At 39.1% G+C, this 56,213-nt stretch overlaps 1 protein-coding gene across 1 annotated transcript; it reads left to right on the plus strand.

Annotated features, from left to right (window-relative positions):
• Positions 1–519: 519 nt before the first annotated feature.
• On the plus strand, positions 520–55,725 carry LRRC72 (leucine rich repeat containing 72). The gene is made up of 9 exons (XM_003252597.2): positions 520–737; positions 6,051–6,124; positions 11,124–11,193; positions 30,914–30,995; positions 32,436–32,546; positions 40,185–40,274; positions 41,262–41,414; positions 54,256–54,283; positions 55,482–55,725. The coding sequence occupies exons 1-9, from the start codon at positions 648–650 to the stop codon at positions 55,645–55,647; spliced, it is 864 nt and encodes a 287-aa protein (XP_003252645.1). The 5' UTR covers positions 520–647; the 3' UTR covers positions 55,648–55,725.
• The last annotated feature ends 488 nt before the right edge of the window (positions 55,726–56,213 follow it).

A 56,213-nucleotide genomic window follows, 5' to 3' on the forward strand; every position in this document is an offset into this window, starting at 1 on the left:
CTGCTTCAGCCTCCCAAAACACTGGGATTACAGGCGTGAGCCACCACACCCGACCTCAAAATAAATATCTTAATGCAATATTTAAAAAAATGTATGCAAATAACACGCATAATGAACAAAATGTCAAACTTTTAAATAAAGACACTATCAGTAGTACTGGCTTTTTTCCTCTTGCGTCAAGATCCACAGTAACTCTGCAGGGCACCTCTTCACCCCCACCCCATACATGAGGCCAGTGGTCCACACACACGTCTAATTTCCAGAAACCTAAATTTCCTGATATTCAAATCTCGAGTCAAAGTGATGATTACTGGGTGACTGCCCTTCAGGCGCTCTGACCTCCTCCTGGTCCCAGACATAGCTGACCCCCGCTCTCCGGTATCCACCGGACGCATCACCATGAGCAGGGGTAACACGCGTGTGTCCGAGGCACAAGCGTGGGTGTTGCAGGGCCACACGCGCAAACGTCACAGAAGTCAGCGTTTGGCTTCAAATATTTCCCAGTGTGGACTGGCTTTTAGTCAACGGGAATGCGGTAACTGTTGGTAACAGAACAACGAGCTGCGCGCCAAGCCAACTCTCTCTTCGGTGCCACCGGCGGGCGAGGCCGGATTAATCACCGCTGCTTCGGCCGCCCGTTTGTCCTGATGTCCTGGGACCCGAACCCTGTGCCCCATGCCTTGCGATGCTGGGGCCTACGGAGGGCGTCCGAAACTGCCTTACAGAGCAGCCGCCGGGTAAGCGGCACCTGCCTTCCCAGCCATCAGCCCCTTTGGCCCCCTGCCCCAGGGCCCCACCTCCTGCCTGAGGACTCCAGGCAGGTACTGAATTTGGAGGGGAATTTTAGCAGCCTGAAGATGGAGATAGATCAGATTTCAAATTAATTGGTTAACATAAAAGGAGAACAAAGAGTCCAGCACAAAATTGGGATGTGAACAGCGATGAGCGGTGGCGAACCTCCCTCAGCATCTCTGCCTGGGCTAGAGGTCCTAATCTCCTGGGTGGGGTTTGAGGACTTCCCAATCCACACTAATAGACTTACACTGACCTTTTACCACTCAGCATCTGCTGCGTATATAATTATAGTGGTTTGTAGATTAAGTGAAACGGAGATTAAGTAAATTTTGCAGTCTTGATTCTCCAACAGGGGTGTGTGTGTGTGTGGGTGTGGGTGTGTATCCCTAATATATTGTTCCCAGCAAGTGCAAATCAACACCTTGAAGAGAAAACGTTATTTGATGAGCCCTAGCCCTACAAGCAGAGTCGAGAGCAGTTAAGATAATGATTAAAAGAATATTTGGATATTTGGGTGGGGAAAAAAAATCTCAGAATTGTGCCAGGTAAGACCTAGCAAGGCTTTTTGGAGTTCTCTGACTCATCTGCAAAGACGGGGGGCTGCTGTGATTAAGCGAGGCTGAGAGTTCTGTAATGAATTGAAAGCTCTTCACACTAAGTCCTAACTTGTGCCTGCGTGTTGCATGGAGGTATAAGAATTTATCATCAGAGAGGACGTTTTCTTCTATAGGTTTTAATACTGACCTTATTCTTCTAGGATTTAATAATCCTACCATTTTCAAACATTTTTTTCCCTTTGATTCTAGATCCTCAGGCATCGGGTGGTGGAAGAAGCAGCTGCTGTTCTCCCCATGCTAGAACTGTTCACATCCCAATTTTGTGATGGGCTGTTTTTATTTTCCTTTTAGGCTAACCAACTGATTTGAAATCTGACTTTTCACCCTCTTCAAGCTACTGAAATTCAGGCCTCTAAATTCAGTAACTTTTCTGAGTGACATCCTCCACCAGCCAAAACAATGCTGTAGATTGAAATTTTACCTTCTTCAAATGCTCCTCTGCCTCCTGCTGTCCTTTTGTTCCTCTGCCTCACTTGACAACCATCCTCCTCTGTCTCCTTTCCAATGTTTCCCTCTCCCTTCTCTCCATGTAGACACTTCATCGTGATCTTCCTTGGATCCCACTCTCCCCTGGTTAACGGACTTATCAGATCTGCACAGCTGCCCTGATGAGCTCTCTGATGAGTTCCACATTTACCCTTGCAGCTTTCTGGTTGGGCGCCTTGACCAGTATGTTCCACCAGGGCCTCAATTTCAGCATTTCTCAGCTGCATCTGTCTTCCCTCCCGTCACCTTTCTCATCAAGTCATCACATCATCATCATCATCACCTGTGACTTCCCTCGTGCTAATTCTCTGCCTCCATTTACTTGCCAGTTCCCATTCATTCTCCCTAAACACGCCCCATGTCATATCTGTTCACTGCTCACTCACACCTGCCCCCACCCTGGGGCAGGCTCATTAGCTAGCGGACTTTGTTTCCCAGAGGCAGCCTTGCTTCCAGTCTGCAGTTCTCACTGCACCCCAGGCCCCCATACACATCACTGCTCTAGTCATCTTCCTGAAGCCTAGCTTTGTCACATGTTTTTTCTAGTTCAAAAATCCAGTAACATCTTCCTATTGCCCCGGAAGTGAGCACAATGCTGAATCACCCAGTAGTTCTGTGCTTTCAGGGTGCCAACAAAGCAAGGGCACTAACAGAGAAGGAGGAAAAATGTTTGTGAAATAATTTGATATTGGATATTGTGTAAAAGCATTGATATTGTTATCCTGGGAAAAATCAGAACTAATTAGACTTTCATACATGAATTTTACCACACAGTTACTTAGAATATATATTTCATATATATACATATACATGTGTTTATATATCATATAAAATTAAATGATGTTAAGTTCTTGAGTTCTCAAGGCCTGAAGAAGTTTTCTCCGGGCACTGATTAAGTACACACTTCTGAGTCTAAATTTCAAAGTTGGCATAAATAATATGACCCCAACCCACCTTTCTTAATTTATTTCTCACAATTGCCTTCCACGTGACTTTTACTTCAGCCAAAGGCTGTACAGCCCCACATACCTTATACATTCTTCTGCTGCTTCTGTTTTGTGCACTTACTCATTTCTACCGTGCTTCACTGTATTGTGCTTTGCAGATACTGTTTTTTGGGTCTTTTGTAATGTTACTATCGTAATTGCTTAAGGGACCACGAACTGTGCCCCTATAAGACGGCAAACTTAATTGAATTCCTTTAGATGAGGGCATATGGTACTAGTGAAGCTGTATGTTAACTGGGAACTGGAATTGTTCCACCATGGATTCACTGAAATGTGAATTGGCACATTTTCATGTTTCTGGGCATTTTGATATTAATATTTTGTACAAGATTCATGCAAAACTATTGATTGGAAAGAAACATGCTATGATAAAAACTTGTGTAAATAAATACTTATGATAGTGATTTACATATTATAGTGATACATTCAATTTCCCTTTCACCTCATATTTTTTGAAATTTGATTTAAATTTTAAAATATTCATTCTATGGCTACAATTTTCAAAATATGCATTACTTTCTGATTATCAAATTAATATCTGCTTATTGTAAAATACTAAAACATCACTAAAAATATATATTGCCTAGAAAGTGAAAGTCCCTCATGATCTCAAGTGTTGACTTTTGCTAGTAATTCGAAGTGTGTGCATTTTGTATTCATATAAATATGACTTTTAACAGAAATATTGTTACACTTACTGCCAATTACTTTTTATTTATAAATATATTTTAGATATCTTTAGATGTCTAGATATCTGTCTGTATTGTTAGAGTTCTCTGGAGAAACAAAACAATAGGATATATAGCGATATATAGAAAGAGACTATTATTATGAGGAATTGGCTCACTTGATTATGGAGGCTGAGAAGTCCCACAATCTGCTGTCTGCAATCTGGAGCCCAGAAGAGAGCCAGTAATTTAGTTTAGTCCAAGCCCAGAGACCTGAGAACTAGGAATGCTGATGTCTGAAGGCAGAAGATGGATGTCCTAACTCCAGAAGAAAGCATGAATTCACATTCCTCTGTTTTTCTGTTCTATTGGGGCCCTCAGTGGATTGGATAATATCCACACCTGTTGGCGAGGGTGATCTTGTTTACTCAGTCCACTAATAGTAATGCTAATCTCTTCCAAAAACATCCTCAGAAACACACCCATAAATAATGTTTTACCAGTTATCTGGGCATCCCCTAGTCCAGTCAAATTTATATATAAAATTAATCATCAGACCACCTGTCTATATTTTGAAACTACTTCACAGTATTCCATTGTGATGTCACATGTCAATTTAACCTGCATTCCAATTAATGGGGACTATTTCACAACCACAGAAAATGTATGCTGAAATAAGCAGTGAAAATCACATTTGTCTGGGTATATGCATGCACCTGTATGTTTCCGAGTCCTAGAGGTAGAATGGCTGGATCAATTTAAAAGCACATTTATAATTTTAATAGAAGGCTGCCAAGTTTTAATTCTTCTTTGGCTGGGCTATAACCACCCCAAACACTATGCAAAGATGTGACTGACTGTACGTAGTAGAGGCTGATAGTTGACATCTTTAAGTTAAAATACCCAGATGAGGGCCGGGCTCGGTGGCTCACGCCTGTAATCCTAGCACTTTGGGAGGCCGGGGCAGGCAGATTGCCTGAACTCAGGAGTTCGAGACCAGCCTGGCCAACATGGTGAAACCCCATCTCTACAAAAAATTAGCCGGGCGTGGCAGCATGCACCTGTAGTCCCAGCTACTTGGGAGGCTGAGGCAGGAGAATTGCTTGAACCTGGGAGGCAGAGGTTGCGGTGAGCCGAAATCACGCCACTGCACTCCAGCCTGGGCAGCAAAGCAAGACTCTCTCAAAAAACAAAACAAAACAAAACAAAAACCCAGATGAGAATGTCTAAGCCTGATCCAATGAGTTTTTCCAAGCCCAGGTTCGACTTGTGTAACTGGATAACAAAGCACCCTGATGGCAATGCCTAAACCTGAGCCTATGAATGCTCCAAGCCCCTAGATTCAGCTTGCTTAACAAGGCGTCAAGGGAAGTTTGGGACTATACATTTGCAGCTGCTCTCCATCACTAGGATACCTATCTTCCTCATTTCTTTAAATATGTTCATTGCACTAAATATAACTCCTGTTAAAGTCCTCTACCAAATAGAAAAACCACTGTCAAAATTTCATATATCACCCAGAAAGATTTATAAGTCATTATAACCTCACCATTCATAACAAATCCCAGCTAAAATTCGGTGATTGTTTTGACTCTGATAATTACAATGTTTGTCAGATTCCAGGATTGCAATGATCATACTTTTCACTTTTGTCATGTCTTGTTAGCTCTACTTTTTCATGGCAAATTACAGACAGACTTTACTTTTTTCATATTATTTTAGGTTATGTGGCCTATTAACGTTATTTTATAATTTAGCAAAGGACTTCAAGAAAAAAAAGTAAAGCATTTAAATAGCTGTTGCTAAAGTTTTATTTTTAAAACAGAGCTATGGGTATAAAAGTTGCTTCTCCACCAAAAATTCTCACAGCATGTGTATGTTAGCAACTTGTGAAAAACGAAGTCACTGTTGCTTGCCAAGCAAGGGAAAATGTATTTATTCATTTGTTCAGAGAAAAATGACATGTATTCATTCATTTCACATTTTTTGAGAACTTACTGGGTGCCAAGCATAATGTGATAGGCACAAAAAAGAATGTCCTATAATAACATACATTTTATCCTACTGTCTCCACCTCCAACCCTGATACTGGGCGAATTCTCTATAGGAAACCTATCAAATACTAATTCTTCATGTTCAAAGAAACATTTAAGAATAGTTCTTTAAAGACCAAATTACCTTGCCTCATAGAGAATAAAAAAACTTGCTTTTGGTGTATAGGTACACATACGTAATTTTTTCTCTCCGATTAAAAATTATTTAAACATCTGTGCCCAGGATTAAGGATAATGAAATTCAACCACAAAAATGAGTAAATAATATATAATTGTGGTGTTGGAATTTATCAGTTTAGAATGGTTACCTCCATATTCACCTTTCTTTTGATCTTCATGTAGACATTATTGTTATTGACTGCAAATGCCTCAGCATTTTTGTTCATTGGAATGTAATTTGACAGATTAATTATATGTTATCAGGCAGTTGAAGATCAGCTAAAGATATGTGGCCACAAGAGGGATGCTGATGTTTTTGAGCTGTTCCTTTCTAAAAAGTAAGTGTACTTAACATAAAAAATGAAAGAGTATCATGTTATCATGATCATGTTAAAATGCTTCATAGATTCAAATGTTATTTTCCATTTTTCCCCCCGAGGACTGGGTAGGACTCCGATTATTTTACCACTTCCTGGAATCCACAGTTTTCTATTGGAGAGACAAGATACTGAAATTGATTTAAAAAAAAAATTATGGAGACAGGCTGTTTGAATCCCAGCTCTGTCTCTTCCAGCTGGGTGATCTTGGGTATGTCATATAACCTCCCTATTAGGATTGTCAGATTTAACAAATAAATATATAGGACATCCAGTTGAATTTGAATTTCATAGAAACAATGAATATAATTTTAGTTAGTATAAGTATGTCCCATACAGTAGCTGGAAAATTCATTGTTTCCCTGAAATTCAAATGTAGCCCGATATCCCATATTTTATCTGGCAACGCTATTCCCTGGGCATAATTATACTACCTCATTCTCAGGGTTGTTGTGAAGCTTAGGTGAGTTAGTAAAAGTTAGTCAAAGTTACTGGTACACAGCAAGCACTCAATGAGCATTAGTATGGTTAATATTATTACTATTATTAGGAATCATTATACCACATACTATGATAATGACCTCCATTATACTACAACCTCTACCAATCCCCATACCAATTTTACTGGTAAGTAGAAAAATCCCTCTCTTATATCAGCAGACCACTCTGATTCCACTCAAACTCCCCAAGGTGGCAGACAACAAATTGGGTTTTTCTATAGAGTAGAATGAGATAGAACCCAGGTATGAGAGGAAGAGGGAGTTATAAATAAGATTAGACTCTGATACCACAGTTCTCACTGGCCAGTAAGTGACACTGAAGTTTGCATTTTAAGCACAATGACCCTATTCCTACATTTTGTCCCCCTTACTTTGTGCTTTTTAATTCCTCTGAATTCTGTGTATTATTTTTAAATAGGTTTGACATATTTTTGCTCATATGTAATCTTTGGAACTCAGCTTCTTGTAAAGAAAATGCCTTAGTTTATCAACAAATTTAATCACTTTTATTTCTAGTGATTTGGGGAAATCCTTTATTTTAAATATATTTATTTTATTATAAATAAATATTTATGTTCATCAGTACAGAGAAAAGTGTTTACCTTTGTAATGGCTCTGAATCTCTTGGTAGTAAAGGAATAAATTGATGACTAGTTTGAAATGTTTAAAAACATATTTTTTAGTATGGAACAGGTATGGTAGAGCATTCTGACACACTTAACATCATGCTTTGGGCCTCTCGATAGGTCAGTTAGTTTTAAAATAACAATAAATATTTCATGTGGTCAAAAGATTGCATCTTTCATGATTTTGAAAATTGTGTACTATTGATCACTACAGTAAGTAGACAATAAGAGTAGCTTTAAAATACTAGAAATTTGAGACATTCATCACCTGACAGTAGGTAATTAATCGACTCCTTGTGAGAAGGATAACACCTTTTACATTTTAAGGACACTAAGTTACCATTTCATTCAGCTGTGGACAAAAACTATTTCCCAGTCCAGATGCCAATACACTGGTATACTGAGTTATTTACCAAGTTTCTGTTGACTCTGGGAAATGGAAAGCATCTTATTGATGTGTTCTTGAGTGATCATGGAGAACGTACATTGTAACAAGATGTTGACAATTATTGTCAGCATGAGTCATAGCCATCATTAGTAGAATTACCTCTCATTATCCTTTGACTGGCCTCACCTTATAATGTAACAGCCCATTATTGATTTAGGACAGGTTTATGTGCAGAATAAACCCTTCTGACATGAAAGACTTAAAGTACCCTTGAAAAGTGAATTTATGTGATATTAGATGTGGGCTCGTAAAATTTTTTTTAATTAAATTTTAAAAAAGAAAAATGAAAAAGGAATGTATTACATTACCTAATCAATGAAAATTCAACATTGATATTACTGCTACAAAAAAATTAGTGACAGTAACTTGACACAGTTAATACTTTAAAGTTTTAGTGTATTAAAACAACTTTCGCGCCACTGCACTCCAGCCTGGGCGACAGAGCGAGACTCAGTCTCAAAAAATAAAATAAAATAAAATAACTTTTATGGGAAATCCTCTGAGTGGGGCATGAGATACTCTGATGTAGCCATGTAATGATTTCTTTATTATTTATCATAGGAACAGATGAAGTTAACATACTCTCACTATCACCCCATGCAATAGTTAGGGTGCCCCAAGGCCCAGCTACTCTTTCCCTGAAATAAGCTACATATCTACAGTGAGAGAGGAGAATGTATTATTATTTGTGGAAATTTCCTAACTAAAAGTTGCTTTGAGGCCAGACACAGTGGCTTATGCCTGTAATCCCAACACTTTGAGAGGCTGAGACAGGTGGATCACCTGAGCCCAGGAGTTTGAGACCAGCCTGGGTAACATGTGAAACCCTGTCTCTACAAAAAATTAGCTAGCTGTGGTTGCATGCCCCTGTGGCCCCAGCTACTCAGGAGGCTGAGGTGGGAGGATCACATGAACCTAGGAGGTGGAGGTTGCAGTGAGCTGAGATGGAGCCACTGTACTCCAGCCTGGTCAACAGAGCCAAACCCTTTCTAAAAAAGAAAAAAAAAGAAAGCTGTTTTGGAAGAGTCTGAAATACTTTGTTGTGCCAGGAAGTGCTCAAAAATTAATGGTACATATCAAAGAGACACACGATTCTGCTTGAAATGTCTTTTGTAAGGGAGAATTTGATAATTGTTTTAAGTGATAAAGGATTAAGTAAAAAAACTCTTGAAAATTCAGGGAAGATGGGGAGGAGAATGAATGAGATAGAAGAGGAGGGAACAGATGTTCATTACAGAAGAATAGCAGCTAATAAATGTTAAAAGAATAAGAACATTAGGAAAATCATTTTATAATCCCAAATCTATTGGCTCAGGTAAGGATCATCAATTGAAGCTAAACCTATTGAGTAAAGAGTTGTCAGGGAGCAAGATATACACATGATCTCAGATATTCGCCTCGTCTATGACTTTCCAATTATAAAATTTGTACTTTTACAGTGGCAAGAACTGGCAGATACCCTCTTAACCAAATGACTGAATTTAGCTTCATCAAGAGTGGGGCAGACTGACATCATTTGGATCCTTATGTGATTCAGTAATTACCAGCCATGTAATTGAGAAGTAGACATGATCTTCCTTGCATTTGATCATTAGGAAACAATCCAAAAAATCAATAATGTGAGACATTCTACCAGACAATTATCCTGGACTTTCCTGGAGTTTTGCTCTTATCACCCAGGCTGGAGTGCCCACGGCACGATCTCGGCTCACTGCAACCTCTGTCTCCTGGGTTCAAGTGATTCTCCTGCCTCAGTCTCCCAAGTAGCTGGGATTACAGGCATGTGCCACCACACCCAGCTAATTTTTGTATTTTTAGTAGAGACGGGGTTTCACCATGTTGGCCAGGCTGGTCTCAAACGCCTGACCTTAGGTGATCCATCCACCTCAGCCTCCCAAAGTGCTGGGATTACAGGCATGAGCCACCACGCCCAGCCTGAAAAAACTAATGGTAAGGGAGAAAAAGGAAAGAAGATGATTACCTTTAAAAAGACTCAAAGGTTATACCACCCCAAAATGCAATGCATGAATGTTAATGGGATACGGGATTTAAACAAACCAAAAAAAATGTAGGAACAACAGGGAAAAATTTGAACATGAATGCCATATTAGATTACATTACTGAATTCAATTTCATCTTCTTAGGTGTGAGGATGGTATCGTGGTTGCGCAGGACAATGCCCTGATATAGGAGATACACATGCTGAACTCCTTAAGCTGAGACACCCGCAATAAGCCTGCAACTTTATTTTCAAATGATTTACCGAGAAAATATCAACCAATAAATATATAAATTAGATAGATAGTATGTGCATGTGACAATATGTTCAAAATTACGATGGTTATACAAGTGGTCATTGTGCTATTCCTTCTTTTCTCAGGTTTGACATTTTTCAATATAAAAGTTGGCAAAAAAAGGTTTATTTTGTTTAGAAATGTTTGCATGCTTTCAAAAAATGTATGTTTTTATAAAAATTAGAAAAATATTAGTCCTTCAGCATCCCAAGGTTTAAAATAATTGTGATAAAATTTTACCATAAAAGAATTAATATCTGTAATAATAATAAATATTGATATTTTTATGCTTTGAAAAGTACCTGGCACACAATATGTGATCTATAAGCATTTGATAAATAAATAGATATGTACACGTATACATACTTGGGTTCCACAATTTCTGCCCTGAGAAATAAGAGATCCAACTACTCCAGGCCACATCAATCAAATGACCAACTATCCTCACACAGGGCCCTCTCCCAAACCCACATCTGCCCCTTTGATGAGTGAGCTGCCTTAGCAACAAGAACCAAGACCACTTGGATAGATGGAATCTCACACAGTTCAAGAGAAGTGGGTAATATTTTAATCCTGTAATTAATAAATAAAGGGAGAATAAAGCACTTCACACAGTGTCTGTCTCTTGGTGTCCTGCAATTTCCATCTGAGTCCAGTCTGGCCAAATACTTCAAGGTTATTGCCCCACATTAATAACCCCACAGACAATATTGAAGCAGGACCCAGCTACGTTTCCCACATTTACTTGAAAGTCCAGTATCAGCTTCACTTTTTTCCTTTGTCCTCTCCCCAGTAAAACTTGTTTTGAATTAAGGTTCCAATAAATTCAGCCATAATGAGGTGTAAATTTTTGCTAATGTGATAAAGTGCTCCCTTTCAAGTATTAGCTTTAACTAGCTGACAAAATCTTAATCCAAGTGAATGAAGTTATAATGATGGAATTTCTGAAATAAGCAGGTGAGTGTGCCAATAATTTTGAAAGGACAAAAAGAGGCCTTTCTAGTTACTACAAAGCCATGCTAACTACATGCCCAGACTTACCTATATGTGAACTAATTGTTGCTAATGTTCACATTTTTTTTTTCTTTCCAGGGAACTGACAGAGGTCATTGATCTTTCCAGGTTTAAAAAATTAAAATACTTATGGCTTCATCATAACAAGGTAGTGTTGTATTTTATCTTTCAATTACTAAAATTAAACTACTATCTTAATTTTATATTCCTAATAGAGCTAATCTTTAAAAGTATTAAAATTTTTCTTAAAATTTAAATTCAGCTAAGAAACCAATATAAAACATATATATCTGGTACATATATATATATATATTTGGTATACATACACATATATACACACGAGATACATTGAATAAGGGCAATCTGTGAGGTGCTATCAAATTGCAGTTTTACTTTTGTCTCCCATGTCCTATCAAAGCCACTTAGTGGAAGCTACTCCTACTTAGACTCCTGAAAGAAAACCTGGGCAGCCCCATAACCTTTTTCATCTCTCTTAGGTAATACAAAATCTTACAGCCCATTGAGTCATAGTCATAGTCCCAGTTCATAAATGAGAATATAATAGTCAACTGTCAATCTTCAATCACAAATGGGATATGCCCCCATCTATATCCAGCTATGGCTGACTGCAGATGGCCACCTGCCTTCTTTATTAACTAGAAAGCCATGGTTGGCTGTTTTCCTTCCTTCTTATCTCCATTTCAGCCTTCTCCAGGTTTGGTATGGAATGGGGTGGCGTAGTGGTAGAAAAAAGGCAAGGGAGAAGCAAAGTTCTTTGCCTTGTACACTGTAGTACTAACAGATGTTCAAAGTTGATCCTTCCCTTTATGGCTTATTCAGAAGTTCCTCTGCTAGGCCTCTCCAACACTGAATCCTCTTCACTGGCCACTCCTGGCTCACCTCACCTTTATCCCAGGGTTATTTACAACTGAGGGTCTTTTGGCCTTGGCAAATCACCCTCATGTGCAGAATCCCTTATACAGTGCCCCAGGTCAATATACCTAGTCCTCGGACTCACATATCTTTGTCCTGCAATCAGAGGCCAAGAGGGTTGGTACCTCCCAGTTGCTACCAGATATGGTTTGGCTCTGTGTCTCCACCCAAATCTCATCTCGAATTGTAATCTCCACATGTTGAAGGAGGGACATGATGGGAGGTGATTGGATCATGGGGATGGTTCCCTCCATGCTGTTCTCATGATAGTGAGTGAGATATCTCACAATGTTCTGAGATATCTCACAATGTTCTGAGATATCTCATATGTTCTCACAATATCTGATGGTTATTAAAGTCGCACTTCCTCCATTGCTCCCTTTCTTACCTGCCACCATGTAAGATGTGCCTTGCTTCCCCTTCACCTTCTGTCATGATTGTTAAGTTTCCTGAGGCCTCCCCAGCCACGTGGAATGGTGAGTCAATTAAACCTGTCTTCTTTATAAATTTCCCAGTCTCGGATAGTTCTTTATAGCAGTGTGAAAATGGATGAATACAGAGAATTGGCACTGGAAGAGTGGGGTACTGCTATAAAGATAACCTGAATATGTGGAAGTAACTTTGGAACTGAGTAACAGGCAGAGGTTGGTAGAACAGTTTGGAGGGCTCAGAAGAAGATAGGAAGACATAGGAAAGTTTGGAACTTCCTAGAGACTTGTTGAATGGTTTTGACCACAATACTGACAGTGATATGGACAATGAGGTCCAGGCTGAGGTGATCTCAGATGGAGATGAGGAACTTATAGGAAACTGGCGTAAAGGTCACTCATACTATGCTTTAGCAAAGAGACTGGTGGCATTGTGCCCCTGCCCTAGAGACCTGTGGAACTTTGAACTTGAGAAAATTATTTAGGGTATCTGGCGGAAGACATTTCTAGCAGCGAAGTGTTCAAGACATAACCTGGCTGATTCTGAAAGCATTCAGTCATATGCATTCACAAAGAGATTATCTGAAACTGAAACTTTTATTTAAAAGGGAAGCAGAACATAAAGCTTAGAAAATTTGCAGCCTGACCATTAGGTAAAAAAGAAAAACTCATTTTCTGGGGAGAAATTCAACCCAGGCGCAGAAATTTGTGTAAGTAAGGAGGAGCCAAATGTTAATAGCCAAGACAATGGGGAAAATGTCTCTGGGGCATGTAAGAGATCTTCAGGGCATCAAAGGCCCAGGGCCCTGCTGCTCTGTGCAGCCTCAGGGCTTGATGCCCTGCTTCCCAGCCACTCCAGCTCCAGCTGCTAAAAGGGGCCAAGGTACAGATTGAGCTGTTGCTTCAGAGGGTGCAAGCCTCAAGCCTTGGCAGCTTCCACACGGTGTTGGGCCTGCAGGTGCACAGAAGACAAGAGTTGAGCTTTGGAAACCTCCACTTAGATTTCAGAGGATATATGGAAATGCCTGAATGTCTACGCAGAAGTCTGCTGCAGGGGTGGAGCCCTTATGGAGAACCTCCACTAGGGCAATGCAGAGGGGAAATGTGAGGTTGGAGCCCCCACACAGAGTCCCCACTGGGGCACTGCCTAGTGGAGTTGTGAGAAGAGGGCCATCATCCTCCAGACCCCAGAATGGTAGCTTCACCGACAGCTTGCACCATGTGCCTGGAAAAGCCACAGGCACTCAATGCCAGCTCATGAAAGCATCTGTGGGGGTTGTACCCTGAAAAACCACAGGGGCAGAGCTGCCCAAGGCCATAGGAGCCCACCCTTTGCATCAGCATGCCTTGGATATGAGACATGGAGTCAAAAGAGATATTGGAGTTTTAAGATTTAATGACTGACATCCCCGCCTGGTTTCAGAATTGCATGAGGCCTGTGACCCTTTGTTTTAGCCAACTTCTCTCATTTGGAATGAGAACATTTACCCAATGCCTGTACATTGTATCTTGGAAATAACTAAATTGCTCTTCATTTTACACATTCATAGGTGGAAGGGACTAGCCTTGTCTCAAGTGAGACTTTGGACTTGGACTTTTGGGTTAATGCTGGAATGAGTTAAGACTTTGGGGAACTGTTGGGAAGGCATGACTATGTTTTGAAATGTGAGAAAGACATGAGATTTGGGAGGGGACAGAGGCAAAATGATATGGTTTGGCTCTGTGTCTCCACCTGAGTCTCATCTCAAATTGTAATCCCCACGTGTCAGGGGAGGGATCGGGTGGGAGGTGATTGGATCATGGGGACAGTTTCCCTCATGCTCTTCTCATGATAGTGAATGAGTTGTCATGACATCTGATGGTTTTAAAAGTGGCACTTCCTCTTTCATGCTCTTTCTTGCCTGCCACCATGTAAGAGGTGCCTTGCTTCCCCTTCGCCTTACACCATGACTGTAAGTTTCCTGAGGCCTTCCCAGCCATGTAGAACTGTGAGTCAATTAAACCTCTTTTCTTTATAAATGACCCAGTCTTGGGTAGTTCTTTATAGCAGTGTGAAAATGGACTAATACACTATCCAAGCTGATTTAACTTCCTCAGGAGGTGTCAGGCACCAGGCCACCATGCCCCCAAATGAGGGAACATGTCTCAAGATCACCAAGTGTGGCTGTTGAAGTTTCTCTTAAAGGCTAGGGTTAAGGAGGCAGTGTTCTCCTACTCCTCCCTCATAGTGAGGGCCTGAGTGTTGGACTCAAAGCTTCTTCCAAGCAAAAGAGCAAGACTGAACTAAAATTCAAACCCAGACAATCATTACAGTAAGTTAGTGACTAGGTTGTTTGCAACTTTCAAAAATTCATCTTCTGACAGCTTGTATTTGTTCATTATACAGTATATTGATAACCCAATCTTAGCATTTTGAATATAGACTTTCAGACACTAGCTGACAAAAGAAATAATTTGAGTTTTCAGTAGTCATCTGCCTGTCAAGTAGTAAGTCCAGATCTCAGCACTGAATCTGTAAACAGCCATGTTTATAACAATATTTCAATAGTTTATTTCATTCTTAGTCTTTTTAAACACCAAGTGGAAAATGGAAAATGAAAGTGCTTTGATATTAACTATAAGCATAAATCTCATAAGCTTGAAATAATTTCTAGGAGAACAAACACAAATACCTTCAAGGCCCAGGCAGCTAACAGCTGGAATGGAAAGTGCACACGCCACTTTAGGGCATACAAATTCAAAATGCTTTTAAAAAAAACATACTGCTGGCCGGGCGCGGTGGCTCATGCCTGTAATCCTAGCACTTTGGGAGGCCGAGGCGTGTGGATCACAAGGTCAGGAGTTCAAGACCAGCCTGGCCAACATGGTGAAACCCCGTCTCTACTAAAAATACAAAAATTAGCTGGGCGTGGTGGCGGGCGCCTGTAATCCCAGCTACTCGCGAGGCTGAGGAAGAAAATTGCTTGAACTCAGGAGGCGGAGGTTGCAGTGAGCTGAGATTGTGCCACTGCATTCCAGCCTGGGTGACAGAGTGAGACTCCATCTCAAACACACACACACACACACACACACACACAAACACACACACACTGCCAAAACTTGTCCTCGGTCACATTGTGCGACTTCTGTTAGAAAAAGATGAAAATCATCAGGCATGGCAAAAGTGACTAATCTTTGTGTTTAGTGTGTGTTCCTGTGGTGTTCAGTGGTGTCCAGTTTGGAGGGAAAGAACATGTACAAATGTCTAGAAGGGAGAGGTATAATCAGGGATTTTATAATTTTTTTGGAATATTTCTGGGAATGGATATCATCTGACTTCCAACTACTCATTGAATATGCACAAAACGGACTTGCAGATGCATCTGCGCTTAGAAAGGGATTGTATGCACCATCAACTGTTTTACTTTCTTTTGTTTTTGAAGGGGTGGGGCAGGAAAGGAATACAACAAAAGGCTGAATTTTTTTCTCGTGCTTGATTATTTATATGCAACAAACTATATTACTTCTGTGAACCCCAAATATCTGAGACAGGTCTCAATCAATTTAGAAAGTTTATTTTGCCAAGGTTAAGGACACGTGCCTGTGACAAAGCTTCAGGAGGTCCTGACAACATGGGCCCAAGGTGGTCCAGGCACAGCTTGGTTTTATGCATTTTAGGGACAGGAGACTTCAATCAATTTTCCACCTGTGACCTGAAGGAGGCTTCCAGATTATGGGTAGATAAAAGACAAATGGCTGCATTCTTGAGTTCCTGATAAGCCTTTCCAAAGGAAGCAATCAGATATGCATCTATCTCAGTGAGCAGAGGAAGGACTTTGAGTTCTGTGTGTCCTTTGTCCCCAAAGAATTTCCTTGTGGACAAATTGTGAGAGAGGTGTGTAGCTTTTTTATCTTAGTAGCTATCTTTTTTAGGAATAGAATGGGAGGGAGGTTTGTCCTAAGTAGTTCCTAGTTTGATTTTTCCCTTTGGCTTAGTGCTGTTGGGATCCTGAGATTTATTTTCCTCTCACATTTCTAAAATCACTATCACTTAGTTTGTTCTTTATGGAAGAGACTGGTTTAGTCCATGTAGTACTGAAAGGATTTCATACCCAAAACAGCTTCTGAGTGGTCATGGGATAAGTAAATAAGCTAATGTGAGTTTTCTTATTGATCAGTAATTGACTGGGTGCTAAGCTGCCTAAGTATTCATACTCCATCAAAAATTAAAGTCTTATTCAGATCCCAAACTCTAACAGGCATATTAACTATTATAATATTTCATCAAAGTTCATATATAAAATTTTGAGTTTTCTTTAAAATCTAGATTATACTAGATTGACCACTAAAAGGAAACTATGCCACTGTAGAAATGATATAGAGATTTGTGAAAAACATTAACCCTGAGATATGAATAGATTTAGAGTTATAACACATTGTTAAGAATGATCTGAATTCCTGACCAGCATTATTCTTACATTAGTGAATATTTTAGCTACCCTCTATTTAGGAATAAATAAGGCAAAAGGAGTAAAATAAAGGGAATGTATTTTTTTATTCACTTATTCAATCCACAATATTTATTGAAGTTTATGAGGTCATTATTTGTTGTCCATTCGTGTCTATTCTTTCCTTCTTCCTGTCCAACAGAATTTGGGTTTGAGTTTTGGTACACACTCCTCCTCCATTCTACTCAATAGGTGGCCCCACTTAGGTCCATGTGTGGATCCTGAACTGTCTAAGCCAACCAGAATAATCCCACTCTTCTGGCAAGTGATCAGTCAATGAACAGGCATCTAACCCTGGCAAGTGATTAGTCAATGAACAGGCATCTAACCCAACTGTAATAGAGACATAAGGGCACATTTGCTGGGAGGTTCCTGGGAGAGGCTCTCTTATTCTTAAAAGGGAGTACTAGAAGAGTACTTTTGCTTCTGGATGTTTTCTTACCTGGATGTGAAGGCAGTAACTAACTATCCTATGAACTTGATGAAGCCAACACTTAGAGAAAGGCAGCACCCAGAGATTCACGGGGACGCCAAGACTAAGGCTATCACAACTTCTGCACTTAGTGATATGAGAGACAATTAATGATATTTCTTTATTTGCCAGTTTCAGTTGGGCTTAAAAGTTACTTGGAGCCAAAAGCATCCTATTTGGATATAGCTTATTCTGTACTTGCATTAGGCTGCTACAGAATACAACAATAAATGTGATTACCCCTGCCCTAGTGATAAAATTAGGAAGGGTAAAGGGAGTGGCTCTGCTCCTAGCAAGTACATTGTATTTGATAGCTGCCTGGAATGAGACAGCACAGCTGTCTTTGAAGGCAATGAATGTAATTTGGTAAATTTGAAGCCTAGTATGCTGGAAGTGTGCATATTTCTTCAAATCATTATCTAATGGGTGATAAAACTTGAGCTTCTGGTCCAAACGTGAACTAGCTGATGAAAAAGCACAAGTTTATTTCTAAGGACCTCCAACGTCCTAACTTTCCTAGGTTTGCTTTGGCAACTCTAGTTCTTTCATTATGCTCTGTGAGGGCTTGTTTAGCTTCATATTGCATAGATATTCATTAGTGCTGCGTCTCCTCCTTTTTGAGATCATGTTTTCCTAACATCCGCTGACATAATTAGTGGGAAGCAGCTGCTCTTCGGTCTAAAGTCTCCCTTCCTCGTTTCATCCTCTAACAAGTCTGACCCAGAGAATTTCAGGTCCATGAATTCATTCTTTCCAGCCTTTCATGAAAGGTTGAGTTAGGCTCAGATAAGTTACCTAAGTGACCTATATTTTACACAACAATTTATATGGCACATACATATAATCTCCTTCTGTCTTTGCTCATTACTTCAAAAATTTTCTTTTATGGATGTCCAATAATGACTATGCATTCATAATATTGGTGCCACAATGTTAATATCCTTCTATTTCTGGAATTATGACAGTAGCTTGGTATATTACATTTTGTCTCAGATGAAGAACCTGTCTAATGCCTCACCAAGCAAGTATTCAAAATGGAATCTGGGTTTCTGCTGTGCAGCAAAAACCAATGGTTAATAAATTTTATAAATTCAGTTTACATAAAAGGACGCTTCTGGCGAAGTCATTGTTTATAAACATCATTATCTAAAGAATAATTGAGATATTTATAATAACATCACTCATACTAACTGACTAGAGAATGGTCAGATTTGGAATAAATGCTTTAACATTAGGACAAATAGCTAATGCATGCAGGACTTAAAACCTAGATGACGGGTTGATAGGTGCAGCAAACCACCATGGCACATGTATACCTACGTAACAAACCTGCATGTTCTGCACATGTATCCCAGAACTTAAGGTAAAATAAAATAAAAATAAAGAGTAAATGTTTTAAGAAATGTCTTAGGCTCAATCTTCGATACTGTTGTGATTTCCTAGCTCCTAGACATGCAGCGCATAGTGAGAATTCAGCAAATAGCACAAATTTATGTATTTTAGGAAGGAATATTGGTTTACAAAATTAGCAAATCATACTTTGGAAATTGAAACAATTATTTTTAATGTGCTGTTGCAAATACTTGATAAAGAATTCTTTGAATGGCTGTGCTTTTTCAGGTAGCTTTACAACGTGCTTTGTATCATGGAATTTCTGTTGGCCTCTTTAATCAGATATATTTCTATATTAAGTTTGGGTATATGTATTTGTTTATTCATTTATACATATAATACCTTGTTCCAAAAAACTATTTAGAGCAGTACAAATTCCACTGTAGGATGTAAGAGCTATTAAAAAAACAAATGAATTAGCATACATTCCATATATTTTGGGCTCTTACGTGTTTCTGTTACCTTAGGGCAACATTAATTATATCCTTTTTGTCAACTTTGTTGAAAAAATTATATTTTGCTCCATATTTTAAAACTTCTTTAAAAAGCAAATCAATATAAATAACCTAAATAACACTTCACTGCATGGTTGTGAAATTTGAAGACATGTACAATACATATCTAGTTATGGTTTTTAATGATTTAACCAAAAAATATAACCTATTTGTGGAAAGAGCAGGTACACATATTTTAGTATGTTGGAAAAGAGAGGGAAAAACATGAGAATGAAAGTCTGGATTGGTTAAAAATAGTTACTTCTGAATATTTTTAAGGTATGGACTGTGTAAGTACTGTAAACATTTTAAACTAAGATAGAAATGAATGCATTGTTTTAATTTATTGGATAAGAACACCATAAAAATAAACTTAGAAATTCTAAAAGTATATTGAAATGTTTCTTTTTTTACTCCTATATAATTTAGGGCATATTATTAAAATGCTTCCCAACTAATGTTTCATGTTCTATGTAAATTTAGTAAATATTGAGATTTCAGTACTAAACATACAATAACATACCGTTTTAATTAACACATAAGTACAGAATTTTTCAGAATTTCATCATGTTGTTTAATCACTGGTCTATGTATGGGACTTTGCTCCTACAGTTTCTCAACTTTGCTACTATTGCGTTTTTACCTGGATAATTCTTGGTGGTGGAGTCTGTCCTGTGCATTTTAGGATGCTCAGCAGCATCCTTGGCCTCTACCCATTAATGCCAGGAGATGCCCCCCAGGAGTGGCAAACAAAAATATTTCCAGATATTATCAAATGCTCCCTGGGGGGCAAAATTCCCCCCACCTCCACTGAGAATCATTCAATACAGCAGACAGAGTGATCTGTGGAAACCTAAGTGAAAACATGTCACTCCTCTGCTCAAAACCTCTGGTGGTTTTCTGCTACATTCAGCCAAGTTCTTACAGTAACCAACAAGGTCCTATACACATTGGGCCTGTGGTTCTCTGTCTGACCTTATACCTGCCATCTCTCCCTTGCTCATTCTGGTTTAGCCACCCCATGCACTATACTGTCTCTGGACCTGTGCACTGGCTTGTCCCCAGTGCTGTTCCTACAAATATTGCAGTGGCCCTCTCCCTCCCTGTGATCAACAGTCTGTTCAAACATTGCATCCTCCACAAGGCCTACTCTGTTCAACCCCACTAAAATGTAACAATACCTCACTCTATCACTTCCAATTGATGGTGGTGCATCTGGAGCAGCTGCTGCCATTACACCAGCTGCAGCAGGGAGGTGTGGACAGTGACAGCAGGAGCAGCTGTGGGAGCAGCAGTGGTGGCAGTGGGACCCCTGTGCCCCACATCCCCAAGGCAGCCAATTGCACCACCTCCACCCTCGCACAGCCATGCAGGACCTGCTCCCAGGCCCAGAGCCTCCACTGTGGCCTTCACCTCACTCCTTGCCATGTCTTGGGAACCTGTGATTACCCAGCTGAAGACACAGCCAGGAAAACCTGGAGGGGAGGTGGAAAGGCCCTGGAGCCCACCCCGGGAGATCCCACCAGAGCCCACCATCCTGGGAGCTGCTGCAATGGGGCCAGGCCGAGTCACCCGCTGGTGGAGGAGCAGTGTGGTTGGGAATGGAGTGGGGGGCAGAGAGGGGTCCCAAGGCAGAGCTGGGACTGGGGTGGTGCCATGCTCCATGGAGATGGCGAGAGCTCCCCAGGCACAACTACAGCTGCCCAAGCCATGGCTGCAACCTGGGCACCCCTGTGCTCTTGGGAGCTGGGAGCAGGCAGGAGCCCCATCCTCCCAGGCACAGCTGCAGCTGCCCAAACTGCCACTGTGGACCCAGGCATCTCCCTGCACTCTCGGGGACCCAGGAAGGCCCCTCTTACGCCTGCAGGCCCAGAAGTGCCTCCTCCTGCTGTCTGGCTTCTCCCTGCTGTCAGCACCCGCTCCGATAACAGAGCAAAGTTGAGCCCAAGCCTGGGTGCTGTCACAACCTGGCTGGGGGTACATACACTCGAGGCAATGCTGGTACACCAGTCCCCTGCCACCTTGGCCCCCTCCAGACTTTGGGCACCAACAAGCATGGGAGAGAGGCTAAATGGGAGCTGAGTGCAGCTTGGCACTGGCCTGCAGGTGCCCCTTGGCATGAACAACCTGAGCTCCATGAACAGTGGCAGGAGGCACACAGGCTCCTGGGCAGATGGGGGCAGGTCCCCAGTGAAGCCCCACCTTCAAGCTGGAGAGGGCCTAAAGGCTGAGGGCTGGGCTGCCAGCCCCATGGACCAGAGTGAAAACTTGTGGTACCTTTTCTGGGCCTGCCCGTGGCTGCCCATGAACCAATCAGCAAGCACTTCCTCCCCTCTAAGGCCCATGAAAGCCCTGAACTCAGCCAGACTTGAGGAGACAACAGGACGACCAGCTGCAGAGAGGAGCTATCTTCTCTGCTGATAGTTGGACACTTGTTGGGGCACCCTTGTTATGGACAGGAGCTGCCCACTGCAGGTCTTCTCTAAGGCGTTCTATTGCTCAGTAAAGCTCCCCTTTGTCTTGCATACCCTCCAGTTGTCTGTGTACCTCATTCTTCCTGGATGTAGGACAAGAACTTGAGACCTGCTGAGTGGCGTGGCTAAAAGAGCCATAACACAAACAGGGCTGAAAACACGCCCCTTGCCTGCCACATTGTGGGTGACAAGAAGGAGAGAAGAGAGAAGGAGAGAAGAGAGGAGAGAAGAGCTGAGGCCCTTTGGGGAACCCAGACCTAAGAGCTCCCCAAGCCAGGGCTGTGACACCCTCTTTAGGGTTCTGCAGTTCCTGGCATCTTCAAGCTTCTGGGCACCACACCACATTCCCCAGTGTCAGTCGTGGAAGCTGCTTATGATACACCTGGCCCAGCCACAGCCTCACAGGAAGCTGGTGCCCGTGCCAACCCCTGGAGCTGCCTGTCCTGCCACAGCCGGCTGGACCCCACACTTGGTCACACACCCCTCAGTGCTCTGTGCCTGGCTCACCCTTGACAGGCATGGGATCCAAGCTGGTAGCAGGAGCTGAGCACATCCTTCCAGGCTGAGTGGGCAGAACCAGCCCAGCAGGACAGAGCAAAACTCAGGCAAAAGCGCCACTGGCCACAGAGGTTTCTGGCTGGTGAAGCAATACCCCAAAGATCCCGCAACACAATCTCCAAGCTTCATTTTTTTCACATAGCACTTATCAACTTAGGTCATAATATATAATTTACTCATTGTATGTATTATTTATTTAATCTTTCCCTACTACAATAAGAGCAGAGAATTTTGTCTATTTTCTTCATGGCTGTTCCCCCAGAACTTAGCACGGAGTCTGGCACATAGTAGATGCTCAGCAAATGTTTGCTGAGTGGAAGAAGGAGTAAATAAAAACTCGAATATTGTCTCATAAATACAATATTTTCATTTTGTCAGTGAATCCAAATGGCATGTGATTAGTCACCAGTTATAAATTTGAGGAGGGCAAGTTGATAATATTTTGTTTAGTATTTTACTTTTTGTTCATTTGAAAATGTCAGTTTCTGTTTATTGGACATCATGGCTAAGAATATTTCTTTGCATGAGTACTAGTTAAGGCAACAGAAGTTCCATGACAGAAGCATGCTTTGGTCGATTTAAGCAGAAAAATAATTTATCGAAAAGATATTGAATAGATATTATGGAGCTTGAGAATCAAGTTCAGAAAGTTCTCAAAATCAAAGGCAGCCATGGTCAAAACCATGTCACAGAACTACTTTCCACAAACACTGTTTGTGGAAAAACAGTCAACAATAGAAGCAGTGGCTTGTACTGTTGGTGTCACCAGCACCAGCCGCTGGACACATCTACTGTCACCACTGCCACCATTTCCACTGCTATGGAAAGCAATATTTTTTCTCTCCATCTCTACCACCACCAGAATTAACTTTCAACTGTCTCCGCTTCTTTGCATGACTAGCTCTTGATTAGAAGTTCAGAGTGGGTGCATCAAGGTCATGAATCCATGCCCTCCCTGCCAGAAGTCTGGAAAAGCAAATATCTTGTTTAATGGGGTGTAGTTTCTGATTGCCACCAAGACTCATTAGACAAGAAATTCCTTGAATTGTGGGGAGGAGTTTTAGATGCTACAGAGCCAAAAAGTTATAGGCATGTCTTGTATTTTATTAATGTTTAGAAAGATAAAAATAAAAGGAATTAATGGTTCCTGTTAGAGTAACAGAAAAGGATAGTTATTAAATTAACAGATGTTTTCAGGTGAGGTGGCTCATGCCTGTAATCCTAGCACTTTGGGAGCCCATGATTAGAGGGTTGCTTGAGTCCAGGAGTTTAAGACCAGTCTGAGAAACATAGTCAGACCACATCTCTATGAAAATTTTTAAAATTAGTCATGTATGGTGGTGTGTGCCTGTAGTCCCAGCTACTTGGGATGCTGAGGTAGGAGGATGCTTGAGCCCAGGAGGGTGAGGCTGTAGTGACTGTGATCGCACCACTGCACTCCAACCTGGGCAACAGAGTGAGACCCTATCTCAAAAAAATAAAATAAAAAATGGTGTAGAACTGAGAACTGAAGTATAGCAATGGTTCTATCACTAACCATCTAATAATATACAGCAAATCATACAATATCTCTAAATCGATGTTCTTCTTAGACAATACGGGGTATTTATCCTTTCTGACTGCTTCCAGGGTTGTCATGAAAAATAAATGAGATGACAAGTGTAAAGTACCAATCAAAGAAACTTGCACACAGTAGTCACAGAATAAACAATAAGACCCAACCTCCTTACTCCTTTTCTTTATGTTGTTCTTAGCATAGCTATATAAACATATAATATGAATTGAAAGAATTGGCTAATTCTCTAAGTTAGCAAGGGTTGCGCACATCTGCCCTCACTTGTCATTTCCCAGTTGCAACAACCTTCAATTCTTTTAAGTGATCTTTTGTTACTTATCAGCTTTTCTCTAAGTCACTTGCTGGTATTGCTGCTACTTCTTGAATTTTCTCTTCTAGAAAATAGCTATTGAATTTTCACTAAGGAAATGAGCATTTAATTCTTTCTCTTTCCTGCCCTCACTTCTACCACACACATACATACTTTCTTTTCCCCCATTCTCCTGATGTGGTTGTATTGTAATTTAGGTTAAATCAATATTCACTGGTATATTGTTATGACAAAGTATGCTATTCAGAGCTAAGCCATGTATTCAGCTTTATGTTTTCCTTGATTATACTTCCTTCAATTCCCCGGAGTTTATATTCGTTGGGCTTTTTTGTTAGCTTTTTGTTAGGAACTGAATTGTGTCTCCCTCAAATTCGTATGTTCAAGCCCTAATTCCCAGTCCCTCAGAATGTGGCTGTATGTGGGAACAGGGCATTTAAAGACGTGATTAAGCTAAAATGGGTCATTAGGGTGGGACCTAATGCAATATGACTAAAATTCTTATAACAAAAGGAGACTAGGACAGAGAGAGCCAGAAACTAGACATATGCACATAGACAGAGATCACATGAAGACACCAGAACCAAATGGCCACCTACGAGCCAATAATAATAAACTTTTTGAAGCCATTCTTTATATTGATGACGCTATTTGGCTTTAATGGACATAGTCCCTGTGATGTTATGAAATATATGTTTAGTCCCAGTCCTCATTGCCTGGCATACAACTCCCCAAATCCTTGGAATCTTCAAAGTGATAAGCATCTTTTAGTATGCTAAAGAATTGACTGATGGTTGGCAGCTCCCAGGCAGCTTCAGGATGGGGGCTGGTCATCAAAAACACTAAGGCAAAATTAGAAGGTTGGGACTTCTGCTTCCCGGAAGCCCTACTTCTGGGAGGGGAAAGGGCCTGAAGGTTAAATTGATCACCAATGGCCAATGATTTAATCAATTACGCCTATGTAATAAAGCTTTCATACAAATCCTAAAAGACTGGGTTCAGAGAGTTTCCAGATAGCTGAACACATGGAAGTTCCTGGAAGGTGGTACCCCTGGAGAGGGCATGGAAGCTCTGCATCCCTTCCCCCGTACCTTGCCCTATGCAGCTCTTCATCTGTATCCTTTGTAATGTCCTTTATTTAAAAAAAAAAAGTAAATGAAAGTGTTTCACTGAGGTCTGTGAGCCACTCCAGCAAATTTCAAGTCCAAGGAGGGGGTAACGGGGACCCCAATTTACAGCCAGTTGGGCAGAAGCACAGGTAAACAACCTGGGGCTTGCAATTGGCATCAGAAGTGGGGTGGGGGGGCAGTCTTGTGGGACTGAGCCCCGAACCTGTGAGATCTGATGTGATCTCCAGGGAGATGGTGCAGAAATTCAACTGGAGGACACACAGTTGGTGTCTGCTGCATAATGAAGTGCTTGCATGGTATATGGGGGAAAGCCCCACACACTTGGTCAAAAAAGTCTTCTGCGTTGTGTGTGAGAGCAGAGGAGAAAATCTGTTTTTTCAACTCAGTCCCCAAAGCTGATTTCATAAGCTAATAATAATGAGTTGTTATGAAGCATAATTTGAGGAACATTCAAAAGTTTTCTCAGATCACACATGTCTATTCAGGGATGTTAAAATCAACAATTACAGCATCATTGATTATAATCTTCTAATTTAAAAGAAATACCCTGAGATGGCTAATATATTAATCTTTAGGGAGAATATAATAGTTTACCTCTGGAACACACAGAAATGGGACTCCAGAGCACGTGAAAGGAAATGAAGTGTGCAGAAAAAGAGGACATTGGGATGGTCAAGGTTAAGAAGATGCCAGGAGGAGAAAACGGAACGCTGAAAGGAAGAGTGGAAGAAGACAAGAACAAGTACAGTTACTTGTGTGTGATGTTGCTTAGTGCCGGTGTTGGATCTTCTTTTTAGTTTGGACTGATTGGTAACCATACGAATCTATCTAGGTTCTGCTGAAAAGTTCTTTAAAAAACATAAGAACACCACCTAAGAGATGGGGAAAAGATAGGACAGTGCCCAGAACTCAAAACTAGCTTGAGAGATGGCAGCTTGGTTAGAGCAACTGTTGAGAAGAACCCAGAAAACTTGAGAGGTCAAGTTAGATCAGGTAGGTAGAACAAGGCAGGCCAGGGCTCAAACCAAGTCTGAGAATGAGCTGGGCTGGACAGTTCAGCTTCCTATCCTGAACGTTAGTAAAGTGCAGTGGTTTCCAGCAGGGACTCGAGCCTGGGTCAAAGCCTACCCAGTTCTACCATGTACTAGCTGTATAATCGTGGGTAAATTACTTAACCTCTCGGTGCCTCAGTTTCATCATCTTAAAATAAGATAATAATATACTCCTTCCTAATGAGTTTATAGTAAAGATTAGTAAGGCTACATTCTGTTTATTTTAATAATTTGAAAGTTTTCAGAGATTATTTCATTTCTTCTTCTTTCCATTTCTGGTCAAAATTTTTAGATGCATTTTAGACACCTTTTGGGGCTATTGTTGAAATACTAGGAATAAATTGATGCATCGAATATTTTCCAGTGCTCAATCTAATAAACTAATATACTTCAAAATATTCTCAAATTAGTAACTTCTGGATGGTTTAAATAGAAGTCTCCCCAAATTAGAGAGCTCAGTTATGATGTAATATATGCCAATCTTTGGTCTGAGAGTCAGATAGACTTGGGTTTGAATGTTCACTCTGCTACTAATTATGATCTCTGGATCTTGAGAAAGTTGTTTAACTTCTCTGAGCCTTGGTTTTCTCCTAGGTAAACTGGGGATATAGGGGTCAAATAAATAACATTGGGCTTTTGTTAGGATTATATTGTATAGTGTCTGTGAAAACAACTAGCTTAACGCCCAGCTCATAATAAGCACTTAATAAATATATTTTCTTCTCTTGCATCTAAATCAGCATTTCTCAACTGGGGGCGTTTTTGCCTCCCAGGGGGCATTTCACAATGTCTGGAGACATTTCTGATTGGGACGTGTATGCTACTAGCGTCTACTGAGTAAGAAGCCAGGGATGCTAATGTACAACCCCCAGAGCAGCCCCTGCCCCATCAACTCCAACGAAGAATTATTTGGTCCAATATATGTGATTGTTGTAGAGATTAAGAAACCCTGAATTCTTCCTTAATTTTAAATTAATGGTGGTATACATTTGTACCTAGTAGTACTCTAGTGATTACCTGTATGTATTTTACATTAAATATAAAAGCTCCCAGCTCCATAAAATTAATAATGGTTAAATAATAGTCATCTATTGAGCACTTGCTATGCTCCAAGCCTAAGCTAAGACATATGATTTGTGAAATGCCACACTAAATATAAATCCTACAGCAATCCTGAGAATCAGTAATATAGATTTCTCTAAATGGATAATAATAATAATAACATTTTACGGCCAGGCACGGTGGCTCACACCTGTAATCCCAGCACTTTGGGAGGCCGAAGCTGGCAGATTATCTGAGGTCAGGAGTTCGAGACCAGCCTGGCCAACATGGGGAAACCCCCATCTCTACTAAAAATACAAAAAGTAGCTGGGTGTGGTGGCGCACGCCTGTAATCCCAGCTACTTGGGAGGCTGAGGCAGGAGAATCGCTTGAACCTGGGAGGAGGAGGTTGCAGTGAGCAGAGATTGCACCAGTGCACTCCAGCCTGGGTGACAGAGTGAGACTCTGTCTCAAAATAAATAAATAAATAAATAACATTTTATTTTAATAATAGCTGAGTATCAGGACAATAGCATGTCTTATAATGTTCCTGACTTTAACAACTTGCTATCTTGCAATGTCTATTGAACTCTAACCTGAAATACTCCCTCAATTTCCTCCACTTCTTTCTTCTCCTGCAACCTTTACTCTACTTTGGGCCACCACAAATTCTTCTGAATTAGGGAAACGCCCTCCTATTCATCTCCTACCATTGTACTTAATATCCCCTGTAAATCGGCCATTTTCTTTCTAAAATCTAATTGGGCAATAACATTCTTCTAAAAAAGATCTTTTAATAGCTCCCCAAGGTCCTCATGATTTGGCTTTGACTCCACTCTATCTCCCTTCACTCCCCCTCACCTTCGCAAACACCGCAGTCCTATAATCCCTATGATCATGGTCCAAGGGTGTTAATGCTCGTGGGAAAACCATGATTTTATAATCAAGGTCAAACTGTCAGGTTTATTAGTGTTCTTCTTGTTTTAATGAGCAATGCAAGAGAAATTAAAGTCTCAGCTAATTAGTAATGTTCTATTAATGTGTGGTTGGCAGGTAACTGGAAGAAGAGAGAGGAAAAAGTCATGATTTCCACTGGCGTTCTTTTCCTAAGCTGATGTCAAGTGTGGCTATTATTAATGCAGGGAGTGGTGAGAGGAAGAACAGAAGGCAGCGAATTGCTGCCAGGAGGCCAGTGGGAAGAGCTAGAAATCGATAAGGAGCCAACAGGGACACTCACCTCTGGCTTTGAACGGTTTCTCCTACCTTGGGGAAACACGGCTTCTCTCGTGACATGCCAAAACATTTGGTGAAATTACTAGTGGTCCTCCAGAAGGAGTACTGGCATAATTTGGTGGAGATGAGTCTGTGAACGATCAGATGAACAGCACATGATGTGCCTTTTATAGCTTCATAGTTTGTGAATGTTGCCAATATAAAAACAAAGTAAAGAAAATTCATCAAAGAAGTTAGTTTTCAAACTTTGAATACAAATCTGAAAAGGCTTTTCTGAGATTTGAGAGGGGCATGAATAAAATGTCCAATAAATCCTCACTAAGTCAGATGGGTTGGGATCCTTTTTCTGAATCTGTTCATCAATGAGCAAAATATTTTTATTTAACTAATAATAATAGTTCCTGGCCGGACGTGGTGGCTCACGCCTATAATCCCAGCACTTCGGTAAGCCAAGGCGGGTGGATCAGCTGAGGTCAGGAGTTCAAGACCAGCCTGGCCAACACAGCAAAACCCCATCTCTACTAAAAATAAAAAATTAGCTGGGTGTGGCGGCATGTGCCTGTAGTCCCAGCTACTTGGGAGGCTGAGGTGGGAGAATCACTTGAACCTAGAACCCAGGAGGCAGAGGTTGCAGTGAGCTGAGATTGTGCCACTACACTCCAGCCTGGGTGACAGAGACTCCATCTCAAAAAAAAAAAAAATTAATAGTTCCTATGATAAGCTTTAGAAAACACACAAAAAAGAATTTACAGTCAGGAACATATATTCTTGTATACATAAAGTACTAAATACTTGATCAATAACTCATTCATGAGAATCTTTTCCCTGCTAGATCCTGTGTTAAATAGTAAAGGTATCATTCTTACATTTAACTTACCTGCAGTTCTTAGAACATAAATGCTCCTCCTCTATGGCTTTACCATGTCTCATCTTCACAATGCAAATACATCTTTTAAATTTGATGGATGTTATAGAGTCAATATTAAAAAAAAAAAATAGGCGTTCTCCTTACAGTGTACCAGAATGATTTCTGACATACAGTTTAGCATTGAATACCCCATATTATGTATACAGTACCTAATGGTTCATTTGAGGAATTTCGAGAGAGTACTTTTTATTATTTCCATCCATATGGAATTTTGATTCTAACCTTAAAAGCAAGATGCGACTTCTTCACTATATTGTTAGGAGAGTAGGGAGGTAGAAAGGATAAGGTGCTGAAGAAACATGGTTCCTTTCCTTAAGGAACACACAAAACTCTAGTGTTCAAGCGATTAACTGTACAAGTCAAAGTAAGCATTTGGGATGGTCAAGAAAATGGAGGTTCATGAGCACAGGAGTTGTCAGGAAAGGCTTTGTGAAAAAGGATGAACTCTGAATGATGAACACGATTATACTGTGCCTTGCCCTCTAATTGCAGATGGTAGCTGGTTGAGCTGTTAGCACTGGGCCTGATCTGGCAGGGCTGCCTCCTGTGTGTATTCAGATTGCAGAGCCCATGGCTAAACTGAGATCTGTTTACTAGAAGGGCAGAGGACTAGAGAAGAGGAGATGGTTATAGATGAGGCCATAAAGAAAGAGTCCAGGATTAGACCATCACTCAGGAAATCTGACTCAAAGTGCTGAAGCAGGTAGAAGTTTAGAGAAACAAAAAGTGGGTCAATAGGGCAAAAAGACAGTAAGTAGTAAGATACAAGGAGTTCAACCCCTGGTTTCAACAGATTTCTGCAAGTGAAAACGTACTGCGGCAGGCCACTCATGCACGGTTTAGTATGCCTTACTGGCCTACGGCTAATCCTTAAAAATAATTTAGAGTGTACCAAGAAGAAAAGACATACAGGCAAAGGGAAATCTTGACTCCTACAGATGCAGAAATGGCCTCGGCATAATCTAAGGGGAGAGCCCTTGGCACATGATAATATTAGGTGGTGGATATGTGGTGCCGGATCCAGTGAGACTATATGGAGCAGAAGCAGAAGAAATATTGTCAGCACAAAAGGGCTGGGCCAGGTTACAGTGGTTTGGAAAGCCTAGCAAGCAAGTTTGGTTGAGATGTGGCAAGAGAGGTTTAAGTTAGATAAAAATATTCTTTTCATCACATTCTCCTCAAAGACAATCCAAATGCAACTTACAGCCAGACCAAAAGGTCACGAATAATAATAGCAAAGGTCAAACTTTCATTATCTTATTATAATTAAATATATATTATTTATGTATATCAGGTTATTTATATTTATGTAATATATACAGTTATTATAGAAAATATGTTGTTCTCTAACTCTCATTTTTAGCTCCATGGAATAACATTTCTAACTAGAAACTATTGTCTGACAGAACTATATCTAAACAACAATGCAATATTTGAGATAGAAGGTACGTCTTAAAATTTCTGTTGATTTAATAGATTTTCAATTAAGTAATAACCTTCAACTATGGTAATTGCTAATGACATACAAAAATCTGTTTTAACATTTCTGTTGAAAATATATTAAGAAATGTATTTTTAAATGTTTTAATGTACATTTTATATTAACAAATGTGCTATTAGATTACTTTTCTAATTTAATATTGCATTATGTCTTATTCAAAATGTAAAATAATTTTTAACGATATTTTAGACATAAACTAGACATGTGGAAGCAAATTTTAACAATAGTTGGGAGCATTGATAAATACAAAAACTTTATAAATAGTCTTAAAATATTTTATTGGCTATACGTTCTACTAGCCAAATTCCTGCTTTGACTCTGAATTAATTTTATATGCAAAACACTCTCAAAACTGATCATTTCAAGCCAGTTACAAAAGCATGTGGCATACCATGGTCATGAAATACAAAGAGGTACAGTACAAAACACTTTTCTTTAATATCATATATCATAGAATCGAAATGTCATAAATTTTAAGGCCCATCATGATTTCATGCACCACTAAGAAAGAACATCTTGCCAATGAAGCTATGACATGGCTATCAAAAGACACATCCCACTTTCATTTATGTTAAAAATGTGGGAAAATATACAATTTACAATCTATGAAAATGATATGAATATTTGGCTTCCAGTTATGTATAGAAAATACTTAGCTATGCAATTTGGAGGAGATGAGTAATTTTTCCCTTGACTAGCATTATAAATCTAAGTAACATTGACAAGGAAAAAAAAAAAACCCAAAACCAAAACCAAACAAAAAGAAGAAAGAAAATAACCCCTCCAAAATCAATCAAACAAACAAAATCATTGCTACATTTTAAAAAGTAAAACAGGCCGGGCGCGGTGGCTCATGCCTGTAATCCCAGCACTTTGGGAGGTCTAGGCGGGCAGATCACCTGAGGTCAGGAGTTCGAGACCAGCCTGGCCAACATGGTGAAACCCCGTGTCTACTAAAAATACAAAAATGAGCTTGGCATGGTGGTGGACACCTGTAATCTCAGCTACTTGGGAGGCTGAGGCAGGAGAATCGCTTGAACCCAGGAGGTGGAGGTTGCAGTGACCGGAGATTGTGCCATTGCACTCCAGCCTGGGCAACAAGAGTGAAACTCCATCTCAAAAAATAAAAATTAAAAAAAGGAAAACAATAACAGTGGAAAGAAATTTACGCTTTATTCCCACATCACAATTGTATGAATTATGCCTTATTATATTCTTAATAATAACTTATATTAATAGTTATTCCTTCTTTAACCACTTATCATATGCTTTCCTTTTTAGTTAGCATGTTAATTAGCATTAAAAATGTTTATTTTTATTTGCAATAAAAAAATAAATGGAAAAAAATGTTTAAAATCTTGTAAAAATATTCTGTTTTTTTTAGGCCTGCATTATTTGCCTTCATTGCATATACTCCTGCTACACCACAATGAGTTAACCAACATTGATGCAACAGTGAAGGAATTAAAGGGAATGCTAAATCTGAAGATCCTAAGTAACAATTTGCAATTTTTTATGGCCATAAATTAAAATAGTATTAACATAAGACATTTTTCCATTTATCAAGCTTAAAATTAGAGGAGCAATGTTTAAAATTAAGATATTTAGGCCGGGCACTAAATGACTCACGCCTGTAATCTCAGTGCTTGGGCAGGCTGAGGCGGGCGGATCACTTGAGCCCAGGAGTTCAACACCAGCCTGAGCAACACGGCAAAACCCTGCCTCTACCAAAAATACAAAAATTAGCCAGGCGTGGTGGCGCATGCCTGTAATCACAGCTACTTGAGAGGCTGAGGCAGGAGGATCACTCGAACCTGGGAGGCAGAGGTTGCAGTGAGCCAAGATCGTGCCACTGGACTCTAGCCTGGGCAACAGAGCAAGACCCTGGCTCAAAAAAAAAAAATTAGATATTCCTGAAAATAAGACTAGATCTTATTGTCTTTTAAGACATGCTTTTGAAAAAACAACAGATAGAAAAATGTTTGTTTGTGAAATGCTATCTATCACATGTCTAATGAAAATGACAAAAGTAGCAAGAGGATTCACATGTTTAAATTTGTTTTTGGTTTTATCTCAAAAGTAAGTTTTAACACATATGACTCCATTTATGTAAGTGTCCAAGTAGGCACATCTATAGGGACAGCAACACCAAGAGGTAACTGTTTTTAAATAGATGAGTGTTGCCAACGGCCAAGGAATTGGGAGTTGTGACAGCTAGAGAGTAAAGGGTGTGGGGTTATTTTGGGGGTGATAAAACGTACTAAAATTGACTGTGGTGATAAGTTGCATAACTTTGTGAATATACCACAAACAAATGAATCATATGTTTAAACTGGGTGAACAGTGTGGTACTGAAGTATATTAATAAAGCTGATACCAAAAAAAAAAAAAAAAACTAAAAGACTTTTTAAGCTTTCAACTGGATGACCAGCAAACTTTATTCATATATATTGAATCACACCCAGTAAGGAACTAACCTATTGGAAAGAAGTGTAAGATGAGTCAAAAATAAATAAATAATACACCACTCCTACTGTCAATAAGCTTATGGTCTTGAAGGGTAAATAAACATGTATACAACCACAATACAAGATAAAGGATTCTGGGTGTACTAAGGTAAAAGACCTGCAGATCAATGAGTAGGTTTTCAGACTTTAGAGTTTAGAGTCCTCTTTATAATAATGCAATGCAATAGATATATTTTTTAATTCCTTTTCTATTCATTTCTCAGAATTGCCTGAGACAGTGTTTTGAGCAGTTGTAAACTAGTATTGATGGTGAAGGTTGTAATCAGATAAATGTAGAGAGAGTTGCTAAGGTTTCCATATATTTTCAGAGTTATCAGTTATATCTACTGTACTGAGGGAAAATGATTCATTTGTTATAGTTAGATTCTTTAAACCCAAGTATTAAAATCACAAAATTACACCAAGTTCATGGCAATTTTATGCTTATTTTGGAGACGTGAGAAGGCTGCCTGCTGTCAGGAGTTTTTTTACAGCTTTTGGATCTTCTGTGAAAGAATTGGCCTGCATATTTGAGTCACCTGGCCCCTGTCTGCTGGAAAAATGCTGCTATAATTAAAAGACTAGTTATGCTAGACCTAGAACACTTACCTTCGTTTTTCTATAAAATGGGCTGATGGCCGGGCGCGGTTGCTCACGCCTGTAATCCCAGCACTTTGGGAGGCCGAGGCGGGCGGATCACGAGGTCAGGATATCAAGACCATCCTGGCTAATGCGGTGAAACCCAGTCTCTACTAAAAATACAAAAATTAGCCGGGCGAGATGGCGGGCGCCTGTAGTCCCAGCTACTCGGGAGGCTGAGGCAGGAGAATGGCGTAAACTCCGGGGGGCGGAGCCTGCAGTGAGCCGAGAACGCGCCACTGCACTCCAGCCTGGGCGACAGCGAGACTCTGTCTCAAAAATAAATAAATAAATAAATAAATAGGCTGATAGCTACCTCCCAGGGTTGCTTCAAACATTAAGGTAACTAGTTTTTTTTTTTTTAAGAAAACGTTTCTCACCATTAATGTTATTTTGAAGCAACAACAAAAATTGAAATTCTAAAAAAAGAAAAAAATTGTTTTATTGTGGATTATGTAAATCAGACAATGAAATAAATTGCATCCAGTCTTGAAATTCTGCTAATAGACTCAATAAAACAACTGATATTTTAAATAATAATCACATAGTAATATGTTTGAATGTCTTTTCTGTTGGAAAAAATGTTTTATTACAGTCGCATTTAAATCTTTACAGCATCCTATGATGTGATTAGAATTATTCCCTTTAATCATGGAAATGAAAAGCTCAGAGATTTAACCAAACTCTTAAGGAATGTTGAAACATAAACTCATGCCTTGTTTTACTTATCATTTATTCATTCATTCAATAAATATTTATAATTCATTCATTCATTTAATAAATCTTGATCACACATTCACTACATGACACTATTCTAGATAATAGGACTCAAATTTGAACAAGAAAGACCCAGACTATACCTATATAGGGCTTACAAATTTGTAACACTCAGCCTAAATCTTTCTTAGAGTCGAAGGGGTTTGATGCAAAATGATTTAATTTGCTACTTTAAAAACTGTATAATTTAAGGAAATTTGTTATAAAACAACATTTGGAGAGTGGTAAACAAGCTTACTCCCATAGTAGTAAACAGAGTTATACCCATAGTAATAAACAAGGTTATACCCTAAACAAAGGTGCCCAGCCCAGGACTGAATGGATCCTGAAATCCAGCCCACACCCTACTTGTCAAGGGTGTATGTGAGCGTAGAATTGTGCCAGGCATGAGGGGTAGGAGTTTTCTAGTTTTTAAATACCAGCCTGGTAGTATAATGTCCATATCATTACCAGTCACAATAGTTTACGACCACTACTTAAAATCACAGTGACATATTTGAAGTTATATAACTATAATTTTCCAGTTGAGAATCTTGTTGTGGGGTCATTTGTTTGAAATGGAGAAAATGCTATGTCCAATTACAAAAAACAAAAAGCATTTTCTAAAAATTCACATTTTGAACTCATGTCCCATTTTGGTTAAAGATATTGTATGAAAAATAGTTTGTATTTATTAGACAACTAACGTTATTTGTGCAGTCAGGTCCTCAGATTAAGTTTCTATGAGCCTCATTTGCAATCACAGATTAGCTTTAGCTGATAAACTAAAATGAGACCTCTATGTATTTTCAAATGTGGTCATTTTTGTCTTTTTAAGTTGTAAATCTATATAAAATTATAAAGTGTTGTTAGTATTCCACTTAAATTACAAGTTCTTCAGAGGGTGAGAAAATAGACTGAAGGGCAAAACACTAATCCATTCTCAGCATTGCACCTTCCATTGGCATTTATGAGGAGAATTGCCAAGGATTGCCTAGGAGACGTATGGCTGAGAGCTTCAGGGAGGCCTAAACCAGCTGCAGAGTGTGAGGTCCTGGGAACTGGAATTCCTGTCTTCCGGCAGAGTCAGGGGGCCCCACCTCTTCTCTCCAGGCAGTCTACCTTTCCACACCCTCTCTTTCCAGCTCAGTTTTCCTCTTCCCTCCTCCAAACTCTTTCTAAATCAGAATCCACATGTGTCAAAGACCCACTTTGTGGGTGATGGCTTTCATTAACTCCTGCCCCCTTTCCAGTACTAAGGGAAAAAACCCACCACCACCAAAAGCCACAGCAACAAAATGCTTAATCCACTCTCTGTTCTAAACCTTCAGTTTTCTCAGTTCTTTCTAATTTTCTGTTTTATTAAGCTCCACTGTTGGAAAGTATGCTTAAGACTCCTGCGTGCCATAATTGTTAAGACCTGCTTCCTACCGGAGCTTCCAGGTATCAGCATTGGAAACAGGGAGCTCCTCCTTTCGAGAGAGGGTCTCCATGTTTCCACAGGTATTGCTTTTAAACATTGTCTGCCTTATGTCTTTAGCAGTGGCCCCAATCCACTGCTGAAGGCAAAAAGTCAGGGGTGCAGAGGGATGCTGGGATATGGGGAGGGACTAGGATCTCCAGGGTCCCTTCCTTTGAGCCTTTTTTCCTATAATGCCCTTCCAGGTGAGACCACCCTTCCCAAAAGACAAAACAATTCACCAAAGAAAAAGAACCAACAGTGTTTTTCACCACTGTTTGTCCTGAAAAAGAGAATATTCTGATCCCTCCTCTTTCGATCCTCTGCTTTATCGTAGTTTGCCTTTTACAATCGGGGTGATTTCCACATTCAGTAAAAAGCACATGGTGTGTGGTGGCCACCAGATTTTTAGTTAAAACAAAATGGTGATTAACAATGGAGATGCTGACCTTACTAAGTAACCTTGACCCGGAGCCTCACAATCCTGGTATCTGATTATTGACAGCTGAACTTCCTTCCACAGGCTGTTCTCTACAGGCTTTTAACTTCTCCATGTCATTTTCTTTTTCCCATATATTAAAATTGGGATGTTGGTCTCTTATTAATTACATCAACTTTCTTCGAAGGCAGCCTTAAAAACATTGGGGTTCATTTAAATAACGATTTTAAATTCTGCTTTTAAAGTTTACAAAAAAATAACTGGAGCCAATTATTTAGATGTCTTTTTTTTTCCTCTTCTGTCTCGATAATAAGTAGCTTCATACACGTGACTCATATAAGCCAAGCTTGTGCGGTAAGGTAGTAGAGACATTTTGATATATCATTGGGTAAATGTAAATTGCTTAGACTCGGAATCCCAAATTAAGATAAGCAAGACAGTGCTGGCGCCACTGAGGTGTACTCTGTAAGTAGCCTAGAGGGAAGGTGGATTAAATAGTATTAACCTATTGAAAGTGAAAGTGTAAGCAATTTCTCTTCATGGTTTCTAAAAGAATGTGCCCATACATCATAGAGGGCTTTCAGAACATTCAGAAACAGGAAACCGATTTCACATCTTAGACATTTAATTTATGTTGATTTTAGTAGCATCAATCCAAAACTCATAAATCCAAAAATGTTAAATGTTTAATAGTATGAAAGGAAAAAAGAGAGTTAAAAATAAGATTGCTTCTTCTAAAATTTAAGAGCTAGGAAACAGTGAATAATAATGATGAAATGCCTGTAAAGTTATTTAATTCAATTTTTAAAGTTAATTTAAGCAGAGGCTGGGCTAACAGCTCAGTTTTCTGATTTCGTGTCATTCAGTTTTTCCTTTAGGATGAGATGAATGGTCAACCACAAGTCCATAGAGCTTTTAGTATCAATATGTTGTTAATAAGTAATGTAACAGTAGTAAATCCAAGTTTGGTGTTTTATTTAGCTGAAGCTAGTTTTTAATTTCCATATAGAAGTTACTTAACCAAGGATAAGCAGAAAAAGCCAAGAAATGAAATGAAATGGATAGTAATGTCCTCAGAGGGGAAAGAGAAGACGAAGGGTACACCTAGAGAAAACGTCATTGAAAGATGTTGGTACATTTTCCATTAACGTCATACATAAAGGCAGACTCTACTTCCAGATGCTATAATGTATAACAGGGTTATGAGGTGTCAGATGTGATTCCCCAAGACAGTAACCACAAAGCAGACTTCTGTACTGAAGCATCTGTGACTTTTTCTTCCTTCTGAGTTCTCATTAAAAACAATTGTGTTTTGCTTTTATATCCTTGAAGAGGGTCCTTTTCTTTTCTTTCTCTGGCTCAAACTACAATTCATGATCCCTATGGCTCTTTTAAAATCTGTCCTTATTAGTGGTTTAATATACATCTATTCTATTCCCTGTCCTGCAGTTATAATTATTTCTTACCACTTTAAAATCCTTCTCTTTCAAGAACAAAATTCAGACCATTTTCTGTCATTTAAGAAATCTTGAAAAAAAAATGTTTTATTTTTCTTCTCATTTTCTCCATTACATACATATTTCCTTTCTTTTAAATTTCTTTGTGGCTCCTGGCTCTACATTTTCCTGTATGCCTCTCCTCACTCCTGTAACTTTTGTTTATTATGTACCAGGTGTCTTCCATTGCCTGCTTTATGTCCCTCTAAAGCTCGTGTTTTCCACAGGGAATAGCTATATATAACGCTTTTATTAGCCAGAAAAAGTTGTGTTTGTACAACAAATATCAGAATGTTTTATTACTACAGAGAAAACATCCAGATGATTGATTTTTTTTTTTAGTTTTTATCTAGTTTGTTATCTTTTAAGCATGCACCTACCCCAATCTTCTTTACGTTACAAACTGCTCTTTATAAATATTAATAAGTTTTTTCAGAGTTTCTAATGCTTACTATTTTCATGCCTTTATCAAACCTGTATTTTATGAATAGTCTACAACAGTACTCTTAAATTTCACATGTACATTAAGTGAGCTTCATTTTGTTCAGTGAAGTAGTTGTGCAGTAGCTGGAGCTCTTTCTACTACTGCCATCTAGTGGTTCTCCTTATTAGATGTATTTTCAGAAGAATTTCCTAGAAATTGCATGTAGGTAGGTGGAATCCGAATAACTAAAGATACCAGGCCAGGCGCAGTGGCTCATGCCTGTAATCCCAGCATTTTGGGAGGCCAAGGCAAGGCAGATCACGAGGTCAGCAGTTCAAGACCAGCCTTGCCAACATGGCGAAACCCCGTCTCTACTAAAAATACAAAAATTAGCCAAGCGTGGTGGCAGGCGCCTGTAATCCCAGCTACTCAGGAGGCTGAAGCAGGAGAATTGCTTGAACCCGGGAGGCAGAGGTTGCAGTGAGCCAAGGTCATGCCATTGCACTCCAGCCTGGCAACAAGAACAAGACTCTGTCAAAAAAAAAAATGCCCAACTAAAAATCATTAGTTTTATTTCACATTGTATTGAAAAAATATGTTTATTATCATCTAGGATGAACAGGGAAAATATCTTTTTTAAAAAATAAAGCCCCCACAATTTCTAGTTGACGATGTTTAAAGACATACCTATGTGCTGATTCCCAAGGGATATGATGTCAGAAGTGCCAGGGCTTCTTCTGCATCCACGTGCCTCCTTCTTCCAACCACTGCATTAGGAAGTGTGGTTTATCACACATCCTAGCACCTGCACACTAGGATCTCAGAACTGCATGTGCCTGGCCAGAGGTAGACGGGATGCAAGAGCCACATCTGCTCAGCTCTGGTCCTGCCGAGATCTGAAGCTACTATTGACGCATTCTGAACTATGAGCAATGGTGTGGAGGAAGTAAGTTCTATTAGAGCAGGGTGTTGTGTCTCTACCTATCTTCACGCATGCACCCTTGTGAACTTGGAGACTGAAAGAAGAGTACCAAGTGATATTTTAATAAAAAGTACCCTCAAGACTCCAATAGAGCTGATATCTAGTTCTTCATTTACTAACTTATTTATGGACATGTTAAAAATTTCCCTCATTTGTGGCAGATTTGGGTCAATGATATGATCATAGCCCTTAGCACAGTTCCTAGTGGATAGTAAGCACTTGGTAAATATTTGTTGAATGAATGAATTTAATGATAGAAAAATTAACTGGTGCTCTGAGTAAAGGTTTAATGGGTCTATTGCTTGATATGAAGAAGAGTTTTACAAGTTCTTATGTTTTATATGAATCTCTTAATTTTTTTGTATTTTATAAGTGATAAGTGAAACTAATTTTGAAATCTGACATTTTTATTTTGGATTCTTCATTTGCAGGTCTATACCAAAATCCTTTGTGCCAATATAACCTGTATCGTTTATATATCATCTACCACCTTCCAGGAGTGGAGCTGCTTGACCGAAATCGTAAGGACCCTTCCTTCTTGCAAAGAAATATTTGAGAAGTAGTCTTATAGCTCAGCGGTTTAAAAACGAAGACTACCTTTGAAAATATGTCTTTGTAGAAAATGTATCTTTGAATAATTGTCTTTGTAAATGGAAGTTTTTCAATTATTTATTTTTGAAAGATTTGCTCTCCAAAATTTGCCCTAATTTAGAAATTCATGTCTCTTTACTACTTTATCAGAAAGGCCCTCTAACTGAGCTGAGGAAAGTATTCTTTCTGGTCCTGGTTTTGACATTAACAGCTTGGATGCCAAATCGTTTACTTCCTGGCACCTTAGTTTCTTATCTCAAAAGTGAGGGAATCGGAATAAATCTCATAAGGCCTATTTAAGTTCTAAAAGTCATGACTTTAAAATTCTGTAAATATATATATATTGAAACATACAATGAATGATGACTTCTTTATGAATACATCTTCAAGATAGCATGTCAGATTTCTATAAGCCACATGCACACACACACAATCAACCTCAGCATATTACACTTAACATTTTTTGAGGCCTATTTTGCCCCCAAATGCTATATTATCTATCTACTTACCTTTCTGTCTCTACAGGTTTGAACATTCTTAATAGTTTATTACTGGGTAACCACTTTCTATAGGATACATCGGAAACTTATGGTTATACCTCTCCTTTCTAATAGCCTTGAGGAAATGAAAGGATGTTTCATACTAAAATTTTAATCATCCTTGGTGATGTGTTAAAGGGCGTTTGGGATGCATTAGATTGAAGGATTAAGCTCTGTCTTGTGACATGTGGGGTGTATATTGAGTGCTTGTAAGATTATGGAAATAACTGTGATAGCCCCTTTACAAAACAGTTTTGACAGGATGTTCACATATACCATAGTTTAGATAAATACATTCTTGAAAGTGTTCAGTTCTATTTTGAATCACTCTGCCTATTTATAATGTTATACAATAACATTACTTTTTGCATTTATCAGAAGTTACAGAAAAAGAAAGAAGATCAATGATTACCATTTTTAACCATAAAAAGGCTCATATCATTCAATCAATAGCATTCAGAGGAAAAGTGGATGCTTCATGGGATCCTAAATCACCATTTAAGCAAAAACCAGCCCAGAGAGTACCTTCAGGTATTTTGTAAAAAAAAAAAAAAAAAACAAATTTAATGAAATTAAAACTCCTCAAACTTTTGGGTAATTTGATTGTAATAATAACAACTACAATTTACAATAAACTTAAGTATCTATATAATGGAATAATTTCTAATATATTTGCTAACTTTATAATACTTTTAGTCCAGTTAAAGTAGGTATGCAATTTTCATCCTCACTCATGCATGTGAAATTAAATGGGGTGCTGTGATAATAATGAGATAATACATTGAAGCCTCTATCCCAGTATCTAACACAGTATAAAGGGTTCAATAAATAAGCCATTGTTATTTTTATTACCACTAACATGGATGATTTTACCAATTAAGGCTATATAATTTTTGATAATATAGAAAAATATGAAGAAGAAATAAAGATCATCTGCAATTCTGCCATCCAGAAATAAGCACTGGTAATATTTTGATTATACTCACATACAGGGTCATTATATGCAAGTATAACTTGAATATTTTCAGGATGTTTCATTAGTAGGAATTTAATTTCGTATTTGTAACAGAAATGCAAAAAAAAATAAGGTTTTAGTCTTCTCAGACAGCAAAGAATACAAAGATAGGGTATCTAGGGTTAGCGTAAAGTTCTATGATGTTGTCAGTGTTCAAGGATATATCTGTCTTTTGTTCTGCTACTCTTAGTGTGCTTTATGATTACAAGGTGGCTGGTATACCACCAAGCCTCACATCTCCATTCCAGGAAGGAAGAGAGGGTGGATGAGAAAAGGTGCAAAGGTGAAATCCTTTTCTTTATGACACTTTGCCAAAGAGACAACATACATTTTTAAAAAACCAAACCAATTATCTAGAAATAAAGGGGAAATTGAATTGAAAAAATAGTTTGGAAGAAATTACTCAGAATGCTACATGGAGAAAGAAAGCAATAGAAGATATGAATTAGATATTGAGAAAAGGAGAGACATTAGAAAGAGAAGGTCTAATATAACTTTAGTAATAGTTCCTGAAAAACAAATTATAGATAGAAATTGAGCAGAAGGTAATGTTTAAAGTGATAATGGCTGGAAATTTTCCCAAACTGATAAATAAATTCTTAGATTGACCAGACAATTACCAGAATTGGCAAAGAATTCTTAGATGCACCAGACAAAATGAATCCAAATACAAAAAAGACACATAACAACAACAAAAGTCTTCGCCAAAGGCAAAACCATCTTAAAGCAGTCGGAGAGAAAACCCAGATGACCTACAAAGGAATAACATAGAGATTCACAACAGACTCTCCAACTACAATCGTGGAAGTCAGAAAACAGTGATCGAAACTTTTTAAAATGCTGAGGACAAGTAATGGCCAACCAAGAATTTTATAACCAACTCAATTATTATTCAAGAATGAGCAAAAGGTAAAGGAAAAGAAAAAGAAGAATGAGGACAAAATTAAGACTTCCCTGAACTTTTTATTGTGAAAATTTTCTAACAGAAAAAGTTAAAGAATATTAAAATAAATATTGGTATATGCCCACATATATTCAACAAGTGTTCATATTCTGCTATATTTACCACCCTCCATATCTGACACTTTGCCTCTTTAAGGACAGGTGGCCAGGCACGGTGGTTCACACCTGTAATCCCAGCACTTTGGGAGGCCGAAGTGGGCAGATCACCTGAGGTCAGGAGTTTAAGACCAGCCTGACCAATATGAAGAAATCCCATCTCTACTAAAAATACAAAAATTAGCCGGTCATGGTGGCACATGCCTGTAATCCCAGCTACTCAGGAAGCTGAGGGAGGAGAATCACTTGAACCCGGGAGGCGGAGGTTGCAGTGAGCCGAGACTGGGCCATTGCACTCTAGCCTGGGCAACAAGAGCAAAACTCCATCTTAAAAAACAAACAAACAAAAAAGCAAGGACAGGTCTCCTCAGAAGACCTGTCCTTCCTAAATGAATGACTTACACTTCATCTGGCATTTCCAACTACAGTGTAAATTGGAAAATCAATGTATTGCCGAAGGATTAAAATGTTTCAGCAGCAGACATCATTACATTTCACTCTTGTCAACCTAAAAAAAGACATCAGAGAAAAATATCTCTTAAGATAATGAATTTATTTGGGAGTAAGCAAAAAGAATTATAACCTGGGATGCACAGCTATGGCAAGCCACAAGTGCAAGAGAGGAAGGGAAGGGAAGGGAAGGAAGCTTTTTATTTGGGAAAAAGTGGCCAGGTGTGGTGGCTCACGCCTGTAATCCCAGCACTTTGGGAGGCCGAGGCAGGCAGATCATTTGAGGTCAGGAGTTTGAGACCAGCCTGGACAACATGGCAAAACCCAGTCTCTACTAAAAATGTAAAAATTATCTGGGTGCTGTGATGGCACCTGTAATTCCAGCTACTTGGGAGGCTGATGCAGGAGAATCGCTTGCACCTGGGAGGTGGAGGTTGCAGTGAGCCAAGATCATGCCATTGCACTCCAGCCTGGGCAACAGAGGGAGATTCCATCTCAAAAAAGAAAAGAAAAAAAAAAAAGAATTCACATAAGCCTCTTGGAAGCACAGTTCATTGATTCCAGAGGCCCAAAGCTACGAGTTCATTCGTGGAGATTCTGCTACTAGGCAAATGTTCTTTTGAGAGGATCTTATCTGAATTGTTGAGTCCTAAAGAATGTATAGTGATAAACCTAGTCATAGAAATGTGTGCATACATGAGAAATGTAGGTCATGACAAACATGAGTTGTGTGCAGGACACAAAATAATGTATTGTGGGGGTTATTTTGGAATGCCCTTGAGACAGGTCTTATCAGACATGCAAGTGTGAGCTCTCCTCCTTACTGCCTTCTGGCTCCAATTTGTTTGATTCTGACAAGAATGATTTCATCCTGGTATCTGCAACTTTCACACTTTTAAATAATTTAGACTGAAAGTTTAAAAATAAGGACATTTTCCTGTTTAAGCATAATGCCACTCTCACACCTTAGAAAAAACTGATTTGTTTATATTATTTAAAATATAACTCGCCAGGCGTGGTGGCTCATACCTGTAATCCCAGCACTTTGGGAGGGCTAGGCGGGTGGATCACCTGAGGTAAGGAGTTTGAGACCAGCCTGGCCAACATGACAAAACCCCATCTCTACCAAAAAATACAAAAATTATCTGGGTTTGGTGGCGAGCACCTGTAATCCCAGCTACTCAGGAGGCTGAGGTATGAGAATCACTTGAACCCAGGAGGTGGAGGTTGCAGTGAGCCAAGATCACACCACTGCACTCCAACAGAACGAGACCCTCTCTCAAAACAAACAAACAAACAAACGAAAAACCCATATTCACATTTTCTCGATTGTTCCAAGAAGTTTTCTACAGTGCTTTTTCAAACCAGAATCTAGTCAAGATTCACAATTAGATTTGTTATGCTCTTCAGTGTCTTTTAATTTAGAATAGATCCCCTGGTTTTTGATTCTGTATTTTTTTTTTCCATGACTTTTTCAAGAGACCAGGCCAGTTATATTGTAGAATGCCTCAATTTTAAATTACTTCCTTAAGGTGTTATTCAATTTGTTCCTTTATTCCTAGTATTTCTCATAGAATGAAAGTAACATCCATAGGACATGTTGTAGGTGCAGAAGAGCATAGTGTAAAGCAGCGGCTTTCAGAGTGTAAAACAAAAATGAAATTCTAAGGCCCCTCAACCATCTGAATGACCCCTCCTCTTGGCCAAGAGCATTCCAAGTTAACCTGAAAAATTTGTTCAGTACGTGAGGGAAGGGGGCTCCGGACATGCCTCCTTATACCCCCCTCCCTTTTGGAATTCAGGAAAAGCCAACCAGCATTAACATCAACACAGATATTAAGTCTGATAAATATTTACAGTTGTGGTGGCCGGGAAGATGGCCGAATAGTAACAGCTCCAGTCTGCAGCTCTGTGCGAGATCAACACAGAAGGTGAGTGATTTCTGCATTTCCAACCGAGGTACCTGGCTTACCTCATTGAGACTGGTTAGACAGTGGGTGCAGCCCACGGAGGGACAGCCAAAGCAGAATGGGGTGTCGCCTCACCCAGGAACTGCAAGGGGTTGGGGAACTCCCTCTGTTAGGTAACAGGGGTAGCTTAATGGCGCTGTTTCCAGGTTCTTCTTCCTCCTCGATACGGAACCGCCAAAGAAAAACCAATCAGAAAGAGACGCCTTCCCGCCTTAGTCTGAGCCCAGCCCCCCAGCCAACCATGACCTCCACGTAACGTCTCAGAGTATAAAAAGCCCAAGCCCCGAAGCCCTCTCTCTCTGCTTCCTCTTCGGCTCCCTACCTGACGCCTCCAATAAAGATCTCTTGACCGTAACCGGTGCAGCGTGGTCTTAGCCTGAGTCTGTGGAGTCACTCTTTCACCCTCCCCTATCCAAGGGAAGCCATGAGGGACTGTGCTCTGGGGAATGAAGCTATTCGGCCCAGATACTACACTTTTCCTATGGTCTTCACAACCCTCAGGCTAGGACTTTCCCTTGGGTGCCTACACCACCAGGGCCCTGGGTTTCAAGCACAAAACTGGGGGGGCATTTGGGCAGACACCTAGTTAGATGCAGGAGGTTTTTTTCATACCCCAGTGGCACCTGGAATGCCAGAGAGACAGAACTGTTCACTCCCCTGGAAAGGAGGCTGAAGCCAAGGAGCCAAGTGGTCTAGCTCAGGGGCTCCCACCCCCACAGAGCCCAGCAAGCTAAGATCCACTGGCTTGAAATTCTCCTTGCCAACACAACAGTCTGAAGTCGACCTGGGTCGCTCGAGCTTGGTGGGGGGAGGGGCGTCAGCCAAAACAGAAGCTTGAGTAGGTGGTTTTCCCCTCACAGTGTAAACAAAGCCTCCAGGAAGTTCAAACTTCAGGGCTAAACCAGGAAGAACTCAAATCCCTGAATAGACCAATAACAAGTTCTGAAATTGAGGTAGTAATTAATAGCCTGCCAACCACAAAAGCCCAGGACCAGATGGATTCACAGCTGAGTTCCACCAGAGGCACAGAGAGGAGCTGGTACCATTCCTTCTGGAACTATTTTAAACCATAGAAAAAGAGGAACTCCATCCTAACTCATTTTATGAGGCCAGCATCATCCTGATACCAAAACCTGGCAGAGACACAACAACAAAAAATTCCAGGCCAATATCCCTGATGAACATCAACGCAAAAATCCTCAATGAAATACTGGCAAACCGAATCCAGCAGCACATCAAAAAGCTTATCCACCATGATCAAGTCAGCTTCATCCTTGGGATGCAAGGCTGGTTCAACATATGCAAATCAATAAATGTAATCCATCGCATAAACAGAACCAACAACAAAAACCATATGATTATCTCAATAGATGCAGAAAGGCCTTCAATAAAATTCAACACCGCTTCATGCTAAACATCCTCAATAAACTAGGTATTGAAGGAACATATATGAAAATAATAAGAGCTATTTATGACAAACCCACAGCCAATATCATACCGAATGGGCAAAAACTGGAAGCATTCCCTTTGAAAACTGGCACAAGACAACGATGCCCTCTCTCACAACTCCTATTCAACATAGTATTGAAAGTTCTGGCCAGGGCAATCAGGCAAGAGAAAGAAATAAAGTGTATTCAAATAGGAAGAGAGGAAGTCAAAGTGTCCCTGTTTGCAAATGACATGATTGTATATTTAGAAAACCCCATTGTGTCAGCCCAAAATCTCCTTAAGCTGATAAACAACTTCAGCAAAGTCTCAGCATACAAAACCAATGTGCAAAAATCACAAGCATTCCTATACACCAATAACAGACAAACAGAAAGCCAAATCATGAGTGAACTCCCATTCACAATTGCTACAAAGGGAATAAAATACCTAGGAATACAAATTATAAGAGATGTGAAGGACCTCTTCAAGGAGAACTACAAACCACTGCTCAAGGAAATAAGAGAAGACACAAACAAATGGAAAAGCATTCCATGCTCATGGATAGGAAGAATCAGTATCATGAAAATGGCCATACTGCCCAAAGTAATTTACAGATTCAATGCTATCCTCATCAAGCTACCATTGACTTTCTTCACAGAATTGGACAAAACTACTTTGAATTTCATATGGAACCAAAAAAGAGCCTGTATAGCCAAGACAATTCTAAGCAAAAAGAACAAAGCTGGAGGCAACACACTACCTGATTTCAAACTCTACAACAAGCCTACAGTAACCAAAACAGCATGGTACTTATACCAAAACAGATATATAGACCAATGTAACAGAACAGAGGCCTCAGAAATAATGCCACACATCTGCAACCATCTGATCTTTGACAAACCTGACAAACACAAGCAATGGGGAAAGGATTCTCTATTTAATAAGTGGTGTTGGGAAAACTGGCTAGCCATATGCAGAAAACTGAAACAGGACCTCTTCCTTGCACCTTATACAAAAATTAACTCAAGATGGATTAAAGACTTAAATGTGAGACCTAAAACCATAAAACCCTAAAAGAAAACCTAGGCAATACCATTCAGGACATAGGCATGGGCAAAGACTTCATGACTAAAACACCAAAAGCAATGGAAACAAAAGCCAATATTGACAAATGGGATCTAATTAAACTAAAGAGCTTCTGCACAGCAAAAGAAACTGTCATCAGAGTGAACAGGCAACCTACAGAATGGGAGAAAATTTTTGCAATGCATCCATCTGACAAAGGGCTAATATCCGGAATCTAGAAGGAACTTAAACAAATTTTCAAGAAAAACACAACCTCATCAAAAAGTGAGCAAAGCATATGAACAGACACTTCTCAAAAGAAAACATTTATGTGGCCAACAAAGACATGAAAAAAAGCTCATCATCACTGATTATTAGAGAAGTGCAAATAAAAACAACAATGAGATACCATCTCACGCCAGTTAGAATGGCAATCATTAAAAAGTTAGGAAACAACAGATACTGGAGAGGATGTGGAGAAATAGGAATGCTTTTACACTCTTGGGGCATTGTAAATTAGTTCAACCATTGTGGAAGACAATGTGGCGATTCCTCAAGGATCTAGAACCAGAAATACAATTTGACCCAGCAATCCCATTACTGGGTATATACCCAAAGGATTATAAATCATTCTACTATAAAGGCACATGCACATGTATGTTTATTGCAGCACTATTTACAACAGCAGAGACTTGGAACCAACCCAAATGCCCATCAATGATAGACTGGATAAAGAAAATGTGGCACATATACACCATGGAATACTATGAAGCCATAAAAAAGGATGAGTTCATGTCCTTTGCAGGGACATGGATGAAGGTGGAAACCATCATTCTGAGTAAACTAACACAGGAACAGAAAACCAAAGACTGCATGTTCTCACTCATAAGTGGGAGTTGAACAATGAGAACACATGGACACACGGAGAGGAATATCACACACTGGGGCCTGTCGGGGGCTGGGGGGCTGGGGGAGGGATAGCATTAGGAGAAATACCTAATGTAACTGACGGGTTGATGGGTGCAGCAAACCGTCATGGCACATGTGTACCTATGTAACAAACCTGCACGTTCTGCACATGTATCCTAAAACTTAAAGTATAATAAAATATATATATATATATATTTTACACTTGTCTAACTCACCAGGCATGGTGGCTCACGCTTGTAATCCCAGCACTTTGGGAGGCCAAGGCAGGCGGATCATTTGAGGTCAGGAGTTTCAGACCAGACTGGCCAATATGGTTAAACCCCGTCTCTACTAAAAACACAAACTTAGCCAGGCATGGTGGCGGGCACCTGTAATCCCAGCTACTTGGGAGGCCGAGGCAGGAGAATCAGTTGGACCCGGGAGTTGGAGGTTGCAGTGAGCTGAGATCACATCACTGCACTTTAGCCTGGGTGACAGAGTAAGACTCTGTCTCAGAAAAAGAAAGAAAAGGAGGGATGGAGGGAGGGAGCAGGCTGTGACCCAACCACCTTGGGCACATGTTCTCAGGATCTCCTGAGGACTGTGTGATAGGCCCATTGGTCACTCATATTTGGCCCAGAATAAATCCCTTCAAATATTTTACGGAGTTTGACTCTTTTCATCAACAAGGGTATGGTCCCCAATCCAGCAGCATCAATATCACTTAGAAACTTGTTACCAATTCTTGCCCCAAACCAGATTTACTAAACTAGAAACAAGGGTGGGACCTGAGAAGCTGTGTTTTATAAAGCCCTTCAGATGATTCTGATGTACACTCAAGTCAGAGATCAACCAATATAGAGGTGGCAGTACCAGTGTGGGATTAGACTCCCTTGGGTTTGAATACCAGATCTGCTAATAATTATAAGTTTTATTTTGGACATTTTCTTTAGATTTCTGATTTTTAAAATGAGTATAATATCTTGCTTTGACTGTTATGCTTGAGATACATTGAGATACTTGATCTGACACATACCAAGTGTATAATAAGTTGAACTATTGTGTTAATCAGCCACTTCCTTGGTTTATGTAAAAGTCCTTCCTTTTACTTCATGTGAGAGGTGATGGCCCAAATGGAATGTTATTGGAGTAGACCATGCTGTGGTAGGAAAGGAGTCTTTAGATAGAAAATCTCCCCTCTTAAAAACAGCTAATGCACACAAAAACAATGCAAGGTCAGCCCCCACAATCTATTTTTCAGTGCTATAATTATTATTGGTGTGATCCCTACCTTTAGGGATCTACATTACTTTTGTTTAACCAGATTGCTGAAAGAACTATAATCCTTTTTAAATTCTCTTTACTCCTTTTCATACTGAACCTCCAAAAACAAGATCAGGAGCACAAAAGATAGAGAGAGTATTTTATTGCATTTGAAACTTTTTCTTCTTAATTAACAGATATGTTGACTAAAGCCTCTAATAATTGATAGGACAATTATTATAAATCTACTCATTTTCCACAAAAGGCCACTATATCATAACAACTAAAAAGTATTTTTAGCCCAGAGTATGGCTTATTTTAGCATATCTTAATTAAGCAAACATTTATAATAAAACTAATAAAACACACCATGTAAATTTTTAAAATTTATCCATATAGTTTTGTAGCTTCTATATTTGTTTTCTTATAAATCTTACCTTATGGTGACATTCTAAAAAATTATTACAGTAATTCTAAGGGAAATAGGATTTTATTGGAAAGAAACTACACTTAAAAATGTTTATGAAGCAATTGTAAAGCCACATTTTTATTTTATTATCCATAATCTGAAGTTGAGAAAGAAACCAATTATATTCCTAATATCTTGAGAAGCAAGATCAATTTTAAGTTTTCTTCAAGTCCCAGCTATCAGTCCTTATCAAATAAGTATGGTTAAAAGGGTTGTACCAATTTTTATTACTGTCTCTGGGTTTTATTGCATGACAGCCGATATTCTCAGAACCAAAACACTTTGGGCTTCTACCTAGCTTTAAGAAACTGATTTGCAGATTTTTCACCAATTACCTATATCTAAATGTAGAAAGACATTAAGGGGTATTTAAAATAAAATACCAACAAGCTTTTAAAATGTCCATTAGTGGTCCAAAAGTGAAGCTGCCAGATTTCCACCATGTTTGCTCAAGACAGAGCTCCAGGTGCTGAGCCCACGCTGGGGTATAGTGTGGCAGAGCCTGGGCCTGGCAGATGAGGCATGTACTACTCGGGAAGACAGAAGGATAAGGCCAAAAAGGAAGGCCAGGCAGACTATTTAACAAACAGCAATTCACCAAAGAGTGCACCAGTACAGACAAGGCAGGACAGAATCCAGAGAGAACAGATAATTGAAAGTTATGAGTTGGGAGATCAACGGCTCAGGAAATCAAGTCTTGAAGACATTTCTGACTTTGGGTGGCTGTGACATACCAGGCACACCCAGAAGAGTAAATGCCAACTGCTAGCTATGCATGAAGGTTCAGGTAGGTATTAGAGGTCAATGTGAGATCTAGAGATTCTTTGGCATAGGGCTGAGCAATTGAGGGAGTTGTGTACAAGAAGAATTTGTGAAGGCAAAAATCAGCAGTCGACAGAGCTTCCATGTTGCCTAACTCCAGTGGACACTCTTTGCACAGAAAACATTTACTGAGGCCCCCCTAGAATTGTGCCATAAAGTAGCCCTGGGCCAAAGAGATAAACTAGAATTACTTTCTAAGGGAGATACTATATACAAAAATAGATTCCAGAGTGATTGAATATCTAAATATAAATGAAATCAAAAAGTACTGGAAGAAAATACTTTCATAATCCCAAAGTGAAGGCCAATGAAAGCCTCACACAAAACCCAGAGGCCATCAAAGAGAAATGTTGACAGATTTAACTACATAAAAATGAAAAACAATTACATGTATCCCATAAATATGTACAACAAGTGTGTATCCATAATAATTAAAATAAAAAGCATCATATAGGAAGAAAATTAAAATGCAAGATTGGAGGAAGTCTTTATAACATATATAATAGGCAAAAGTTAACACCCATAATTTCTAAAGGACATCTCCAAGTCAATTTAAAAATCCCAGTAGAAAACAAAATAAATGACATGGACAAGACATATATAGAAAGAAAGAAATGTAAATAATGATCAGCTTCACTAATGATCAAATAAATGGAAATCAAAACAATGAGATACTATTTTCATCCAACAATTAGGCAGAAGTTTTAAAGGGTTGTTAAAGATGAGGGGGGAACAAGCACAATTCATGTTATTTATGGGAATGTAAACTCATTCAACTCTCTTGGATGACCATATGGCAGTATCCACCAACATATAAAATGTGCAAACCATTTGACACAGCAACTAAATTTGATCTCTCCCCTACAGAAGTGCTTGCACATATGGACAAAGAAAAAATATATAGGTATAAGGCTGCATGTTGCAACATTTTTTATAATAGCAAAAGTAGTAGAAACAAGTTGAATGGTCATTCATAGGAGAATGTTAAATAGACTACGGCACTTTTGTATAATACAAACTATTCAATTATAGAATTAATCCATAGTATATTTGGAGGTATTAAAAACACCTTGACAAGGTGGGCAGATCACCTGATTTCAGAAGTTTGAGACCAGCCTGGTCAACATGATGAAACCCCGTCTCTATTAAAAACACAAAAATTAGCCGGGCATGGTAGCAGGTGCCTGTAATCCCAGCTACTCAGGAGGCTAAGGCAGGAGAATCGCTTGAACCCAGGAGGCAGAGGTTGCAGTGAGGCAGAGGTTGCAGTGAGCCAAGATCGTGCCACTGCCCCAGCCTGGGCAACAGAGTGAGACTCCATCTCAAACAAAAACAAAAACGAAAACAAAAAACAAAACCACACACATTGAAAAAATAGTATATTATGAGTAATAACAAAATTAGAATTTTGTCAACAAACAAATCTCTGTGTACATGTACATGTATATGTGTGAGTATATGTGTGACATATAAGCTGGAAACATACATACAAAATTTTTTAATAGTGATACTTAATAGTAATAAGAGGAAGTGGAAAGGTTAAAGGGAAATTTCCCTTTTTACTCACTATTTTCTTTATTGTTTATATTCATTGTAAGTAAAGTATGTGCTTTTTGTAATTAAAAATGTAGAAGAGAACAGGGAAATCCTGTCATTTTTGACAATATGGATGACACTGGAGAGCGTTATACTAAATGAAATAAGACAGACACAGAAGAACAAATACTGCATGATCTCACTTATATATAGAATCTAAAATAGTCAAACTCATAGAAGCAGAGAGTAGAATGGTGGTTGCCATGTGCTGTGGGGAAGGGGAAATGGGGAGATGTTAGTCAAAAGGTACAAAGTTTAAATTATATTACACAAATGAAAAAATTCTAAAGATCTTATATAATGTGACTATAGTTAGCCGTATTGTATACTTGAAATTTACTAAGAGAGTAGGTCTTAAGTGTTCTCACCACGTACACACAAAAAATGGCAACCGTCTGGCTGATGAATATGTTAATTAGATTGAGTGTGGTGATTATTTCACAATGAATACATATATTAAAACATCAATTCGTACACCTTAAATATATACAGTTTTTATTTGTCAATTATACCACTAAAGCTGGGAGCAAAATGTAGAAAAAGAAAGAGCCTAGGATGATCAGAAACACACGAGAGACTTTCGTCAGTCACTTGTGAAGGGAACAATGCTATGAATTCTAAGGCAGAGAGGCTTTGTGGTCACTGCTGCTCGTGGAATGGCAAGAGCTGATACTGTGGGCTTTACTGGCACAACAGGTGCTGGTAAAATCCATCGCTGGACGGGCCCTAGGCTTTCTGGAGGGAAATCAACAAAGCAGTGACAGTCTCTGGAAGACACCGTAAGAAATCCAGGTTTTGGGGACTAGTCTTGGAGCTTCAAAGCTAGGAAGATCTAGATTCTTGTGATCTAGTATTTGTTTATTCTGTTTCTTTAAAGTTAATGCCAAGAATCCAAATGGTTGAAATGTTCCTAAATATTTCTCCTCATTTGGACTGTTACTCCATTTATAGATGAATGTGCCTTTCAGAAGAAAAGGGATAGGTTTCTGCATATCAGCCTCAATATCTTAATTATAAAAATTCCCACTTGGATTCCATTGGTACATTATAAATTGACTAAGCTTTCTGTTCTCAGCGTTTTGAGATTTGTATTGTATTAAAAAAATTTGCCCCCAAACCTAAGGCAAAACCCACTATATCTAAGAGAAAGTTTTGCTTTGGAGTTAGATAAAAAGGCATTTTTGACAGATTGAACTATTTGTGTAAAGGACAACTTGAAAACAGAAAGCCCTGCTTTATACTTTTCCTTTATAGCATTGTTCCACTGTTTTTAAATGCTGGATAAATATTTTAAAATACTAACTTTAAAATGTATTTTTTTTTTAGATTTTGCATTTGCAAATAATGTAGACAAGTAAGTAATCTTATCTATACTTTTATTATCAGATTATTTCATAATTGTGTTGTCCCTTTAAATCATCTCCATTTCCTAAAATAGATTATAATGAATTAAAAAATGACTGACTTTTCAATAGATGAGAAAAATTGCTAGGTCTTTCTGTGATAAATGAGTTCAAGCTCTGTATTCATATTGACATATTTGGGCTTTTAATATTACTATCAAAATCCCAGATAAGTAAAAAGATAATTTGATGCTTAAAAAAATAAACCTCGGCCGGGCTCAGTGGCTCATGCCTGTAATCCCTGTACTTTGGGAGGCTGAGGCGGGTGGATCACCTCAGGTCAGGTCGAGAACAGCCTGGCCAACATGGTGAAAACCCGCCTCTACTGAAAATACAAAATATTGGCCGGGCATGGTGGCAGGCGCCTATAATCCCAGCTACTCAGGAGACTGAGGCAGGAGAATCTCTTGAACCCAGGAGGCAGAAGTTGCAGTGAGCCTAAATCATGCCACTGCACTCCAGCCTGGGTGACAGAGTGAGACTCTGTTTCAAAAAATAAAAATTAAAAAATAAACCTTAACGATTAGCTATTCTGAAAGTGGGGCTGTACATTCCTTGTTTAGCTATTCTCTAAATATGTTCAGTCATAGCAGTTATCATGTAGATTAACATTTTATATTCACTGGAATTTACATTTCCAAAAGCAAGCACCTCACTAATACTACGGAAGACTTTTCAAATTCACGAATACTGATGAATTTAGAGTCATCATTCTTTTTTTATTTTTTCACTTAAGATGTTTTTCTTTGGATACAGTATTGAATATTATCTCCATGTACATTTATAAACTACGGCGTAATGTAGAAAAAAACAGCAATACAATGAACTTACAATAATAATATGCATATATCTATAAATATTTTAACCATCTCATTTAACATGACTGCATGTGTGTGAGACCTAAACCGTAATAGTCGATCCCCAAATATGTTCAGATACTTTATTTATAAAATAAACAATATATACAATAAAAACAGTGTCCTTAGCCCGAAAGTCATTTGTCAGTGGAGCCCGCAAATTATTTGTTAGTGGTATTATATTACAAATAACACAGAAAAACATGGCATTAATTCATTTGAATAAAAATTTCATTTTGGTCAAATTTTCATTTTGATTGCTTTTTTTCTGATGTAATTGCTTTTTTTGCAGAACCGTGTTTGATGACCCAGAAGATGCTGTTTTTGTGAGGTCCATGAAGAGATCAGTGATGACTTTGACCTCTGTGAACTGGGACACAGTTCCAACACGAGAGGAAAGATACCTTGAAGAAGAAGGCACAGAACCAGCTCAAATGCTCACAGTTACACTGAGATAAGCCCTGGTATTTCTAGAAATCTTCGTGGTTTTCAGTTGTATATTAAACTTCCCTGTGACTTAGCATATTACATACTTATGATGATGTTATTTGAGACATTTAAATGTAAACAGAAGCACCAATAATGCAAAATAATTCCTACATTTTAGGTTTTTAAATGTAAAGTTGTTTAAGTAAAATTTTATACAGAAATGTATAAAATTCATAAGTGTTCAGTTCAATGAATTTTCAAAAATTGAACATGTTTATGTAACTGGCATGCTAGATCAAGAAATAAAACATTATCAGGACTCTGAAAGCTCTCTCATTCCTGTACCGTCACTACTCACCCTTCCAAAGTAATCATTGTCCTGATTTCTAGACAATAAATTAACCATGTCTGTTTTCAAAAGGCATATAAATGGAATCATAGAAGATGAATATTTTGTTTCTGGTTTTTTTCACTTGACGTTGTAAGATTCATCCATGTTGTTGCTAGAAGCAATGATTCTATCATTCTTACTGCTATATAATATTTCATTGTAAGACTATAACACAATTAACTTCTCTAGTGTACTATTTTTGAC

Source organism: Nomascus leucogenys, chromosome 11, assembly GCF_006542625.1.
Source record: "Nomascus leucogenys isolate Asia chromosome 11, Asia_NLE_v1, whole genome shotgun sequence".
Lineage (NCBI taxonomy): Eukaryota > Metazoa > Chordata > Mammalia > Primates > Hylobatidae > Nomascus > Nomascus leucogenys.

Excerpts from the sequence above, each read along its gene's own strand:
- LRRC72 (XM_003252597.2), top strand. The coding sequence starts at position 648 with ATGTCCTGGGACCCGAACCCTGTGCCCCATGCCTTGCGATGCTGGGGC. Across the intron at positions 30,996-32,435 it reads TGCAATATTTGAGATAGAAG|GCCTGCATTATTTGCCTTCA; the intron begins GTACGTCTTAAA and ends TGTTTTTTTTAG. Across the intron at positions 41,415-54,255 it reads AGCCCAGAGAGTACCTTCAG|ATTTTGCATTTGCAAATAAT; the intron begins GTATTTTGTAAA and ends TTTTTTTTTTAG.